At 31.6% G+C, this 72089-nt stretch overlaps 2 protein-coding genes, 2 long non-coding RNA genes and 3 other non-coding genes across 23 annotated transcripts; 2 read left to right on the top strand and 5 right to left on the bottom strand.

The window, feature by feature from the left end:
• The first annotated feature begins 36790 nt into the window (after window positions 1-36790).
• On the top strand, window positions 36791-41614 carry LOC120089866 (uncharacterized). Its single transcript, XR_005485340.2, has 3 exons — window positions 36791-37405; window positions 40575-40681; window positions 41348-41614. It is a non-coding gene; the product is annotated as an uncharacterized LOC120089866 (long non-coding RNA).
• A 1904-nt stretch (window positions 41615-43518) lies between these two features.
• Window positions 43519-50274, top strand: IP5PII (myo-inositol polyphosphate 5-phosphatase 2). Of its 16 annotated transcripts, none has more exons than XM_090307604.1 (13): window positions 43519-43675; window positions 43805-43853; window positions 43953-44040; window positions 44988-45085; window positions 45191-45296; window positions 45436-45528; window positions 46048-46132; window positions 46221-46325; window positions 47694-48522; window positions 48772-48956; window positions 49286-49394; window positions 49612-49760; window positions 49937-50274. In XM_090307604.1, exons 4-13 carry the CDS (start codon window positions 45056-45058, stop codon window positions 50157-50159), a joined length of 1914 nt encoding a protein of 637 aa, XP_090163730.1. In that variant the 5' UTR covers window positions 43519-43675; window positions 43805-43853; window positions 43953-44040; window positions 44988-45055; the 3' UTR covers window positions 50160-50274. The 16 variants fall into 16 exon arrangements, with proteins under 16 accessions (XP_090163730.1, XP_038904143.1, XP_090163727.1 ...); XM_039048215.2 differs by having other exon boundaries at window positions 43522-43675; window positions 45191-45344; XM_090307601.1 differs by having other exon boundaries at window positions 43568-43675; window positions 43953-44009; window positions 45191-45344.
• Window positions 50275-51824: 1550 nt separating this feature from the next.
• LOC150032316 (uncharacterized) lies at window positions 51825-52744 on the bottom strand. Its single transcript, XR_016524876.1, has 2 exons — window positions 52521-52744; window positions 51825-51995 (listed from the first exon to the last, which is right to left on the bottom strand). It is a non-coding gene; the product is annotated as an uncharacterized LOC150032316 (long non-coding RNA).
• LOC120092277 (small nucleolar RNA Z101) lies at window positions 52118-52213 on the bottom strand. Its single transcript, XR_005485986.1, has one exon. It is a non-coding gene; the product is annotated as a small nucleolar RNA Z101 (small nucleolar RNA).
• On the bottom strand, window positions 52320-52406 carry LOC120092282 (small nucleolar RNA snoR14). The gene has a single exon (XR_005485991.1). It is a non-coding gene; the product is annotated as a small nucleolar RNA snoR14 (small nucleolar RNA).
• On the bottom strand, window positions 52510-52602 carry LOC120092280 (small nucleolar RNA U61). Its single transcript, XR_005485989.1, has one exon. It is a non-coding gene; the product is annotated as a small nucleolar RNA U61 (small nucleolar RNA).
• A 13785-nt stretch (window positions 52745-66529) lies between the features above and the next one.
• On the bottom strand, window positions 66530-71114 carry LOC120092166 (ribose-phosphate pyrophosphokinase 1-like). 2 transcript variants are annotated; one of them, XM_039050395.2, is made up of 8 exons: window positions 70645-71114; window positions 70294-70467; window positions 69048-69296; window positions 68598-68741; window positions 68351-68518; window positions 67902-67971; window positions 67558-67639; window positions 66530-67028 (listed from the first exon to the last, which is right to left on the bottom strand). In XM_039050395.2, exons 1-8 carry the CDS (start codon window positions 70759-70761, stop codon window positions 66848-66850), a joined length of 1185 nt encoding a protein of 394 aa, XP_038906323.1. In that variant the 5' UTR covers window positions 70762-71114; the 3' UTR covers window positions 66530-66847. The 2 variants fall into 2 exon arrangements, with proteins under 2 accessions (XP_038906323.1, XP_038906324.1); XM_039050396.2 differs by having other exon boundaries at window positions 70294-70464; window positions 70645-70975.
• Between the last annotated feature and the right edge of the window lie 975 nt (window positions 71115-72089).

Here is a 72089-nt window from a genome sequence, read left to right as displayed (position 1 = left end):
GATGTTTGTATTTATTTAAAGTTGGTTATAAATTTCATAGATATTTGGTTTTTAATATTTGAATTGTGAGATTTTAATTATTAGTATTGTAGATAAATTTACGTCTTTTAAATAAATAACAAAAGAATAAGTTGTAACTCGACAATCCAATATGACTCAACTTGAATTTTAAGAGTTGAGTTAAAAATTTTGGTCAGGTCTTTGGGTTGTCGACCCAATCAATCCAAATTTTGGGATTGATCCAAAAAAATATCCTAAGCCCAACCCAATTTAATCCATGTACCATCCTACAACATCATTCGATAAATAATAAAAATATTATTGCAATAATTTAATGTATTGTCTTAGAAGTTTAATCTTTTAAAAGAGTGGCTCGAGTCGAGAGGCTTCTATTAAGTCAAAGAAGGTAGTTGTTTAATTGAAAATATATTGAAATTACAATTACTTACTTTTGTATTAATACATCTCTTACCTGGGAAAATTAAAAGAATATTGTCCTTTTAGAAACTATTTAAGAAAATATTGTTGTTTTCAAACTATTTGTAAAAATATTGTTTTTTTTTTTTTTAATAACTCAAGGGTTCAAAATTCGACAAAAGTAGGTCGAATTTTGAACCCTCGACCTTGCCCCTTCACTTTTTCAGAAAAGTGAAACATTATTATTTTGAAAGAGAGAGCGAGATTATGAAAGAGATTTTTCAGAAAGGTGAAACATTATTATTTTGAGAGAGAGCGAGATAGCGAGATTTGGATAGAGAGCGAGAGTACACTTCAATTTTTGGGTCATCCGTACAAATTCCTTTTTTTTTTTTTTTTAATTATTACACATTCCACCTTCTTCTTTCTTTCTTCCTTTCTTTTTTTTTTTTTTTAATTTTCCATTTTATAAAAACAATTTCTAAAAATATTTTATTATTTTATTTAAACTCTAAAAAGAATAAATTAAAAAAAATAATAACTCATAAAAATAAAAAAAAATGTAAATTAAATATCTCATTTATATAAAAATAATTACAAAAATCAATGTGTCCCACAAGGCGAATGTCGTCGATTTCGAGCTGGTTGTCGTCGTCGACTTCGAACTTGAGGTTGCTCGGGTTCTTCTTGATGTTGCTCTGGTACCTCTACAGGCGCTTCATAATATAAATATTCATTATGCTCTCCATGACCTCGACCATGTCCATGCATGTATGAAGACAAAGTACCAGCCTCTGAGTCATAATGTTCTTAACCAAATACTGGCATCATCATCATCGGATAACATAATCAATTTGACTCTGCATCTACATCATAGGGGGCAACTCTCCACATTATGTGCAACCTCATCAAACTCATCCTCTTCCCGAACAGGTCCTCTACGTCTAGGAGTTGGTGGAGGAACAATAGGTATATCGTACATATAATGAATTTCCTCCATGTAGCTTTGGTTATCACTACATATAGCAAGAACATGGTTCGGATCATTTGCAACCTCACGGAGTCTACTGTTGTTCGATTTCTGTGAATTATAAAATAATTAGACAATATTTAAAATAAATTTAAATAAAAAATAATTAGATAATATTCCTTCATTTACCCGATGACCCACAACTGCTCCCGGATGAGTGACGTAGCGCCTTGTGATATTATTATACCAATGAATATGCTCTAGAGTGACATCTGTGTCAAACTGTTCAAGAGAAACCTCAACTGCAATAAACCTTGCACGATAGTGCCATCGCACTACCAAATGTGCAACTTTTTCGGATCAATCTCCAGTTCTTAAGTCAATATCATGCAGTACGAGTTCAGTATTACAAGGCGATGAGACATCCTGATGAAAACCGAATTGTCTCATCACCCTGTCAGGAAGATGCTACTCACTAATGTGAAAACATATGAGATGACTCATCGTCCGCCATATGTTTTGACAATTCGTACAAAAATTAGGCAAAGCATGCATAATAATTTTGTACAGCTCCCAAATAACCTGAAACACAAAATATTATATTAGAGAATATTAAAGACGAATACAATAAAAATAATCAATTATGTATAAAAGGATATTGTGTAGCTATTCCCGGGAAAATTAAAAGGATATTAAAGACAGATACAATAAAAATGTGTATAAAATAATCAATTAGGTTCAATGTAATCACCTGTTCAGGTTGAAGCAGATCAAACATGTATCTATACTGACTGATTACATGTGTGGTTGTCCTAGGCACACAAAATTTGTCTTTCCACCTAAAATTTTAAATTGATAATTTAGAATCTAAATTAACTAGATCAGTGATATAAAAATTAAATTAAATTAAAACGACATATCGAGAATCATAGGCTCGTCCAACTAACTCAGCGTCATTAACATGTTGTAGCTGTAGAGCCATTATTGGAAATCGTTCCCAAGCCCATAGTTGCAAAAGTATGAGAGGCTCAGCTATCTCTCTAACTTCAGGTCTTGTTGCTTTGCATAGTTGTCTATACAACCATGCCAAGCATGCTCTACCCTATGAATACCGCCCCACATCATGGAGGTTAGCTAACAGTGGCAGGAACATCAAGTGAACAAAATGACTTGATTTATCTGAAAACAGATTTCCACCCATCATTTGTAGTATATATGCTCGCGCATATATTATGACGGTTTCCTTGTCTACATCATCCGTGAGCTCATGAAATTGTGTTCCCAACCATATTAAACTTAACCTCGATCCTTTAATCTTGTCGGCAGGTGGGGTCGCACCGAAGTACAGTTGACAAACTTCTAACCAGTCATCGTACATCACTCCGGTGACCGGCTCGCCGTCAACAGGTAACCCCAACAACACTTTTATGTCTTGTAGAGTGATAGTGCACTCTCCAACAGACATATGAAATGTATGTGTCTCGAGTCTCCGCTCTCGACCAAAGCTGTGATCATATGCTAGTCCAACTGAATAAATCCTAATCTGGCAACCCCATAAAATCCAGATGTGCACAGTAGCGGTAGTGTTTGAGGGTGGGGCGGGATAGTGCACTGGAGAATTGCCTATCGACACCTTCAAGATATTTCTCCAGTAGTACGATCTCGCCATGCAACAGATGATCGATGAATAGACTGGTCGTACAAAACATCGGGATCAACAGGTCCTAGGTTTAAAGCCATGATCTGAAAAAAAATATATATTTATTTCTCAATTAAAAAATATTTGTTTCTCAATTAGAAGAATAATGTACAACTTAATTAAAAGAATAATGTACAACTTTATAATAATAATAAAATGAATATACAATAAAAGATAAGTGGGTGAAGGAAGTCTCGCTTATAATTGTCTTCACTTTATTACTTTCCATAGAAATATATATATATATATACACACACACATGACCAATGAGAAAAAAAAGCATGAATGAGATTCTGCTCATGAGCGAGAACACACACACACATGACCAATGAGAAAAAAAGCATGAATGAGATTCTGCTCATGAGCGAGATTCTTCACCTACTTATCTCCTTGTCGAGAGTTGAAGTTTCGACTTATGTATGTCGAAACTTCAACCTTCGACAACTTATAGCGAGATTTCCTTCTAGAACGAGATCCTCATCACAAAATTAGCGAGATTTATGTATGTCGAAACTTCAATCTTCGACAACCCTATTATACATATTGTTTCTAAGTTCTTCTTTGTTTGTCGATTTCTCAACGTTCGACCTCTACATTAATCTAATCCTCAACCCTTGACTTCTAGCCTTGAACTCCCAAAACAACAATATTTCTCTAACAAGTTTCAAAACAACAATATTTCTCTAATAAGTTTTGAAGACAACAGTATTAATATTAAAGGTCCTTTCCTACCCATGCTTTCAAAACACAATACTTCAATTATATTTTTCTTTCTATTTTATTTCACTTACTTTTTTAGGGTCGATTGGTTTAAGATTTTTAAAGATGTCCATAAATTAAATATCTCTACGAATAAAAAGCCTGGAAATAAAATGATAAGGAATCAAGAATGATTGTTTTTTTTTTGTACATGAGAATGTTATCAAAGTTTTGTGGTAGCAAATTAGCTTTGTATTTTATTTATAAAACTAATCACGGACACCTCTGTAAAATTTTGATAGATTAATTGGTAAACAATAAATTTAGTTCAAGAGTTTGAGCAAAATTAATTATTTAACTATCAAATAATAATATTAATTAATTTATTAATTACAAATATTTGTAAAATGTGTAATTTATAATTAAAATTACTTGATTACATAATATGAATTATCAATTTGATGAATTTATATAAATATGATGTATTAATTAATAAAAAAATAAAAATCAATTTAAAATAATAAATATAACATCTTGTAACTAAAAAAATAATGAATTATAATTAACCAATGATAACCTAACTATAATTACTAAAAAACTAATCTCATAAAATATTAAACAATTAATTGACTACATATATAATTTATTAATGAATTAATAGTATTAATACATCGATTATTTACTGTTTATTATATAATTAATTAATTTGTTTTTTTAATTGTCTGAATATTCAAAAACTAAGACCATTCCTTTATGAATATGGAGTAGTTAAAGTCAAATATTATAATTTAAATTTTAATATAATTTTCTAGATTATAAATTTAATATTCAAATATTAATTAATTTTAATAATATAAAATAAAAAAAATAAATTTATATATTAAGGGGATAAAAAATGGGCATAAAAAAAAACCAAACTTTTGGATGAACATCATCTATGGTATAATGAATGCATGAAAATTACTTATTCTCGTGCTTAAAGCTTCAAAACTTGTACCAAATAAGGGGATGCATATCTCTTACTCATTCCCACCCATATTTCCATCTCTATTCCTTCAATCCAAACGGCCCCCTCTTAGAGTAATTGACCAAAAAACGAGTGTCGTTTATAGTAAAACATTGAGCTCAATCTATTAGACTCTGTTTGGTAATCACTTCGTTTTTTATTTTTGCGTTTTAGAATCAAGCATATTTCATCTATATTTCTTAGAATGACATGCATATTTCTTAAGTACAATGGTTAAATTATTAGTCAAATTAAAAAAACAAAAGCAACGTTTTGGAAGCTACTCTTTTTTATTCTCTATATTTGACTTGATTTTTTAAACCATTAATGAAAAGTAGATAACAAAAGAATAAATTTAGAGGTAGAAGTAGTGTTCATATGTTTAATTTTAAAAAACAAAATGGTTACGACCTTAAAGTAGCTAATTTGAGTTATGTATGTTTTAGTTTGGTTGTCATTTTTCAACCAAACTAGAGAAAAATTGTTAGACTGGTGGTTGATAAAGAATTATATACCTTACCAAGTTAAAAAACTCATTTAATTAAAAATAGTGAGATACTCGTGTCTTATTTTAATTGTTTAGGTTTTGTTTGATAACTATTTTGTTTTTCAAAATTTATTCTACTATTTCCACCTCCAAATTTTTTATTTTGTTATCTACTTTTTTACCTATTGATTAAAAAATCAAACCAAAATTTGAAAACTAAAAAAAAAAGTTATTTTTGTTTTTTGAATTTTGTTAAAAATTCAACCATCTTACTTAATAAATATATAAATTATTGTAAGAAATAGAGAAATATAAATTAAAAAAAAAAAAACAAAATGATTATAAAATAGGTCTTATCATTTATTTTTTAATATTTACTCGAAACATTTTGCATCGACTCCTCTATCACATTCTCAGGCTCTCGTAGTATTGAAATTTTGTATTAAGTGTAGTTCCTTTGAACTTTTAACTTTATTTATATTCCATCATTGGATTTTAAAAAGTAACTAATAGCTTTCTAACTTTAAATGTTTTATCTAATGGGCTTTCAAATTAAAAAAATGGTTTAATTCTTAAATTTTTAATTATGTGTCAAATACATTTTACAGTTTTAATTTTGTATCTAAAAATCTATCCAACATTTTAAAAAACTCATGGACTTACTATAAATAAATTGAAATTTTAAGGTCCCGTAAGATACGAAACTCAATTTTATATCTATTAGATTCATCAATATTAAAAAAAAAAAGGTTAAACAACATTTTTGGTTAGTAAACTTTTATGAAAGTAACAACTTAATCTCTAAACTTTAGTTTGTAACAATTTAATCCCTATACTTTTAATACTGTAACAATTTAATCTTGAACTTTAGTTAGTAATAATTTAGCTCATGTACTTTCAAATTTGTAACAATTTAGGCCACGGTGTAAAAAATTCATCAAAATTAGATATCAAACTTTATTATTTTATGCTGTAGACTTTGTATTATATAAAAATATTGAATCTCTAATTTGTTTATCGACTTATTTATGCAAAAAAAATCATTAAATCTCAATATTAATTATATGACAGTGACTAAATCGTTATAGATTTTAAAATACAATGACTAAATTATTACATACTAAAGTTCAAGGACTAAATTGTTACAAAATTAAAAGTACATAAACTAATCATTATAAACTAAAGTTTAAGGATTAAGTTCGTTACTTTTATAAAAGTTTAAAGACTAAAAATAATTTTTAATCAAAAAATTAATATGTTAGAGATCTATTATATATAAAATTTAAAATTGAATAATCTATTAAAGATTTTTTAAGTCCATAGACCTATTAAACATAAAATTAAGAACAGAGAGGCTTGATGTTTTTTAATTTAATTATTTTAAATAGAGTAGATTTGTAATTTTTTAAATTTAGAGACGAAATAGACTAATCTAAAATTCGAAGAAGTAGATATTTTTTTTAGACGGAGTAGATTTGTAATAATTAACCAACAAATTAAAAAATCTATTTCTAAATATCGAGGCTAAAATGATGACATTTACCAGTTACCTAAATGACAATAAAATAAAAAAGATAAGGGTGAATTACATAAAGTAACCTTGAACTGAACTATATGTTTTTAAATTTATAATATTACCATATCTTTATAAATGTTTCAAAACAAATATAAAAATATGCGATGTGTCGAATATATATAAATATAAATAAATAAATAAATATATATAATTAAAGGATTTGACATCTATATTAAATATTCACAAATACTTTTAATATTTTTTATAAATGTTTATAAAACATAAAAAAAAAAAATTATCTATTAAATCCAATATAAATAGAAATACTAATAACTATACCTATAACTAAGTTTGGAAATAAAAACAACCTAATTTTAATAAATTTTCTATTTTTTTACTTATGTCGATATCATATTTTAATCCTTATTTGAAAATTATTATTGACATTAAAATTCATTACAATATCAAGCGAAAACGGAAATTTAAAACAATACGACGTGACAAAAAATAAAATTTGGGACTCACCGCAATACTTGTTTGGAATCTCAATTTTATTCAAGATTGTGAAAATTTTATTTTATTGAAATAAAATGACAAAGTTCATAAAATTGTAGGCAACAATAATATCTCTAATATTTCCATCATCTCGTAATTGGGTAGTGCACTGATGAAGAAACCACGTACCCCTCCAATTTGCAAAACCTGGGACACGTGTAGAACAACGATTGGACAGGAAGATGACAGTACAGCAGTGACCTGTCGCCTTAGAATCTCCCATAAGAATGGATTTTTTGAAGACAAGTCATTTGATAAAAGAAGATAATAATAATAATAAAAGACGCAAAAAAAAAAAAGAAAAAGAAAAGAATAAAAATAAGAATAGAGTGCATTTCATTTTCAATGTTCTAAGCTAGCATCCACAGCCATGTTGGTCCAATAAACCCAACCCAAATATATATATATAAATATTTTTTAATTCATTTTTTGAACTTTTCATTTTAAACCATCAACTAGGTTTCATTTATTTGTATATATTTATTTTGAAAAGCTAGTCGTCTTCTTTTTTTATTTTCCCACTTTGTCGGTCTAATTAAAGAAGTTTATATAATAATTTTGACATATGAATTGAGTGTTTAAACTATTTGAAATTATTTGTTGTGTAATGACAAAGCTAACATTATCTATCTTGTTGCTAATTGTATTATTGACCTGGCTCTCTTCTTATGTTTAACTTTTGTATTTTAGTTGAAAGGATCGTGTTTTGCCATTAATAGAATATTCAAGATTATTTCATTGTTGTTTTCACTACTAATAATTTGTGTATTTTCTTTATGTTAAATGAGAGATTAATAAGAGTTAATAGCTAGAGGCTTGAGAAATGATTTTCTCTTATTGGTTTAATAATCTTGTAAATGTTAATACAACATTGTCAAAAGTATAGAGATTATAAGTTTATTTGGGTAAGAATGTAGACCGACTCATAAGATCAACCATGAAATCATCACTACAAGAAATTTGGACTTTAATGTTGGTTGAAAAAAACTAAAAACGGGTGTATAATGTCGGTTTTCTTTTTTAAAGCGGATATTTAAGGTCGGTTTTAAAGCGACATTGTAGGTGTACTATAATGTCGATTTTATTAAAAATTTGCTTAATTTTTCCTCACACTTTCTATTCCCCCCTCCCCCCAGTTTTTCCTTTTCCCTTTTCACTCTCCCCCCTATTTTTTTCTCTCATTCTTACACTTTCACTCACCAACAACCGACGTAGAACCCACGACCTATACCTCTGATGGCTCGTCCTCTCTATCTCCGACAACTTTTCAGGCGGTGCAAGGACCATGAATGTGGCTGCAACAACGAGGCGATAACCCATCAACTGTTCTTCTTTTTTGGTGTTCTCTCCAGTGACGGTAAGACCTCCTTCGGTGTTCTTCATCTTCTATTATCACATTTTTGTAGTTGGAACTATTACCATATTCCTGTTGTTGCTTGCAAGAATGAAGAGTTTAGGAAAATTGCATGAGCCACTGGTTACCTCAACTTACTTACAAATCCTTTATTATAGAGTTGGTTCAATGAACCTGATTCGCAATCGCAACCCCTGCGTCATTGGATCATTTCGAAAGTGCTGAGATTGGGGTGTTGAAACATTTAGGGCACACATCAATTTGAAGGCACTGACATTGGGGATGTGGGCTTTCGCCATTGGATCTGTCATGGAATACTTGTTTTTAATGTTGTCAATGGTGGATGTTATCAAATTATTATCTTCGTTTTTTTTTTCTCTCACTTAACATTTACGACTTTTGTTTCTCTCTATGGGTTTTCACTATAATAATTTGTGTATTTTCTTTATGCTAAATGAGATATTAATAAAAGTTAATAGCTAGAGCCTTGAGAAATGATTTTCTCTTATTGGTTTAATAATCTTGTAAATGTTGATACAACATTGTCAAAAGTATAGAGAGCATAGATTTATTTGGGTAAGAATGTAGACTGACTCATAAGATCAGCCATGAAACCATCACTACAAGAAATTTGGACTTTAATGTCGGTTGAAAAAATTAAAAACGGATGTATAATGTTGGTTTTCTTTTTTAAAGCGGATCTTTAAGGTCGCTTTTAAAGCGACATGGTAGGTGTACTATAATATCGATTTTATTAAAGATCCGCTTAATTTTTCCTCATACTTTCTATCTCCACCCCCTTTCCATTTCCCTATTCACTCTCCCCCCCTATTTTTTTTCTCTCATTCTCACACTTTCACTCACCCACAACCGACGCAAAACCCATGACCTATACCTCTGATGGCTTGTCCTCTCTATCTCCGGTAACTTTTCAGGCGGTGCAAGAACCATGAATGTAGTGGCAACGACGAGGCAATAACCCCATCAACTGTTCTTCTTTTTGGGCGTTCTCTCCAGCGACGGTAAGGCCTCCTTCAGTGTTCTTCATCTTCTATTATCACATTTCTGTAGTTGGAACTATTACCATATTCCCATTGTTGCTTGCAAGAATGAAGAGTTTAGGAAACTTGCATGGGTCGATGGTTACCTTAACTTACTTACAAATCTTTTATTCTAGAGTTGGTTCAATGAACCTGATTCGAAATCCAACCCCTACGTCATTGGATCATTTTGAAAGTGCTGAGGGGTGTTGAAAAATTTAGGGCACACATCAATTTGAAGGCGCTGACATTGGGGATGTTGGCTTTCGCCATTGAATTTATCATGGAATACTTGTTTCTGATGTTGTCAATGGTGAATGTTATCGAATTATTATCTTTGTTTTCTTTTCTCTCTCTTAACAGTCATGACTTTTGTTTCTCTCTAAGGGGCCATTTGGATTGAGGTTTTCTCAATGCCCAGGAATTAAGGACGTCTGGGAATAAAATTTCTGGGAATCAAGGATGACTATGTTTGGTTGTGCATGGAAAAACAATGTCTGGGAATAGTATGTGGGAATTAAAAAAAAAAAAAAGAGATTATGAAAGCAAGTCCAAACGATCGTTTACAAAATACTATACGTGTGGGGAATGCGACCAAAGTCCCACATTGGTTAGATAAGAGGAGGATCATGAGTATATAAGTGAAAATGACTATCTCCATTAGTATGAGGCCTTTTGGGTGAAACCAAGAACAAAGCCACGAGGGTTTATGCCCAAAATGGACAATATCATACCATTGTGGAGATAGTTTGAGGTGTTGGCGCTTCGAACAACCGAACAACCAAGTACGGGGGTCTCTCTAATAATAGTGAACCACGTATATCTGTATCTCTATGTTCCTTTTTTTTTTGTGTATTCTTTAATTGTTGATTTCATAACAATATGATCGCTTAAATTATCTACATGATCGCAGAGTAACAAAATGCTATACGATCGCCTACCTAATGCTATATGATCTCCTACCAAATGTTATACCAATTACTACACGATTACTTACCAAATGTTACACGATCGTTGAATAATCAAATGTTATACGATCGCCTACCAAATGCTATACGACCGCCTACCAAATACTACATGATCGCTTACCAAATGTTATACGATCGTTGAGTAACAAAATGTTATACAATTTCACGGCTGGAAGGAAGGAAAATCGTGGTAAGAAGCGGAAGAAGAAATGAAAACTCACACTTCTCAATGGGTATGCAATTCCTTCATTTGTGTGGGTAAAAGATACCTAGGAATTTCCTTTTCCTAGATAAATAAATAAATCCCATCAACCAAACATGGGCTTTGTAAACCCATTCCCATTTCTACTCTCTTTTCCCTCCAACCAAATAGCCCCTAAGAGTTTTTTAAGTTAAGATTGAGAAAATTCAATCTTCCAAGCTTTGTAGTTTGAGGAAATGGAAGAGTTTTACATGCTTAACAACTTTATTATAACCTCAAATTCTAATGGTGTTGTTGGAAGTGAAGCCATTGCAAGCACCAGTTGTGGAGGGATTCATGAAGCTTTAATGGTGGATGATGGTATGCTTCACCTTGAAGTCGAGGCCACTACTGATTTGAACTTGTCTGACATGATCAAAACTCAAACTGTCAACCATCCCCTTTATCCAAAACTGGTTTCTGCTTACATTGAATACCAAAAAGTTGATAAATTTTTTTTCCCTTTTACCTCTCTCTTTATGAATCATATGTTTTTCAATGTGTTTTAGATGCAAGGGATAATTGAAGGTGGAAAGTAAGTATTATATCACACAACATTCTCCTAAAATGGGATATTGCATATGAATCAGTAGGACCTTGAACTAAGCAAACCAAACCAATCAAGATTGATTCTTTCAGTTTGACCATTTAGATTAGCGAAAACTCAGACAGTTTTAAACATGTGAAAGTTTGATCTATATTTTTAGTTAGGTTTTTATTTGAGTTATAATTTATTTCAAAGTTTTCATGAGAGACTTCAACACTCGCAATCAGGAACACAATGAACATTCATTTTTAAGTGGCAGTGTTAATTGTTTATCTTTTTAAACATGAACAGTTGTCCCGACATGCTGATTTTAACTTTACTTCTGATATTACTGTAGGAAAGAGGTCATGATCCTTATATACTTCTTCTTGGTGCGTAAACCGCTTTTGAGTAGCGAAGAAAATAACATTGACGAGTAATTTGGTGGCTATAGTGATACTATGATCTTAATTTATTTCGTCTCAAAAACTTATATTATGTCCATTTTTTTAAAAAAAAAATTAAATTTTAAGCTTCGCAGTAACCTTGATGAAAAAAAGTAAATTTGGTTTCATATCCATATTTATGGTGTTCTGTAATTATTGTTTAGTTGGATCATATAAGATATTTTATCTTATTGTTTGAGAAACAAGAGCTAAGACATCCATTTTCTAAGAGGTACAAAAGAAAACCTGCCAAGTTGATGATGTTTATTAAGTAGTTAAAAACAATCTGTGTTGGGCACCCCAATGAGAGGGTGTGCACTATATACGGTCACATAAGAAATAAATGTCTTGCAAATGTATTATATATTAAGATTATATGTTTTATGCGTTTTTTTTTCCTCTCTTTAGATTCACATGGAAGATTCAAGTTGATAGAAATATGATCCCACAACAAAATAGTAGAAGTGTTGCATATAATATTTTTTATTGTAATTTTATGGAAGTGTTGTTATATTTTAGGTAACTTTAATTTTAATTTTGTGGTAGAGTGTATTGTCGTGTCATTGTTATATTTTAGGTTGGGGTTATATGGATTTATAGGTGTAAGAGAAATATTATTGGTTTGCCATATGCAGAATAACAAACATGCATTTACTATAGCGGACACACATTGCAGCAAATAATTTTCTTTTTTATATTTTTAATAAATACGATAGTAGTGGACATTTCCTAATACTAAATGATACATTTAATGTTGGTTTTTAATTCTGGTCGACATTAAAAATGGATGGAACATTTTGGAAAAATGAGGCATTAAAAATAATATCGGTCAATTATTGAAAATAATTTGGTAAAAACTTGACACAGAAAATGGTGTACAATGTCGGTTGTCAACTGACATTGAAAACGGTGTACGATGTTGATTTTCAATTGACATTGAAGATGATGTGCAAAGTCGGTGTTCAACCGACATTGAAGATAATTGACATTAAAATTTCAGTCATATATAATATTGGTTTAAAATCGACGTTAAAGGCAACTGATATTAAAGATAATCGACATTAAAGACCTTTTATGACACAATCTTCAATGTCGGTTTACAATCGACATTGTATCCCTATATTGTCATTTTTAAACTGACATTAAAACCCAATTTTGTATTAGCGCATAAGTTTATTTATCTAAGTATAGAGATCAACACATAAGGTCGCCCATGGAGCCATAAGTTTATTTGGCTAAGTATGGAGATTGACCCATAGAGGCAGTAATAGGGTTTGAGGAGGCAATCCTATGAAGTAAAAATTTTGCATGAGTCTCTTACTTTGGCATATGATTGTCACTAGTGAGATGTATCCAACAATTCACAATGTCAATGGTTTATAATGACCTTGATTAATGACCTAAGAAGTTAATTAGTGAATGACCATTACAAAATTTATTTTTGTATAACTAAGAGGGCTTGTGATATTTGAGATATGTTGAAAGATCTCGAATTTTCTGCTCTCTATCTCTCTATTTAAACGATTACTAATTTGATCATCGAAGTGTTGTGGTCAAGCACAACACCAACGTGAGTTTTTCTCTATTGTGTAGAGTGATCGTTCAATTCCTCTAAAAATTACAAATTCACCGTTGAATTTCAGTATCAAAAGTTACTTTTCTTAATAAACGTATTACATTTCTAAAAAAACAAACAAATCAAACTAAATGAAATCACGACACTTCATTCAATTTTATTTGATTGAGTTCACATAAATATTTTATCAATCTATATCAATAATATGTAATAAGTAGCACTTTTAAGACCAATAATTAAGTATATAGTAACATTTTTTAAGAATTGCAAATATAATAAATTCTATCAGTGGTAGACTCCTATCGATGATACAGTCTATTAGACTCTGAACATTAGATCTAATTTTTTTATATCTACAAATTCTTTTTTGCATTGTGTTATGTTTATTAATACTTTGGACCTGATTGTTAATAAATGCAACTGTCCCTTTTTTTTTTGTTCAACAACATATAGAAGTTGAAAAATTTAAACCCCTCGACTTCAAAGTCGATAATATATCTCTAAATCAATTCAATTTATGGTATAAGATCTAAATCTATTATGAAGTTTTAATAAAAGAAAAAAAAAACTACGATTAAACATATATTTAATTTAATTAATTTATAAGTGATAAACTTCCATTATTATTGAATTCAACAACATCCCCACTAATTCCCATAAATTTAATAATTGAAGACTCGTGGGCTCTTCATGGATATAATTTTGTATGAGATTTTGCCAAAAGGCCAAACCGCCATGACAGAAGCTACGTCACTTCCATCCCACCCACCGACTATTTTAAAAAAAAAAAGAAAAAAAGAAAAAAAAATTCCATTGATTTGGATCTTAAAGGTCATAAACTTTTGTATAACAAATATTAATTAATTTTTAAAAAGCAGAAGTTGCATTCTTATTCTGATATCAAATATTTAATTCTAAAGTTGCTCTTTTATTTTCTCTTATTATTATTATTTTTTAATAAGTTTCTTCTATGGTCTATATTCCCATTGAGATTTAATAATAAATATTTTATAGTTGCTGTGAACTTTCGGAAATATGGATACCAATAAAATATTATATAAAAATAAATATATTATAACATAATAATAAAATAAATAAATATTAAAATAAATTAAACATGATATATAAATAAACAAAATAAAATAAATTAATAAAATATAAAATAAGAAATTTCTCTAAATTCTCCGCTTTCTCCAATTTTCATAGACTTTGTCCAATGTATGTGACTTACAAGCTCCACCAAATGCCTCTATTTATAGGTAAAATGACAAGTAAGATGTGGCTTATTTGGACATTAAGAATGAGTATTTACAAGACACATGACAACAAACATGGAGTGTAGAGGGAGTGACATTTGGCTTTTCACACTAAAAATGAGTATCTATTTTACACATAATTTGTAATATTTATAATACTTCCCCTTAGATATCCATTATATACATATATATATATATATATATATATATATATATATATATATATAAAACATGTCTCGTTAAAACCTTACTATGGAAAAACCCATTGGGAAAAAAAATCATAGTGAAGGAAAAAACGTACATATTTCATATAATTTGATACTCTTAAAAAGTATATTTACTCTCCCTCATGGAAACATCACTTGAGATCTCTGAGGCAACAAGCATGCATGAACCATTTCACGACAGGCAAAGCCCGAAGACTGCTATCCTACCTAATAGGCCAGCGGGCGGAACGAGGACGCCGCATTCCAATGTTGCGTATTAGTTTTTCATAGGTTGCGGTAGGTAATGCCTTTGTAAATAAGTCTACTAAGTCATCTTTCAAACAAATTTGCTATACAGTAATGTTGTCATTTTCTTCAAGATTCTGAGTGTAGAAAAGCTTCAGCAAAATATGTTTTGTTATATCTCCTTTAATATATCCTTATTTTATTTGGAATATACATGTCGTGTTGTCTTTGTATAATATCGTTGAAAGATTTTTATTAGAAGGCAAACCACATGTTCCACGAATGTGTTGAGTCATTGATTTTAGCCATACACATTCTCAACTAGCCTCGTGAATTGCAAGAATTTCAGCATGATTTGAGAAAGTGGCTGTTATGGTCACCAATCGCCATGATATAGTAGTTCCTCCACATGTGAACAGTTAACATGTTTGAGATCTAGTTTTGTATGGACTGGATAAATATCCAGAATATTCATAACCAACTAGATCAAAATTTGATTTATTTAAATAAAAAAAAACCATGTCAATCATTCATCGGAGATAATAGAGTATATACTTAATTCCATTTCAATATTTTTTTTTTGTTGGAGAAGAACTATAGCTTGCTAATAAATTTACCGAAAATGTACATGGTCTTGTATTATAAGCAAGATACATAAGTGTACCAATTGCACTAAGATATGGTACTTCAAGACCAAGAAGCTCTTCATTATCATCTCGAGATCGAAATATATCTTTCTTCACATCTAGTGAACGATTTCTATTGGAATGTTCAATAGTTATTTTTTGTCCATATAAAATCTTTTCATAACTTTTCCTGTATAAGTTGATTGATGAACAAATATCTCATCAACTAAATGCTCAATTTGTAAGCCAAGGAAAATTTTAGTTTTTCCAAGATCTTTCATCTCAAATTCTTTCTTAAGATATTCTATTGCCTTTGAAAGCTCTTCAGGAGTTCCAATTATATTTAAGTCATCAACATATACAGTTATAATAACATATCCTGATTGTGATTTCTTTATAAAAATACATGGACATATTAGATTGTTTTGATATTCTTTTTTCAACAATATCCACTCAGGCGATTGTACCACATTCGTCTTGATTGTTTCAATCCATACAGTGATCTCTGTAACTTTATTGAATACAATTCCCAAAAATTTGATTTATATGTTTCAGATACCTTAAATCCTTATGGGATTCTCATATAAATATCATTATCAAGAGACCCATATAAGTATGTCGTGACTACATCCATAAGATGCATGTCCAAATTTTCATATACAGTTAAATATCTTAATGTAATTGCATCCACCACCGGAGAATACACCTCCTCATAATCAATGCAAGGTCTTTGTAAAAAATCCTGTGTAACTAGTCTTGCTTTATATCTTATAACCTTCTTATTTTCATTTTTTTCCTCACAAATACTCATTTGTATCCCACAGGTTTGACAATATGGTATTCGGACTACTGGTCCAAACTTGACGTTTTGAAAGCGAGTTTAATTCTGTCTTGTTGCTTCTTTCCTCTAGAGCCAATCTTTTCTATGTCAACATTCTTCAACAAAATTTAGTTTAGAATCCTCATTTTTCAGATATAATATCAAGAGCAACATTATACGCAAAAATGTTGTCAATAACTACACGAGTTCGGTTCTTTCTTTTTCCTGTCATGACATAGTTTACTCATTATTATCTTTGAATATTTCATCTTCTTCATAAATTCGACTATCAGTCATGCCTAGGGTTTCTTCATGGATATTTACATCCTTAATCAAGTCCTTTTTACTGTTAATCGTTTTTATTTTTCGAGGATTTTTATCTTTGGAATCTACTGGTCTACCACGATTCTGGCGTGATCTAGACTCATTAGTGACAACTTTCTGTGTTGGGATATCAATTCTCGATGGAACATTTGCAGCTGGTATATGTGATTTAGTTACTTTCTTTACATTCATAAATGCATCTGATAACTGATTTGCTATATTTTGCAAATGAATTATCTTCTGAACTTTAAGTTCACATTGATTTATAGGGAGATCTAACTGAGACAATAATGATGCAATCCATGTAATTTCTTTTTCCAACTTCTTAATTCCTCCCTTTGATGTTGAATTTTTTTATCGTGCAGTAAGTACATCACTTATCTGGGGTTAAAAGACATTTGATGATTGATGGGAAATCATATCCAATGTATATTCCTAACCTCATTTGAGGACTTATCTTGGTGCGTTGTGGTGGAGCAATTGGAACATATACTTGTTGGGATTGGTGTCCTAATTCTCTGGGAGTCTCGTTGTTTTGTAAAGATACACGTTGTTCAATGAATAAAATAAGTATTATTTAATTCTGGCATTTACTCATATCCAATAAACAAAGCTTCTTGGTTATCTTATGTGAACCTAAGCATGTATATGTGATATACAAGTGGATCATGCCTTAAGTGATAACCTAAATAGGTATGTAGTATAAGGATTAAGGTGGAATACGTAATCCTGGTGACACTACAGATATGGCTCACTTTATAGAGGTTTGCAAGTGTTGTAAATTACTACAGATGGTTGATCCTGACCATTCATGTAGAGACGTGCGAGCGGGGGTGTCTTATACAAAGAGGTTGTATAAGACTTGGACCACGAGATGACTAGACTCTGTATATAACGTCGTTGATACTAGAGACTTACATCTCATCTAAACGACATAGGTGACACGACCTCAGTCCTGAGTGTTTTGGAAACTTCTGCCTTTGAGGGCGGTCCTTTGATTAGTATGGGTGAGAGTGGCCAGATTGCCAACTCAACATGCCTACCTTTTGGGGACTTGTCTGATCTGGGAGCTGGGAACTCAATCCACAAGATGAAATTCACTCATTTTCCGAAGTAGGGATAAGTAGAGAGATTACTCTCTTAAGTGCTGATTCCGGGACTTGAACATAGTGGCCATAGCTTCTCTTTGGAAGAGAAGACTAAGTCATAGTAGGACTATGACTTATGTTCATTAGAGGGATCAGTGGTACTTAAGGAGACAGATGTAACTATAGGGGCATAACGGTTATTGGCCCAGCTGTACTTATGAGCGATCTGTGACGGATTGTCACACTGTTGATTGATTTACATCAACACATGTGTTGCACATCCCCAAATCCAGAAGTGAAGTAAATTACCTTTATGTAAGGTGTTCTTGAACAATCTCCCAATTCTATTGAGATTAATGTGACCTAGTCTTAAGTGCCAAAGATAGGCATTAGGAGAAATCCTTCGTTTCTTGTTTTGAGTTTTAGCTGTTTTAAAAATCTCTATATTTAAAACGAAGTTTACCTTAATTGGTTTTAACACGTATAAGTTATTTTCCAAATTTGCAGAGCATATTTTAATATCTTTTGAAACAATAAATACTTCATTATATTAAAAAATACTTTATACTGTTGTTCAAGCATACATTAGATAGATAATAAATTCCTTCTCAAGTAATGTAATAAATATTTTCAAGAAAAATGAATCTATCTCCAAGAAATAACTTCATATTTCCCACTACTTTAGCTGAAACAACCTCCCTGGTCCCTACCTTAAAGATTGTTTCGCCTTTTGTAAGCTGTCTCCAGGAACTAGTTTCCTGAGCGAAAACATATATATGGTTAGCGGCACCCGAATCTAATATCCAAGTTAATTTATCATTTTCCACTAAACATGTCACAATGACAAGAAAATCATATTTACTTTGTTGTGCTTCTTTTATTTCCTCATTATATTTATATTTGATGTTGAATGATTAAAACCATTATTTTTATTGGAAGCAAGTGATTTTGAAGAAATCGACATGCTAAAATTATAAACAAATTCTAATTAGTAAATTTCTTTTAAATCCAATTCAATTTTAGCAAAAGTAATAATGTACCCAAATCAGAATAACTGCTACCGAGGGGTAGTTAAATATACTCTTTCACTAAAGCAAGACATTCTTGACTAAATATTATCTCCAGAATAACTCTTATTCGTATAGTTATTTAGTTATCGTTTTCGGTCAAGAGCTTACTAACACTTAGTAATTTTATAAGTGTAACCCTCCATTTTTAGTTTTCAGAGGTTAGCGGTGTTGGATCGGTACCAGTATGCAGCGGAAGACATCAGGATCCATAAGCACTCTAATTTATTCATTTTGGCAGAATAGAAACATGCTAAAACAGAGTTTAATGGGTTTCAAGGACATACCTTTTCCAAACCGTTGAAATCTTGATTTCCAGCTGTAAATTCCTCCAAATCTTTGTGTAGACCACCACAAGATCTTCATACTATTCTCTTGGTACTCTAGATTGAGTTATGGGACTCAAAATAAGTTGAAATCAAAGGGAATTTGGAGAAAGCTCACTGCATCAACCCAAAATGAAAAACACCTTCTTCATCCGATTTTTTCAGGAAAAATTCTATCGGTTCCTCATCTTTGCTTCACTTCAATCTCTTCAATATATTGCAGACTATCATGCAAAGAGATTTGCTGCATGGGATGTAACTCATGCTTGAAGTAAATGAAGGAAGAGATGGGTTCATTGTGAGCTATTTTGAAGATGAACATGAAAAAACCCATTTTTCATTTTTGTGTAATTTTCTAATTTCCAAAATCTATTTTTATTTTAGAATCATATTTTATTTCTAAAATCAAAATTTATTAATTTTACAAATTAATTTCATAAATTAATTTTATAATAAAATTAATAAATAATTATTCAAACAATTTAAATAATTCTAATTAATTTAATATCCAATATCAAATTAATTTTTACACAAATTCATCTTCATATATTCAAATCATATTAAAATATATTTTCTCCAATTTCATTTGATTCTAATTTGAACGTTTCAAATTAACTTATCACGTTACTCTAGAGTTAATCCATTTTCAAGCTAGTAGGGGGACCTCGTGAACCTACATATCATGGGCTCCAACGATCCTAGATTAATCGGCTAAACTCATTAGACCGATATGACCCCCATTCGTTAACTAATGGGTCATTCCACTAAAGCCCATAGTTGAACTCCCCTCACTGTAGATATATAATGTCCACTCGATATAACCATGATTAGTAAGTCAACCTTTCACAGGTTGTTCGTAATAAAGGCTAAGTCAAATCTTTGTTTTACCTCTACCTCTTGTTCCTTAAGTCCTCACTGATCCCCTAATGAACAATTGTTTTGTAATCCAATCAACAAAACTGAGTCCCTCTCGGGCTAATGAGAGGGCGAGGCCCCTTGTTCAAGACATAGAACCAACACTTAAGTGAACAACCTCTCTACTATCCCTAAAGTGGGTAGGAGTGAATTCCCTCTTACATCTTATGTCCTCAGCTATCTATCCAGTCTTACCCCTGAAATGGTAGTCTTATTGAGCTGGCACTGTTGAGCCAACCCTCACCTATGCAAATCTAAGGGTAATCCCGAATAAACAGGAGTTCATAGTTAGCTCAGGATTAAGGTCAAGTTACCTAGGTCATCGCTTTGAAATAGTCAGTCTTAAACAGTAAACAACGTTATAAAGTAAGAGTGACTCATTTCGTGGTCTAATCTTATACAAACCCTTTTGCACAAGGACACCACCACTTTTCATGTTCAATATGAACGAATTAGGATCACCTCGTTTGTAGCACTTTACAACTCCTTGTAATAACTACAAAGCAGGCCACATCCAATAGTGTTACTAGAATAAAGTATCTAATCTTATCCATATACTATAGATCATTTTGACTATTTACTCGAACCTGATCCACCTTTATGTCTCCACATAAAGTTTAAGTACTCATCCAATAATTAAGGGACTTTCAGGTTTATTGGATTTCTATCAAGCAATAGATCTATTCAATAACACCTTTATTGAATTTTCAGAATAAGTTCCATTGTTTACATTCCACGAGTTTTAGGACATAAAACCCAACAAGCGGCCCCAACGATGCTCTCGAATTGGAGAGTCAAGATTGGGAATCGACTTAAAAAATCCTATCCATTCCTGGAGTTTGAGTTGTTTCGAATACCATATTACAACCCTTCGAGGAGATAATGTGAAACCTGGATCTCAATTTTCCTACTTAAGCAAGTAATTAAGTGAATTAACTAAGTATAAGTTAAATCTTATGTTAGAGAAAAGGAAAATTCTAAGTATTGGAATAGATTTTCTTTGAGTAGCTTTGAGTTGAGCTTTAACTAGTAAAATATGGCTAAGTGTGAAGTAAAAAATAAACCATGCGTGTAGCGTAAGGAAGCATTAACGCATGAGGCTCTAATGAGGCTAAGTTTGTAGAGGTTAAAAAAAATTAAGCATTGAAGCCAAGGATAACCATGCGTTGAGCTTGTGAGGTATGAACACATGTTAGCCGAAGCGTTGGCAAGAGGTGCTGCCCAAAGGTTGCTCATGCATTGGGATGATAAGAAGCTGCGTGAGCGAGAGGGCTAGACAATGAGCGCAAGGCGCTAGGCATTGAGACTGGACATGCGTGCTGACTAGTGTGCGCGAGTATGGATGCTAGGCGTTGAAGAATGTGTGCAGACGATCATATAGTTGCTTGAAGCGCTAGACGATAACACTAGACGATAGCGCTACACGATAAACGTGAGCGCTGAACGATAGGCGTGATGCATTAGACGATGGGGTCAGCGTTACACGATGAACGATAGCGAGAGATACACGATAAGCGACAATGAGATCGTTAGGTAATAAGTGACAGCGAGAGATCACTAGACGATGAAGCTATGCGATGGGGTGTAAGTGCTATGCATGGGCGCAGGCGCTAGACGATGAGCGATAGCAAGAGGGCTGGATGATAAGCGACAACGAGAGATTACTAGGCGATAAGCATAAAAGCTACATGATGAGTTGAACGATGCGTCAAGCCATAATGGGCACATAGTGAAGTGTCTATGCGTTGATGAGGCTTGCAGTATACAAGACTTGCGAGGTCAGATTGCTTGGCCTTGAGCAAGAGACTAAGGACGTTGGCAAGCAATAAGGATATGCTGGTGTTAGTCATAATGTATGCATTAGCAAGAGGCTAGGCGATGGTAAGATATACCATGAGGCGTTGAATGAGACCTAATTTGACCCAAGGGTTGGTATGCGTTGGTGATGTGCTATGTGCTAAGGATATCCGAAGGCATGTGAGCACATAGGACAAAGGCTAGTAGCATGCGTTGGAAAAGTGTAATGGTCATAATCCTAGTTGAACGCACGTGCCAAGGGAGAGCTATGTGAGTGAAGAAAGGTATATGGTCAAGCAAGGACTTGTGATGCATTGATGAGAAAGCCATGGACTGATAGTGGCTAACCGATAAGAGGTGAAGTTAAGTAAGTAAGAAGTGGACAAGTAGGATTTCATGCAAAGGAAGTATGCATGAGGAAGACAACTCAAAAGTAGGAGGTGGATGCACCAAAAAGTATGCAAACCAGTTAGGTTGAGCTGGATGAAGAAGAGGCTAACAGTTCAAGTTGGTGGTCGCAAAGGAGGGCGTTGGCAGCCTGAATGGTGGACGCCTGGGCATGCAGCAAGCTGGAGGTGTCAACACAAGGTGAATTAGGAACGTATATAAATAGGGCCAAAGAATTCTCTTCAGTTCATAACTCGAATTCTCTTCAGTTCATAACTCGAATTCTCTTCAAAGGACATTAGGAAGAGTGTATGAAGGCTGATTGAGAGGAGACTATGCGTTGATCAAGGGGGGCATGCATTGGTAGCAAGTCCATGCGTTGATGAAATGGTTCCAAGAGAAGGAAATGTTGTCGGACAGTGGAGTCCTGAAGTAGCGGCAATTTGTGACGAGGAGTTCTTCCAGATTACTCGTGCATTTTGAGTGATTTCAAAGTCACATGAAAGCTATGAGAGTCTAGTTTCAAGGCAGGGCTGTTGGAGAAGAAGCTCCAAAGAATCAGACTGGAAAGTGAGGAAAAGACAGAAGGGTCAAACTTTCGGGTAATATAATAATAACATATAACCTATAGTTTTTATATCGTATCAAATACAATACAGTCTATAGTTTGAATTCTCTCAATAATGTATGAAATTTAATATAAATCAAATTTATATTAAATATATAAATCCAATTCATATGATTAATATTTGAATCATATTCAAATATTTATATAATCTCAAATTAAACCTTATATTATATGTATCAAATACATTATATTAATTATATCATATATAATTAATTTCCTCAATTAATTTGAGCAATTCAAATTAATTGAAAATTAATTCTCACAAATCACAGTTGAGTTACAGAGGGGACCTTATGAACCTGTAGATTGAAGCTCCAATGGTACTTGGATAATTAATTTAACTTATTTAATTAAATTACCTAACTTCCATTAACTGTTGGTCACTCCATTAAAGACCGACAATTGTACTTTTCGCACTACAAATATATTTTTGTGTTTATTGAATATAACCAATCAACAATGCGATGACCTTTCACAAATTGCTCGTAAGTACAATTGGGCCAAAATTACCATTTTCCCCCTGTAGTTACATCTAGCTCTTTAAGTATCACTGATCTCTCTAATGAACACTAAGTCATAGTCCAACTATGACCAAAACCCCTCTCGGGCTAAGAGAGGGTGTGACGCCACATTGTTCAAGCTCCAAAATCAGCCCATAAGGTAAGGGAGAAATTTATCTACTTACCCCGATATTAGGAAATGAGTGAATTCCGTCTCGTGTAGTTGTGTTCCTAGCTCTCTAATGGTAGACTTATTGAGTCGGTGATCTGGCTACTTTCACCCATATAAATCAAATGACCACTTTCATAGCAGGAGTTCACAACTCACTCAAGGTCTGATCTTATACAAACTCCTGGTGAAAATGAAAAACACCTTCTTTCATAGCAGGAGTCATACTGGTGAAATGTAAGTCTCTATTATTAACGAAATTATATAATAAGACTATTCATTTCATGGTCTGATCTTATACAAACTCCTTTGAATAGAATACTCCTGTTCATATGTCTCTACATGAATGATCATGGTCAGATCATTTGTAGCACTTTACAACAATTGTAACATCTATAAAATGGGTCGTATTCGTAGTACCACTAGGATAAGGTACCCAACCCTATCTATCTACTACAAACCATTTAAGTTATCACTTAAACATGATCCACCTGTATGTCTCTACATACATGTTTAAGCTACAGAAGATCACCTCAGATGTTAATTTATTGGTTTTGTGGATTAATGCTACCAAATGTCAAATAAAATTCCTCGGATTTTATTAAATAAATAAATCGTTTGTACATTACAATTACAAACTACATGACCTACGAGATTTAGAACATCAACTACAACAATGTGTGTCTTACAAGCTCCACCAAATACCTCTATTTATAGGTAAAATGACAAGTAGGAGGTGATTTATTTAGAGATAGAGAATGGGTATTTACAAGACAGTATATGATAACAAACATGGGATGTAGTGGGAGTGACATTTGACGTTTGACACTGAGAATGAGTATCTATTTTAATAATATTTTTAATAATAGTCCATTTTTTTTTTTCAGCTTGTTATTTTAAAGTTTGTGAAAATTGTGATTTGTGACTTTGTTTCATCTAATGTAATAATGAGACACTTGAAACTATTTGGTTAAATTGTTTATTGTATCAGTGTTAGAAATTTATGCCATATTTTTCTTCTCAAATTGAGTTTTATACGTTTTAAAATTTTTTAAATTTAAAAATATTTTGGTTCATGAATGTGCTTATTATGGTCCTAATAGTGTGGAAATAGTTTATTTGTAAAAATTTATTTAAATTTATTAAATTAGTGAAAATTTTATTTTAACCCTGGGCTTGGCTGCTTCTAAGCTGCTAACTTTTAGTTTTATTAGGAATGAAAATGTGCTATGCACAAAAAATGTAGTTTTAATTGAAAATTTAAACATTAGCTAAGCTGTTACCTGAACTCCAGTACCAGTAGTGCTTTAAACATGTTTTTCAAAAAAAAAAATGAAAATTTAAACATGATATTTAGTTTTATGTCAACTTTTATATATGTAATAAGTAAATAATATTTAAACTTATTTTTTTAAAAAATATCAATCTATACTCTTGCCTTGGACGTTGTATCAATATAAGTCTCGAATTAATAGTTGTATATATTTAAACTCTAAACTTTTGTGAATGTATCAATTTTCACACTCTATTATGTTATGTTAGAAAAGCATAGTGTGAAACATATAATTGTATCAATTAAATTCCTAAAATTTTCTAAATGGATCAATCTAGACTTCTAGTCATAATTTTTATTGAAAATCGTGCATGCATTTTATAATCGTCTGTTTAGTAAATTGACATTTGAAGAAGTCTACGAACATTTGAGAATTAATGTATGGATAAATTTCAAAGATAATCGTAATGAAAAGTCTAAATTGACTGGTTTATGAAAATTTAGGAATTTAATTAACTCAAATCATAAATTTCACACAATATTGGTTGAAGGAAATATAGAGAATGGTGTAAGTTGACATGCTCATGCAAATTCATGGTATAAATTCATACAATTATTGGAACATACATGTCTCATTATCTATTATACTTGTTGGACTTAAAAGACACATACATTTGAATTATTGCAATCTATTAATGAAGGGAAATATAACGTAAAAGACACATTCAAATAGTTGTGTCTCATTGACAAAATGGAAAAATAGACATTTACTAATAGAGTACAAGCAAAAAAGAAAATGCAAAATTCTTTCTTCATAGCCCCTTTTATATATAGTACAAATACTTTCTTGATTTTATGATTGAGTTATAGGGTAATAAGTTTTAAGTATCTTAAATTAATAAGAACCAGAATAACTCGACAATCCAATCCAACCATATTTTAAAGGTAATAATGGATGACTAGTTATTAACATATTTTTAGTTGGAATTTACAGTATTTGGATTGTTAGTTTATTTTACACGGTATAAGATTAAATGAAGATACCTAATTAGGAGTACAATCAAAACTGAAATCCAAACCAATCCAAACTTATCAAATGGTTTAGTTTGGAATTTTAGAAAGTTTGGACATATTGGTTTTATATTTAGAGAAAACCAAAAAGTATTGGTTCAGATCAGTTTTTTATTAGAAAAACCAATCAAAACTGAACCTAACCAATGATATATATATATACCTTTGAAAATAAACTCTTCATTAGGTAATTTTTTTATTTTAATTATTGTGGTACATGTATATTTAATTTGATGTTTAGATAAAAAAAAAAATCCAATTATTATGGAGTGTGTATGTTTTTTTATTTAGAAAAGTGGCAAGAGAAAAAACAAAAATGTCAAAATTCAATTTATAGAAAAAGAAACGAACCCAATTTCAATTTAAAATTAGCAAAAAGGAGCGATCCGAAACAAAGTGGAAATAAAAATAAAAAATTGGAAGAAAAAAGAGAAAATGTAAAAAATCAAGATCCTAATCGATAATAAACCAATCCAAATGAAACTAATCTATTGGTTTGGTTTTTTATTGGACATTGGTTTGGATCCCTTTTTTTGTACAATTGTTTGATTTAGTTTGATTTTTTGTTAAGTTCAAAACCGATAAAATCGAACCGAATATTACTCGTATACCTAACCTACATAGCTGAATTATAGCATTTATATCGATTGCTTTTGATTTTTGATTTGTTTATTTATTTATTTATTTTTGTAAAGGATTGCTTTTGATTTCTTTTTTTGTTGGCTAAATTTGGTGTAGATTTGTTTGATGGGGCATGTCTTTAAATCAATGAAATAAAAAAAAAAATTAAAGATAAAATTTATTATTTAAAAAAAAAATGAATTAAAGAAAAAAATTCAAATAAAATAAAATTCCTCATGAAATAAAAGGTTGTTTTCAAAATAGAAAAATAAACGAAAATATTTACAAAAGATAACAAAATTTTAGAATTATCAATGATAGATGCCGATAGATATTGATAGACTTTTATTAGTGTCTATCAGTGATATTTATTGTTTTATTATTTGAAATAATTTTTCTAAAATAAAACATTATATTTTATTTGTGGGGAAAAGAAAATGATTCGCTGATGGCTAAGGAATTGGCATGCAGTATATGGCGGTTGATGTAAAGAAAAGAACGGTCCAATAGGGGAAGAGAAACTCATTTTATGTCCTACAGAAAGTCAACTTCTGTTGGTGACTCACAGCTATTGTCCCACTGGCATTTTTCCTATTTGCATGTAAAAAGAGAATTTTAGGAATTTCATTACGTTTCATATTGTTTCTAATTTTGAATATCCATTTATTCCTCCTTATTGGAGTTATTTGGGATAAATGATTCCAATTTAGATATTTTGGAGTGAAAAAGACTTGGGATATTTTAAATCTAATTCTAGATTTCTATTCAACAAATCAAATAGCACAATGGAAAATAGCATATTATTTGTACAGTATAAGCACTAATATATATATATATATATATAATTAAAAAAAATAACTTCGAAGTTAAAGACATTGTTCCTTATTTTGATTGAAGCTTCGAAGCTTCACTTCAGTTAAACTTAAGAATCTAAAATTATGTAACATAACAACGGTCTAGAATTTAATTTGACTATTAAACTTTTATACATGCGTTATTATGGTGTCTAAAAGAGTTGTTTGATGATTTTTTTTTCTTGTTTTCAATTTCAGAGACAATACAACCAAGTTTCTTGTTTCGGTTTCCTATTTTCTTTTGAAGGTTTAGTTTGGATAGTAAATATTGTTTTATAGGTATAGATAAATATTTTAGATTTTAATATCTGAATTTTAAATGTCTGGATTTGAGTATGCAAGATACTTAATATTTGAAAATTAAATATTTGTATTCAATTTATTAGTTTTGTATATAAAAACTAAAATCAAATAATTACTTAATTAAATGCGAGTTGGTTTATATAATCTCAATTAAATTTAGCATTATTTAGTTGATTATTATACTATTTAATTATTTAATAAATTAAAATAAATATAAATGAATGTGTTTTTTATATTAAACATGTATTAAGCATAATTGAATTATTTAAATTAACTACCATAAGTAATTAAACTAATATATATTAATGTAAAATATTGGTGATTCATTATAATAATTTATATTAAATAGTTAAGATAATATAAATATATTTATAAAGGTATTACTTGAAATTTATTAAGTCTAAATATATATATATATATATATATATATATATATATATATATATATATATATATATATATTTATTTATATTTAATAATTAATTAAAATTCATAATTAATATTAATTTATTGATTAATTAATCTATATTTTTACTGTTCATATCTCATAACAAAAATCTCACAAATTTATAAGATATAAAAAAACTCGTGAAAGTTCTTTATATAATAATATAAATTCTGTTTAACAAACAAAAATATTAAATAGGTGTCTAAAATCTCATGAGAAATTTGTGAAACAAATCGGCTCCCTTATTCTTTTGGTTGGTTGATCCAAATTTGGAAAGTTTAAACTTTATTTATTTTTTGATGAAATATTTTAATTATATTAATTAAAGGAGATTTCTAAAAATAGAAAAATAAAAAAAATTATTTACACGAAATAGTAAAAATTTAATCTTCTTTATAAAAATTAATAAATTAATAGACGCAGATATAAATTTATTATTAATTTTTTTACTATTTAATAAATCATGTGATGTTTTTTCATTCTATAAAAATTTTCCTATTTAAAAATGGATATTGAAAATTTTGTATCGGATTTTGATGGCGTGGAAAATGAGGACCAATTTCCCATTTTCATTACCCTCCCTTCCCACCTCCTTTTTTAATGGTTGGCTTTTTTTTCATTTATTTATTTTTATTATATATACACACTCACTTTTTTTCCTCCACTAAATTAGAATATAAGTGTCACATCTATATCCTAATTTTGTAGATATTGAATCTTTTAGCACTATTTTCCCCAAAATATATAAATAAATAAAATAAAACAGAGGGAAAAGAAAAGAATCTTTACCACTATATATATATATTTTTTATATATATACTATGCATAGAAAGTGCTAAAACTTTTTCAAAGAAAAAATAAAGGTCATGGAATGTGCTTAAGCTTAAACTTTTTAAACTTTTATTCTTCTCCAATCACGTTCATGTGCTCGTGGGTTTGTTGCTAATTTTAATCTTAAGATAGTAAATTAATCCAATTGAATTATAAAGTTAAATAAATTATTATATTAATATCATTCTTATGGAGTTGTAATTTTAGTCAACTAATAGGTTACTGAAATCTTATCCAATAAAGCATCCATATTTCATAAAAGAAAAAAAAAAATCAAAATTCATTAAGTTAACTCCCTTTCTTGAAATTATAGATTCAAATCTAAAAAATCTAAACAAATAAAAATCTTTATTATCTATATTTTCTTTTCTAATAGTAAGAATTATGATGATTAGATATTTAGTGAATTAAGTTTTTGTAGTAGAGAACAAGAAGTTCCAAATGGAAAACGCCTTTGAGATAATTAAAGAATATTTTAAAGAATTTTAGAAGTTAATTATATTAATCAAAATACTTTTAAAAATCACAAAGTATTTTTTAGGTAAATACCAATTTACACCTCTAATCTTTGAGAGTTGTATCAATTTAAACTTTACATTAATAATTGTATCAATTTAAATCTTAAACTAATAATTACATGAATTTAAATTCTTAATTTTTATAAGTGTCACTTTAAACATTGAAGTTCCACAAGTGTATCAATTTAAATATTCCATTATGTTTTATATATTTAGATATATTTATAAAAGTTTAGAGTTTTTTAAATCGATATTATTCTTCATTTGAGGTTTAAATTGGTACTATCCTAAAAGTTCACGGTTTGAATGGATATTTATATATTTATTTATTATGATTTTCTTACACATAAAATGCTTATGAAATTATTATAGAGAAAGTTATTTTAAACCTAGTGTGAGAATATCAATGATCGTGCGCACCAAGGATTTGTAGCTTTCCCACATGCATGAATGCCTTTGTAAGCACCACTATCTTCTTGTTCTACAAAAACAACATTAATAATAAGAAAAAGAAAAAAAAAAGAAAAAAAAAAGAAAGAAAAAACTCCACTCTCTTTTTTATAAAGTTGATCTCTTCTATTTATATATATATAAACAAGCACATATAAAAACATATTCCAATCTGTACCCACTCTAAAGTCACCTCCCTTAAAAAGTCGAAAAATACTTTTCATTCTGAAAACTCAAGTTAATTTTTCTATAATAATTTAGTCCCGAAACTTTAGTATGTAACTGTTAGGTGAAAATTTAACTTTCAAAACAAAAGGGAACTAACTTTTTGGTTGGAGAATCCCACATTAAAAAATTTGGTGTTGGAAGCCTCCTTTATGTACTACAATCTTGAGTTTTGAGTTTGAGCCCAAGGGGTACCCGAAGAAGTGAGGAGATAGACCAATGTGGGTTTGGTGGATGTCTTACATGTCATCGGTGAGACGAGACATGTGTGTGATTATTAATTTTAATAAAAATATTTTTTTTAAGGTCCACTCCGTTTGCGCTTCGTTCACGCACGTTTTGAGGCGGAGAGCCTTTTTCGCTCCCTATGGTTCGGATCACACAAATTCATTTTTCACTTCTCGTTTCATTTTTCCTCTCCTCTTCCATTTTAGTTTTCCGAGCAGTGGGTTTAGAAAGAGTGTATATTCCAGTCGATAACGGTGCATTTCTGATTGGGTTTCTTTTGGCTGTTTTATCATGGGACGACGTGATAATTTTCAGACCTGCTTGCACACTTAGGCTGAGCCGCAAAACGTCTTAAAGACGTTTCACGTGCCATCGGTCGGGTGAGGCATGTGTGTGATTATTAATTTTAATAAAAATATTATTTTTTTAATTGTTTTTTTAAGGTCTGCTCCATTTGCACTTCGTCCACTCCTCTGTTTCGTCCGCGCACATTCTGAGGCGGAGAGCCTTTTTCGTTCTCTACGGTTCGGATCACACAAATTCATTCTTCACTTCTCGTTTTATTTTTCCTCTCCTCTTCCATTTTAGTTTTCCGAGCAGTGGGTTTAGAAAGAGTGTGTGTTCTAATCAGTAACGGTGCATTTTTGATCGGGTTTCTTTTGGCTGTTTTATCATGGGGACGACGTGACAATTTTCAGACTTGCTTGCACACTTAGGTTGAGCAGCAAAATGTCTTAAAGACGTTTCACGCGCCATCGGTCGGGTGAGACATGTGTGTGATTATTAATTTTAATAAAAATATTATTTTTTTATTGATTTTTTAAGGTCCGCTCCGTTTGCGCTTCGTCCACTCCTCCGTTTCGTCCACGCACGTTCTGAGGCGGAGAGCATTTTTCGCTCCCTACGGTTCGGATCACATAAATTCATTCTTCACTTCTCGTTTCATTTTTCCTCTCCTCTTCCATTTTAGTTTTCCGAGCAGTGGGTTTAGAAAGGGTATGTGTTCTGGTCGGTAACAGTGCATTTCCGATCGGATTTCTTTTGGCTGTTTTATCATGGGACGACGTGACAATTTTCAGACTTGCTTGCACGCTTAGACTGAGTCGTGAAACGTCTTAAAGAGAGCGAGCTCCGCGACTCAGCCTATAACGTGTTTCTATTTTGCAGGTTTTGCTCTTTACTTGACCGTTGTGCCTTGACGGTTTACTGTTCGTCATTCTGAGAGTCATGCCGTTTCCAACAGTAACAATTTAATCATGGCATTTTAAATTTGTAACAATTTCGTCTTCATCGTAAAAAAAACAAAAAATCAGAATTAGATGTCAATTATTGTTATTTTACATGTAGACTTTGTAGTTTGTATAAATATTGAGCCTCTTATTAAATTTTAAATTTATTAATATAAGAAATTTTATTGAATCTTAATGCTGATTTATACACATCTTAAGAAAAATCATTTTCATTGACCATCTTTTATAACATGTAATTTTCGTTGATAAAAGTTAAGTTATAGCAATAAGTTAAAAAATGCACCAAAATCCTATTTTTTAGCGATGCAATTTAAGGTAATGTCACTAAAAGTTTTTGCAACGCATAAATGAAGCCACGGAATATTTATAATTTTTAGTAATTTATAGTATCGTTGCATATAGTAAAGTTCAAAGGCTAAGACCTCATTTAATAATCATTTTGTTTTTTATTTTTGTTTTTGAAAATTAAACCTATAGATACTATTTTCACCTCTAAATTTCTTCCTGCTACGATAGTATAAAAAATCAAGCCAAATTTTGAGAACTAAAAAAAGTAGTTTTTGTTTTTTGAATTTTGCTAAGAGTTTAACCATTATATTTAAGAAAAGATGCAAATCATTATAAGAAATGTGGATGAAATAGACTTAATTTAAAAAAAACAAAAACAAAAAACAAAATGACTACTAAGTGGAGCCTAAATTGTTATAAAATCGAAAATTTGAGAATTAAACCATTACAAACCAAAATTTGGAGACTACGTTATTACTTTTAACCTAATTTAACTTTGTAATTTTAGATATTAGAACGTAATTTCTATTTTGTCACTAAGTTTAGTTAGTTCTCGAAAATTTGTTTCTAATTTAATCCTAAATGTTTTTACTATTTAATAATTTTATTCTTAATCATTTAAATGTTTAATAATCATTATTTTTATTTCATCAGTGGACATCTATACAATAATGTTAAACCGCGATGTGTATTTTTTTTTTTTACTCCATCAATAAAATAAATTTTGACATCAACTCACAATTGATATCAATTAATCCTTTTTTTTTCATGGTAATTTTTTTATTAAAACATCTGTCTTTGATAATAATTTTGTTTTTTTTTTTTTATAGAAAGTTTAGGTTGGATTTGCTATACCAAGGCTTCACATTTGTTAAATAAATAAATTTTCGGCAAATTAAAAATATTAATAGTTTTCAAATTTTAACTTATTTTTTTTATAATATTTAATAGAAAATAGACAACAAAATAAAGAAATTAAACTATAGATATAAGTAGTGTTTATAAGTTTAGTTTTAAAAAAACTAAAAATCAAAATGGTTTACAATAACACCTAAAATCAACATTTTTAAAATTAAATTAAAACATAAAAGTATGTATAGCTCACATAATGCAATATGTTTTGATGTCATTCCTCCATTTTGTTACGATGAATTTTAACATTTTACGATAGTGCAAACATAAATTTTAATTACATAAAAAATGAAGTTAAGAGGCTTTTTTTTTTTTTTTTTTTTTTTTTTTTTTTTTTTTTTAATCTTTCATTTGTGAGTGTGAAGAACAAATCACTAAAATTTGGATGATAGTTAATACTTTTATCTATTGAAAAACAACAAAAATATAATGAACTTTATTAATTTACAAATCAGTCTACTTTGGGATATATTGCTTATCTGAAAAAAATATATTACTAATTTTTAAATACATAAATAAAATGAACCAACAATTTTTTTATATAGAAAAAAAAATCATTCAAGATAAGTGTGAATGTGAGAAGTTATTTTCAATTACTACGTCCTGTCAAATTAAGAATACGATTGTACCAAATTAAATTAGAGATAAAGCATCAACTTAAAAGGTCTTTTCACAATTGACTTTTGTTGAGTACCTCTTGGTTTTTCCACTTTTATTTAGTAGAATTTGATGGGAGAAAAAGTGATCATATAAAGGTAAAAGGGTAGAAAATGAAAGAATTGATTTGATAACTACATATTTATTAGCTTTCATGCCCTCATACTTTTTTAATTTAATAGTAGAAACCAATAATCATTCATTCAAAAGATTGATGATGATGCCAAGGGAGTCCAAAGTCAATATTGGATTCTCTCACTTTGGATATGCAAGTACTTAACTTGTCATTAGGAAGATTATATTAAGATTTATTTCATAAAAGGAATCTATGATTAAATGATAATCATCTTTTAAAAATAATCTTCTTGTTATTAAAAGAACTAAAATGTTATTTTTTCTTCTTAAAAATAGTGGAGTACAAAAGGCTAAATTTGTAACATGGTCAATAAATTTATTAATGAATTATGTTATAAGATAAGGTTGAATAATAGTGTATCGATTTTTCTACTTTGAATAAGAGCTTTCACACCTTCATTTCATTATACATAAATTTAGGTTAATACTAGTTGACCTCACCCCGAATAGTCCAATAAATTGGACATTTTTGTCAATTGCCACAAAAATTTCTTTATCGTAGCCAATTGGGTGTTTTCCAAATGATTGTCAGAGTCACATCAGAAATCTCACATTAATTAAGGGTATGGAAAGATCACATCTACATAAAAAAAAAAAAAAATGATAATAAAAAGAGAGTGGTCGACGTTAATTATTGTGTGACATATGGTCGAAGTTTATCAAATATGTGGCGTGCTATTTGAAGATAAGAATTCCACTTAAATTAGAGTAAGCTATTGATGTAGAGTCATAAAGAATATTACATTACAAGTTTAATCCTTAAATCTTTTAGAGCTATGTCGAATAGATTTTTGAAATTTAGAAGTGTCTAATAATTTAGGAATTTTTAATTTTGTGTTTATTATATATTTACCGAGAGTGAGTAAAGAAATGAGAAGTAGCACACAAAATAGCTAGGTAAGTGAGACAAAATGGTTAAATTTTAAAATATTACGCTTGATGTTCAAAATATACCATGTTTTTTTGTTAGTGAGAAAAAATCTGAAAAATTCCAACAACACTCTTTCTTTCATATTTTTTTAAAAATAAAAAAATGCATATTACTTGACTAATTGCCACTGTCAACTAACATAAAATTTAAAAACCTATGAGATATAATTAATCTTAAAAAGATAAACATAAAAAGTGAAATAGTTCTTCCAACTTCTCACGGATCACTTTTTCTTATGGACGATTAATGGTTAAATAGGTATCCCTGATCACCTTTTACAATATTTTTTATGTTAGCGACCATTGATATAAAAAAATAGATCAATCGTAGATTTTTAATTTAGGAGAAAATAGCCAAAATGTTCTACAAAATGAAGAAACTAAACACCAGTGTGGTGTCTAGCCACCGAACTCCAATGCTCGAGTTAGTAAGGGATTTGGATGAATATTGATGGTAGAGAATAGTATGGAGTGTTTCGACGTATCTTTGACGAATGATTTCAATTGTGTATATAGAATTGGTATTATATAACGGACATACACCTAGCTCATAAAGACACCTCATTAATCCATGAAATCGTTGAGTAATTACGCTTTGGGTGGTTACAACTCCACCACCCGAAACAGTGGCCAACGCCTAATCTATTCAGCTTAACTTTTTCATGGATTGTTCATATGACTTTGTCTGCTATCATTAGGCTCTCCATGGTTCCTTTAAGCTCACTCTAAGCTCTTTAACGGATCATCCTATCTTCCTCTAGGCTCCATCATGGTCATTTTAACTCTCTCTAGGCTATCTCATGGGTCTTCTGAACTCACTCTAGACCACCCATGGATCGTCCAAAATCTCTTTACGTTCCCTTATAATAAGTCTTTGGACCATAGACCTTCTATCTTTGTATGTTCTCAGTCTCAACATATCTCGGTAAATCTACCTATAAAATGACAACTGTTTTGACTAATATCTTGATGTTTCTAAAAAGGAAAAAAAAAAAAAAAATCTTGTGACAATTTGACTTAAAACCATTAATTATTCGCATATTATTGAGAAATCTAGATTCCTTTTCAATTGTAATGTATGAAATAAAAGCAAATTATAAAATCAAATGTATCATACATCAAAGGAATATTTATTTAAATATATTAATTCAATTAATATGACATGCACAATTATTGCTTCAAAGAATAGTAAATGTAACACATGATTAAGAAAAGGAATTTTGTAACATTATTGACCACTAAAATATTAATAAATAAATGAGAAATAATATGTAATTGAGTCACCCCAAAAACTCATCATGAATCATATTAATAAAACCATGGGCTATTATTTCATCCTTCTTCAAACACAAGCCAAACTCTAATCCCCCTTTTTGTATTTGAATCATTCACCCCTTTGACTTATTATGATATATGGGGTCAATTCACCAACTATAGTTTGAATATTCATTCCCCCACATGGCTTTTCACTTAGATTTTGGTTTCTAGGGTTCCAAGAAAGGGATCGATGGCCCCTATTCTTCCAAAACCCTAAAATAATTTTCAAGATGTGGATCTTGATGTATTCTTTCCATGATTATTTCAAGTTCTTATGACTATATATGTATATATATGGAAATGGTAAAAGAAAGTTTAATAATAAATTGTAGAAGAACATTATTTTCTTTTGTATTTTTATAGTATATATTAATTCACTACAAGAAATTTGGCCTTTTATATCAGTTGGAAAAACTAAAAACAGATGTACAATGTCAGTTTCTTAAAAAAAAGCAGATCTTTGATGTCGATTTTAAACTGACATTAAAAATATACTTTAATGTCAGTTTTAAATTGACATTGTAGAACCTATTTATATTATTTTAGTAAAATATCCTCTCTCTTTCATAAAATTTTTTTCTCTCCTTTCTCATTTCTCTCCTCCAAACCCTCTTTTTGGCCTTTGACCATACCTTCCAAACTCTTACCGTCATCTTTCTCGTCTATTTGCATGTAGGTCGATCCGGATGTCGGGGTTATTCTCTCATTTGCATGTACGTCGATCCGGTTGTCGGTATTATTCTCTCGTTTGTGTGTAGGTCGATCCGGTTTCCGACATTATTTTCTCGTTCGCGTGTAGGTCGATATGGCGTATAGGTCGATGCCGTGTTGCTCCGTTCGTCGTGGGTTTCTTGTTCGTTGTGGGTTTCTTGTTCGCTGATCTCCCGATCTGGCGTCACTCTGTTCTCCTTCTCTCTCCCCCATCGAATTCTCTCTAACCACACAGTAGTAGATTCGCGCTGCTGATCTCCAGATCTCTCCTTTTCTCTCTCACACTTTCACCAATCTCCAACCCACACACTAGATTTAGCCGTTGGAATCTGTCGCCTCTCTTTTTATGGTTTTTCTTAGATATTCTTGAATATCCCCTGCTTGTTTCTCTTAACTACGGATATAAGGGAGGTGCAACTCCATCTTGCTGAATTTAACTGTTGCGCAGCTTGGCTCGCATGATCTGAACACCTTGGCCAACATCTTGTTGGATCTTGCCACATCTTGCTGGAATTTTAAGTGAAACCTGTAAGTTTTTGGAATTTTTTTTTAACTCTAAATTAGTGAATAAAATTTAGAATGAAAGATTGTTTAGTTGTAAGTTTTTGGATTTTTTTTACCTAAATTAGTTAATTATTTCCTATATTATTTCTCTCTGAATTCTGAATATTTTAACTTCTTTTTCTTATTATGTTGATGACTTTTTGTTTATTTGATTTTGGTTGCTACAGTTTTTCAAGGATAGAAAAGGTCTAGTATTGTGTGATTTGATATTTAAAGCTCACAATATTGTGTGTATATCTCTTTTGTTGATTCTTATAACTTCTATTATATATTTTTTTGTTGGTTCTTGTAACTTCCATCTTAATATGTCAACTTGAATAATAACTTTTGCTTATTTGTGATTGTTATATGACAATTATTAGTGTTGTGAAATTGTGTTATGATAGGATTGAATCAAAGTTAAAAAAGTTGGTATTCCTACAATCTCTTTGGCCTATTTTGGATTATATTTTGTCACTCATGTAGAATCAAAGTTAAACAAGTTGTTAATCTTGTGAAAATAATCATGTATAGGATTTCGAAATATTATGAAAATTGGATGAATTCTGGGGATTAAGGTTCTTCTCAAATGTTATCCTAGACATCAACGGTTCTTTTTATTCACTTCAGTTTCTAATAAGGTTTCGAACTAAGTTCTAACCTTGGAACTTGATGTTATTATTTAAGGAGTCTCTTTATCGTTTGAGAAGCACTTTTAAAACTCTTAGGTAAGTAGAATTCTATTTATTGAGGTATGTTTTCTTGCATGCTAGCATGATCGTTGATTTATTATTATTATGCATAATTATGAATCATGTTATTATGGACCGATGATGTGTTCTGATATGGTTGGGCACGCCTAGATGTTCTCGTTCCATTGATTTTAATTATGTATAACATGTTGAAATACTTTGATGTGACTCTATTGATATAATCATGTTATATGTAGGTTCGAGTTGTGTTCTAAAAATTTGGACTTCTGAGTGGCATGTTGTTTAGAATTTTGGTATAAAATATGTAGATGCGTTGTCTAGGATTTAAAACCTTTCATGGAGCTTCACGTTTCTAAAAATATATGTTTTTGGCTATTGGATGGGATATGATTGATGTAATAATGACCGAGTCTCATTAATTAGACTCATGCATAAACACTTCAATCTTATTTCCATTGCTAGTTTATTAATTTTTTCTTTTACTTGTATATCGGTATGGGATTAGTTTCACGGGTTCACCCTTGAAATTCTTCAAATGGTCAGCCTTTTCCAATTGGTTTTCAATAACATTCGTTCAAATAATATTTACTACTAACTAGTGGATAATAATACTCGTGGGTATGAACAAACATCTCACATGGATGTGTTAGAATTGATTTTTAAATTCTCTTTGTTAGCTCAAACTGAGATTCTTAAAGAATTTAGTTTTTGAATGGTTATATGACTTAGGCTGTGTATTTTTTAGTGATGAATAAGATGATAATTTTAGAATGGTAGCTTCTTTGCTTCTTGTTTCTCCTCTACCAAAACCTTTCCCTTGTAGATTGAAGCTCCAATGGTACTCAGATAATTAATTAACTCCTTTAATTAAATTATCCAACATCCATTAACTGTCGGTCACTCCACTAAAAACCGACATTTGCACTTTTCGCACTACAGATATATTTATGAGTCTATTGGATATAACCAGTCAACAGTGTGATGATCTTTCACAAATTGCTCGTAAGTACAGTTGGGCCAAAATTATTGTTTCGCCCCTGTAGTTACATCTAACTCAAGTACCACTGATCTCTCTAATGAACAATAAGTCGTTGTCCAACTATGACCAAACCCTTTTCGGGCCAAGAGAGGGTGTGGCGCCACATTGTGCAGCCATAGAATCAGCCTTTAAGGGATCAATTTATCTACTTACTCCGATATTAGGGAAGGAGTGAATTCCGTCTTGTGTAGTTGATTCCCAGCTCCTTAATCAGATGAATCCTCAAAATGGTAGACTTATTGAGTCGACGATCTGGCCACTCTCACCCATACTAATCAAAGGACGGCCTTCATAGGTAGGAGTTCACAACTCATTAAGGATTCATGTCATGTCACCTATGGTCATCTTGGTGAAATGTAAGTCTCTATTATTAATGACGTTGTATAATGAGACTATTCATTTTGTGGTCCGATCTTATACAAACTCTTTTATATAGAACACCCCTGTTCACATGTCTCTACATGAATAATTAGGATCAGATCATTTGTAGTACTTTACAACAATTGTAACATCTACAAAGCGAGTCGTATTCGTAGTATCACCAGGATAAGGTATCCAACCTTATCCATCTACTACAGACCATTTAGGTTATCACTTTAACAAAATTCACCTGTATGTCTCTATATACATGTTTAAGCTATAGAAGATGACTTTGGGTGTTAGTTTATTGGTTTCGTGGGTTAATGCTACTAAATGTCAAAAAAATATCTAAGATTTTATTAAATAAATAAATCGTTTGGACATTACAATTACAAACTACAGGACTCACGAGATTTAGTGGCTTTTGCTTCAGGTCTAGTTTATTTATCCAGTTTCTTCTTTTAATGTTTGTTACTAACTTACTAAAGGGAGCTTAGCACCTGTAGATTTTGTATTGTATAAATAAACATTCAGAAGAAAGAAATATCCAACATGAGGAATGCATATCATAAACATATTAACACAATTCCCACAATACAAATTCATAAATATAAATAAACGTTAATCTGTGGGTGAAGTGCAAACAGTGAAAATAAGATTTGTCTTATGTTATACTATTGCATGTTAAAACTGAATGCTATATGTTGTACTCGTATAATGCTTTTCTACAAAAGGATAAAGTTTTTCTAATCAGATAAATTAATGTAACATGATGTTTGAACCTTCATTGTTAACATTCTCTTTTCTACTTAGTTTTATGCTATTTTTCTCATATATCATTTGAGACCTAATTATCTTTTGTGACTTATTGGGTATCTATAAGACCTAATAGGAATTGTATGTTAGAATGTTTGGCTTTTGAATTAGGTATTATATATGTTGTGACTTCTTCTTTTGCCTTGGTTTTTTTATTATGTTTTTGTCGGTGATGGATTTGTTAGCTTTTGTTTCTTATGGTGTGTGTTTTCCTAATGTGTTGTAGAGACGAATAAGAAGTTCATTTCTTGGCGGCCTTGTTGACGAAGTAGTGGTTTTCGTGATTATTGGTCTAGTTTTACTTGATGAAAGGGAGGAGGAGAATCCTAGAAGGTAACTGACTTATTTGGAATGCTTAGAAATACTTTTTTTTCCTCTCCACTTTAAAGCACGTTATCGAGCACTTAAAAAATCATTTGAAACATCTACAAATTCTCAAGACTGTGATGATACCTTTCTTTTTGGGTAATTTTAGCAATTCTGGTTCCCGCTTAGAACTTGATGGTAAAAAACTTATTGACCATGTTGTAATTGCAATTAAGGTGTGGCTGAAGATGTTTTTTATATGACTGCTTTGATATGGCTAATAGTTTTGATGTAAAAAGCATTAAGGGAGGGGATGCTTAATTGGTTTTGATTTGTCTTCGTTATGTGAATTTCTACTTGGTGTGCCTACCTATTTTTTTAAACATTTAAGATAAATTTAAACACAACTAGTTTGGATGCAACTACCTATTTCTTTCTCACTTCCTCTCTCTCTCAAAGTTGCATGAAATTTCTTGAATTGGAGTGAATTTAAACATTTAAGATAAATATTTAAACATTTAAGGTTTTCTCGAGAACTTTTTTTTTACATAATTTAGCAAAACAATAGGTAAGTGAATTTCTACTTGGTGTGCTTATTTGTTTGGTTTCTTTTCTTACATGCCCAAATATTTTGACTCAATTATCAGATTTTGTTATTTGGAGATGTTACCTTATTCTCGTTTTTGCTTGCAGGTATGGAGAGTCCCAACTTTTGGGGTCTGTAGCCACCTTAACTTCACAAAATATGCATTAATCATGTAACATTTTTTCCTTGTCTATAATTCTCCTTATAACTTGAAAGTTACCTTCTTCTAGTTCTAGGAACTTAATACCTCTTGGTTATCTCAATATATGATTCTAAGTCTTCCATACTTTTGTAGTTTGTGTAAACATAAATTCTATACTTTCATGTAATTTCTTTTAGTATATATTGATCGATGTAACTTGTTGATACGTAAGGATTTGCTGTCGAAACCATATGAAGTTGATTTGGATAAAAATATATTTTATCTTGTTTTGGAGTTAAATTATCATCCAATTTTACTTTTATGACTTATTGGAGAATTGTGAAAGCAATTAAGATTTTATTTTGTGCATGTACAAGTAAAAGAGAAATACTATCGTGCAAAGCAACAAATATATATTTTTCTTTTATTTTTTTAATGAAAAAACGATGATAGACATTTAATATTGGACAATTACAGAGAAAAAGTAGATGAAAAATCGACATTGAAGATAATATTCAATGTCGGTTAAAAACCGACATTAAAAATAGTATTCAATGTCGATTGAGAACTGACATTGAAGATAATTGACAATGAAATCTTGGTCATCTATAATGTCGTTTTAAAACCAATATTAAAGAAACCGACATTAAAGACCTTTTATAACACAATCTTCAATGTCGGTTTTCAACCGACATTGTTCCCCTATAATGTCAGTTTTAAACCGCAGTAAAGCCCAATTTTGTAGTAGTGATTTGATTTAATAAATTGACTTTAACATAGTTCAATGATTAAGGCATACACTCTCGATCAAGATGTTAGAGGTTCGAATCTTTCAACCTCACGTGTTGTTGATTTTTTTTTTTTTTTTTTTAAAAAAAGCAAAAGGTAAAGATAAATTTTACCATGGTATACTTTTGGCTCGATGTATTTGTAGGGAATATATGACATTGAATTTGGAATAGGGTTAAAGATGCCCCCCTTTGACTTGGAGGAGCTTCAAATTGTCTCCCAATCCTATTTCTTGAAATATAAACACTTAGGTTGGATATTAACATATGTGTAAATTTAAAATATAAAGTTTTGTTTTCCTTTTTAAATATCATGAGACAGCTTTTTCATTAATATTTTGTAAATAAGATTGTTCAACAAATATATGTAAAATAATCCATATTTGCTAGTAAAATAGTACAAATATTTATCTTCGGTTAAACTATCAAAAGTTTGAATCGCCACTTTTACATGGTATTAAACTAAAAAAATGGACAATAAGATAGAACTGAGGTTAGAAAAATAAGTAACTTTCCATATGTGATTAAATTACAAAATCACATATGTACTTTTTACCCTATTTAAAATAGATTTCTACAAAGAAAATCCATCCAATTATTTTTTTTTTGTCTTCTTCTTTGATCATAAGAGTACTATCAATCAATCAACGAGATACTTTTAAGTTCAGCAATTAAGAGCATAATCAAACGATCTACTTTTGTAATTATAATCATTGTCTTATCCACTAAGCTATGTTCGATAATTTTTTTTGTTTCAACTTTGTGACTCGTATGTATGTATTCATCATATTACTTCGAGATTTTTAAGAAAATAGTAACTAAATTCAAATCTCATGAATTAAGGTCGTGTTTACCACAACTAAAACGTAATCCATCTATGGTAAAGCAAAAAGCAAGTCCAATTGATTACATCTGTTATTGTTTACCTACGTTTCATAATCATAATAAAATGTGGGACTCACCTTCAAATATGTGATGATCTTAGTAGACAGTCATGGCATAGACAAATGTCATTATAATGTTACCTTTATTTTTACCCAAGTAATGATGATAAAAAACAATCCAATTATGTTTGCGATTCAGACTAATCTATCAATAAAATTTTATTATACTATTTTTTATTACAATTTGGTAAATGTAGTCTAAGAATACATTTACTAATAGATTTGAGAAAGAGAATGATGCTAAAACTAGTATGAGCTACCTTTAAAGTTGTCCCTTCCGTACCACCAAAATAAAAAATAATCTGGTTCCTCCACTGCTGAACAAGGCCCCCGAAATTGGCCCACTTACTTCCAACAACGATCATGGCCATTACTGTACTTAATTCAAGCTCTCACTCAACCCCATCTCCTTTTTTCTTCTTTATTATTCTAATTGCATGGCCAAGATTCTCTCTTCTTGTCATCATCTTCTTCCCAACACTCCTGAATTCAATACCCAAAATCAGAGAAACTTTTGGGCTTCTCTCAGTCACACATAGTGCGCTCTGAGTCTAATATCTGGTGGGGTCTTCAATTCTCTATTTCTTCATTGATGTTCTTGGTTGGCCTACAAATCGGCCTAACTATTTGATTAAAATAAACCCATATGCTTTGAAGTTGATTTGGGAGTCTCGGATTTTGCTGTTACAGGAAATTAACTTCGGCCGTCATGTCGCTAATTGGGTCTACAGCTGTAATTGTGAGATTAATGTTGTTTTTTTAAAAAAAAAAAAATTATATCAGAACTGATTAGTTCTTTTTGTTTGACTTGGATTTTATATTTTGATGTCCATTCAAGGCCGAAGCTTCCCTTGGTGTTATGTTTGTTTTTGTGTCATTGCCAACTTTGCCTCAGGTGGGCTCACTGCAAATCTTGGCATCGATTGGTATGCAAATTTAATTTATTCTTTATATGGTAATGGCAGTGTGTCTTAATCTGTCTTTGCGTCTGGCATTTTGGGTTAATGTGGTCTGATCTATATGGGTGTTTGGTTTGTGGTGGGGTTACTCTGATATTGTTGGGTGTCCATCATATGGAGCTTTAGATTTGAGAAAAAGAAAAGAAAAGAAAAGAAAAAGATAAAAGAGGGAGAGGAAATTTGGCTTACAGAGCATTCCCAGTTCAGTTTTCTTGATTCTTCTTTTTGTTATTGATGGAGTAGTTTGATTTGAAAGTGGGTAATTTTCTTTTCTTTCTTCTTCTTCTTCCTTTTTTTTAACACAGTGAGTTTTGTAGATGAAATTTTGAAGTATTTTTGGTTAGTGAAAAGAATACCCTATTCAACTTTCTTCATCATTAACTGGATTGATTTGTCTTTTTATGATTTCAACAGTTTGATTTTGGTGTTATTACTTTCTTATGGGAATTTTCTACTTTTGAAAAGGGAAAAAAAAAACATATTTCTTTGTTTAGACGGTGGTTTATCTTGACTGTAGCATGAATTACTTTAAGTGCTGCATATTTCTTATAATGAAAAAGATTATATTTTATTTTAATGGATCTCGCTTTCAGTTTGTTTACTTTTCAATATAACTATTTTTTTTTTTTTTTTTTTTTTTTTTTTTTTTTTTTACAATATAAAATAATATGGAACAATATGGACGTGTGGGGAAGGACCATCGATCATAATTCGTCTTTGTACAAGTTGGGTTTGTGGATGGCTTCTACGCATTCTGTCCTTTCCTGTTTGGTCCCAATTTGGCTTTTCTTCCATATAAATGGTGTCATTGAAGTCTACCATAAACCTGGTTTTGTAGTTGTCTTGATTTCTGACAAGCCACATATTAAACTATTGGCTTCCCAGAAATTGACATTGAATTTCTGTTGCTGCAGCGTTTTAAGCATTTCATCACTGCGAATCTAAGGATCTATCTTCTGCTGAATAGTTTCAAGCAAAGGCTATGCGAACGAGGAGAGGAAAACGCTCCGAGGTATGCTTTGACAAACTCATGTACTTTCACTTTTTGAACAGTTTGTGTTGATCAAGGATTGTAACTTATTTCATCACTTAATTTCCATCTTGCAATTCTTTTCAGGCTTTTTGGCCTTCCATCGTGATGAAGAAATGGTTGAATATCAAGCCCAAGGTGTATGATTTTAGCGAGGATGAAGTTGATACTGAAACTGAGAGCGAAGATGATGGTGTGTGTCACAGGATCATTGCTCTAGGGGCCAAGCCAACAGTAGCATGTCTTTGTTATTACCAAAATTGTCTATTTTTCATTTTGTTTTCTTGGATTTCACCATTTATTTTTTTTTGCTTTTCACAATTTCCTTTCAGTTTGCTCTCTCAAGAATGAAAGAACGCATAATCAAGAGGATCGTACTTGTAGGACACAAAGGAACTTGTCTACATGTTCAAGTCGAATTTCTGGTACTACCTACCTCCATGTCAGTATTTTGATGTTTTTAGTTAGGAATAACCCACTTCTTCTATTAGTTTAGTATTTGAAAATAATCCTATCTCATCCTCACCATTTACATCCTGGCACTGGATTCACCTCCTTTTATCCCCTAGCCGTGAGGATCATGTTCTAATTAAGCTGGAATTGGCCTAATATTTCTGAACTCTTGACTGTGGATCGAATATTGGCAATGCTCATTCTGTTCTTTTCTACCCTCTAGCTCTAGAGGGCATTTTAGCTAGGAGTATATTGGCCAAAGTTCATTATGCATTGAATACTGTGTATGGGCTTGTTTTTTAAGCTTTCATGACATACATGGAACAGATTATGGTATGAAAGGTGAAATGACTTCATTTAATCGAAGGATCTTTTGAGGATTTGTTTTAACGTGCATTTTTATGTCAAGATTTTTATATCTGTTGAACTATTTCCTTTTTCTTATGTTGCAGCGGTTTAAAAGTTAATTATTACTTATTTTAATGATCCAGACGTTCCTAGTGGTTACCAGTCAAGACACAGGCGAGGGAAATCTGAAACTCTTCGAGTTCAGTACATAAACACAAAAGATCTAAGGTTTAGCTGTGAACTACTACTATTTGATTCATGATCCCGGAGATGTTACTTTGATTCCCACTGATTTTTGGAAATATGGTTTCTGTAGGGTAACAATAGCTACATGGAATGTTGCAGGAAGAATTCCAAATGAAGACCTTGAGATAAGTGAGTGGCTATGTACAGAAGAACCAGGAGATATTTATATTATAGGGTGAGAGAAGATCCCCATTCTCATATTTCCAAATTCCAATAGTTCATATCTTGTGAGTTACTAAAGTGGATAATTTTGCCGAATATGCTTTGCTGCTATGGGTTATCTTCTGTATGTGCATGCATTTATCTCAGTTTTTCTTAAGATCATCCAAGTTACGTCATGTCTATTTCTTTTGGATGAATTATAAATTTGGTCCCTATGGTTTAAACTAAAATAGGATTTAGGCCCTATGATTTGAAAAGTTAGAATAAGTCCTTATAGATAAAACCTCCTTAGATAGTACTGGTGGTATCATCACAGGGACTATTTATGTGGGTTTTATCAAACTATAGTGGCTAAATTATAACTTTCTCTAAATCATTAGGAACAAATTTACAATTTAACCATTTCTATATGTTAGAGTTAGATGATATCTATCTAGAAGATCTGGAGTTGAGACATCTGAGCAAAGGAACTTCAGAAATGTCTCTAATAATGTACATTAATGGATTCTTAGGAATTCGATTTTGGCTTTTAAGAAACTTTGAACGTAAGGTTACTTCCTTTAAGGATTTAAGGACTTCTTGTACCAAGTTTTGCATAGTCTGTCTTTTGATTCAAATACCAAGAGGAACATAGACATGCCTATTCTTTGGGATCTTTGGTCGTAAAGAAATTATAGAAGTTTCAATATGAGGCAAGAGAAAACTCTTACTTTTGGGATCTGATGCGTCAAGTGTATTATGGCTTCCTTTTGGAATTCTTCATCCAAATAGTCCTTTTATAATCACTCTCCCCATATTATCACTATTCATTGGAATGTCAATGCATAATCTCTTTGATGAGAAGATGTCATATCTTTTCTTCTTCTGTAATTATTTTCTTTTAATGAAAGATTTGTTGCACGTCAACAACTAGTTTTACTTCTAGGTGCAGGGTACCTTACCTTTGAACCTTTTGAGAGGAGGGAACTCTTTATTGTGACTAATTTTTTTTTTTCACTCCACTCAACATCTTACATCCATTAGGGAGAGGATAGGAGGAAAGGGGTATATCTATTTTCCAGATCAATTTGTGGCGAATCTATAAGCTTTACTGAGGAATTAGTTGATGAACCTAATTGTAGATGTAGAACAATGACGAATAGGTTAGTTCTTAAGAATTGGAAGTAATGAAAGATTGGAGAGTCGAGCTCTTTGAAGAAATTTTTGCAGTCCAGCATCTATCCTTGTAGAATTGGTTAACTCTTTTATTGGCATTAAATGCGCCAGACCCTACTATATTCCATCAGTGTTTAGGCCCATGTTTCTTTCCTGTATGCACTATTCGTTATCATCCATTCTGTTGTTGATAAAATCTTGTCAAATTTGATGCTTATGCCTGCAGTTTCCAAGAAGTTGTCCCTTTAAATGCGGGGAATGTGCTAGGAGCAGAGGATAACAAACCAATTCCTAAATGGGAGGCAATCATTCGAAGAACTCTGAACAAGTCTTCTAAACCTGAGAACAAACAGAAGAGCTATAGCGCCCCACCCTCTCCTGTATTGAGGACTTCATCTGTAGCTGATATACTTGCAGATGAGGTTAATGATGAACAGTTAATACTAATAGACGATGAATTTTCTGGGAATGGTTGTTTTGAATTGGATCAGCATCCCCTTAACAAATTAAACCTCGTGAACTCAAATTTGCGGTTAAGTAGAATCTATGGCATTGACTGTGACCAAAGATTAGACTGGCCTGAACATTCATTAGATGCAACCCCTCAAGTTGTCTCTTCTAATTCAAAATTGCGGAGAGTAGTTAGCAGTTCTGCTAGAATTGGCTTCCAGTGCTTGGAGAATCCTCTAATATTCCCTCCGCAGAGTTTTTCTATAAACGGAAATGGGTTGAAAAGGACATTCTGTAGTTCTGGAAATTTGATATCAGCCTGGAAGGCGCCACAAGACACTTCAGAAATCCTGGACTCCCTTTCTGATGTATCTGACATTTCTGTTGAAGAAGAAGATATTTTCCCAGAAGAACTTATAGAACAAGAAGTTAATGAGGATCCAACAGAGAGCACTAAAGCTTATCCGAAATATGTGAGAATTGTCAGCAAGCAGATGGTAGGAATATATGTGTCGGTTTGGGTGCGTAAGAGATTAAGGAGACATGTTAACAATTTGAAAGTTTCTCCAGTTGGAGTTGGTCTTATGGGCTACATGGGAAACAAGGTAATACTTTTCTACATTGCTAAGTTGCCATTTCTCAAGTGATAAAGTTTTCTGATATATTTTTCTAAATCCAATACTGCGTCTGAGTAAGTCCTTGATCGGAATACTTTAGACTCGATTAAATTTATATCCATCCCATCAAAGTAATGATAAGGAGCATACATTTTACTCATTAGGAAAACTTTAGACTTCACGCCATTAGAGTGTTGCTGTAGCGCGGCCTCATGTAATTTACAAATTCTGATGCAGGGGTCTGTTTCTGTCAGCATGTCTCTTTATCAGTCGCGGTTATGCTTTGTTTGTTCTCATTTGACCTCTGGTCAGAAGGATGGAGCAGAACACAAGCGTAATGCAGATGTGAACGAAATCATAAGACGAACATGTTTTTCATCCGTGTTTGATTCAGGACAGCCACAGACAATACCATCACATGAGTAAGCAGTCTTTGTGCATTCATAACTTGTGCATTTCACCATTGGTTATCAAAACTTAAAAAACAAAATTAATAGTCAATACTGTTTTCTTTTAAGACTCGAGTTGCATAGTATATTTAAAGAATGGAGAGTTCTTGAGTAATCTGTCTAAATGATTTTAGTTCATACCAACCGAGTATTTCAAGATTTATAAGACTGTATACTAACCGAGTATTTTGATTCTGCCTGGTTGCTTTCGGTTGGAGAATGATATCTATGGAATTCTCTCTTAATTCTATATGTCTATTATCCTTTGGAGTAAGATTGTGACCGAATGTTTTTTCGAGCAGTCAAATATTCTGGTTTGGTGATTTGAATTATCGCATGAATGCATCGGACTCGGATGTAAGGAAGCTTGTTGCTCAAAAAAAGTGGGAGGAACTCAGCAACTATGATCAGGTGACTAATTGCTGATTGACTACAAAATCCTATATAACTTGACCCAAATTTCAAAAGTTCTCGAGGAAGATGTCTCCAAGTAATAGAACATCTTGTATCTTCCCGGCTAATGACATCTGTTTGCTGTTTGTTTCGTTATTTTTTCTCTTTCTCCTCAGAAAAGATGAATAACTTAAGTTCTTGAATTAAGGAAAGTAACGGATGTATATTATGGCAGCTTATCAGAGAATTGCGCACGGGGCATGTCTTCGATGGATGGAAAGAAGGGATATTAGATTTCCCACCAACTTATAAATATGAATTCAACTCGGATAGATACGTCGGCGAAATTCCAAAAGAAGGAGAGAAGAGAAGGTCTCCAGCGTGGTAAGTTATTAGAACCCATTAGGCTACAAAATGGAGACACTTAACACTTATGTGACTCACATTCACAACCTTTGGACACAAACAATCACATTTGTGACATAGATTAGTTACTCAGACCCAATTCGATTAATCGAAACATCAGGTGAGAGTTTTGATTTTAACTGTAAACTCGACAGGTGTGATCGGATATTATGGCTGGGAAAAGGCATTAAACAAATGTGTTATAAGAATGCAGATATAAGGCTTTCAGATCATAGGCCAGTGAGTTCAATTTTCCAAGTTGAAGTTGAAGTGTTGGATCATAGGAAATTGCAAAGAGCTCTGAACTACACAAATACAGCTGCTATTCATCCTGAGATTTTTGCTGATGAAAATGGGGAGTATGATTTAGACTTCTAGCCTACCCAATTATATTCATAAGGTTATAATGATGGAAGATGTTTGTTCCCCTTCCTTACATATTCACATGGAAAATGTAGTAAAAAGTTGGAAATATAGTAAGAAACTTTGATCACTTTTAATGATTCACAGTTTCTCGACAGGGAAAAAAATGTTTCTCAAAAACTTATTTTTAGTTAAAACATTTTTTATAAAATAAAATAAATCGTTGAAAATACACTTTAAAATATTTTGAATAATTGTCAAACACTAACTTTTTAAAATGATTTATCTTTTAAATTAAACACAAAACACACTTAGCTTTATGAGATGAAAAATTTTCATTATGTTTGACAAAATATTTAATAGATAATTATACATGACCTATTGATTAAAATAGATCTATATAACATACCAAATATACAATATAACTTTTTTCTTAATTTCTGTTAGATTTTCCTACTTTCAATAAATGAGTGTCATGTAACATTTATTGGTAAATTTTCTTGTTGGTTAAATAACTTGATTTTGGTCCATTGTGGTAAATATACTTTCGGCTTGTACCATACTTTTAAAATTTTTATTTTAGTTATAATACTTTCAATTTGATTCCTAGACTCTAAAAAAAGTGATAATTTTACTCCCAGCCGAAGTGGTAAACCTTTTTTTGTCTTTTTTTCTTTTTCAACTTGTCGATTCAAAGTTTACACCAATTTCTTTTTCTTGTGTATAAAAGATTTGCAACAACTTTGTCTACTTTCAAAGTAGGTACTCGAAATAAATCGGTAGGAAGAGTAAAAAATTGTGAATAACAAATCTTTTACAAATACGAAACAGTTCCATTACATAAATAAAATTTACAAATCTTCCCCAAATTTACATATTGAACCTGCTCCATCTGCCTTTGGTTGAACACAATCAAGACACCTCTAATAAATATTTTAAATGATACATATTATATTCTAAAATGTGTGTAATTTAGATGCCTCTGTTAGTTCATGTGTCATATTTTCATCATCCTACACACCATGACCAATGACGCCTCTTCGCAAATTACCCGTAAATAATAACAATCTAATATTAGGACACATTGATGAGATATCAAAAAAGATTAGAAAATTTTGAGAAGAAATTTAGAGAATTTTTCAATTTTTTTTAGTTATTTATTTACGTATATAATTATTATATTATACTTTCTTCAAAATATTGTAATGACATACTCAGAGATCTTAAAAATATTTTATAAGAGAGAACAAATACATTACATCCTAAATCATATGAAATAAGTAAATCTTTTTCCTTCACTAATTTTTATCCAGGATTTTTTTCCTAATGAAATTTTAACGAAGTATAGAGGAGAATGTTATAAATATTTTCCGTCACTTTCCATACTATGTTAACCATGCGTCTTTACACAACATTAATATCCAAATCATTTCACCTCCTACTTGGATTTTGTAGACTTACCCCAAAAGATTGAAATTTTTTTGAAGAACTTGAAGAATCTTTCAATTTTTAGTTATTTTATTTATTTATTTATATATAATATATTATATGATTTCCATATCCTTAATTCTCATTGGGAATATCCTTTTAGATTTTAAAGTTTTTCAAAACCAATCATTTTCAAACTTACATAATTGTTTATATTAGTTCTATGTTAAAAAATAATGTAAACCTCTTACATTATTGATAACAAATTTCTTATCTGATATTATACAAGAATTATGTTTACAGTCGGGATTCATAATCAAGTTCCAAAGGCAATGGCTTCACAAAGTGATTATCAAGGGTATGGTCGATTCTATCTTCAAAGTTCAATGAGTTCTCAAAAACCAAAACCAAATTGAATGAGACCTGAAAATTTGAAACGCATATAATCAAAACAAGAACAAAGAAGGGAGTTTGAAAAAAAAAATTCAGACTGACAAGAATAGAGTAGAAATGAAATTGATAAAGATGTTGAGAGCAAATATAAAATTGGGCATCAGTTCTCCAAGGTGAAAATAGCATCAATGAAATGATTCAGACGCAAATTACCCATTTGATTACATGAGATTCATCATATGCCCAAAAAACAAATGAAAAAGAATTGCAAAACAAAACTGAATCTGAATAAGAACAATTAAATCATCAGATTGTTGAAGAATTGCAGAATTGAAAAAAAGAAGCGATTGAAAAGCGATCAGAACCTGTCGGGATTCATATAACATCACACTGTAAATTAGTCAGTGGATTGACAGACATGAATTTCTATCGTCACCTCGCATTTTCAATTCCAGAAATCAAAAAAGAAACGAACAAAAACAGCAAAAGAAATCGAGGAAAAATCATTCATGAACAAAATCAAATATAAAAACAAGAAAACAAGAAGCTCAGAACTTCTTAGAGGGATGTGTAGCCATCACCGACGACCACTGGAAAGAGGCCAGCTATGGCACCGAAAAGATCTTCATCATAGCTTCGCTGACAAAGCAAAACAAACGATTGAATAAAACAATTTCTCGAGAAGAAAACATAAAATTGAAAATGCGGCGGAAGAACAGGTAAGGAGAAAAAGGAAAACTCTAGGGCTCGTTGAATTAGGGTATGAGGAAATTTGAATTGATGGATAAAGGAGAGAAAGAGGGATATTTATAGACCGATCACCCCACTCCCAATAAGAAACCCTAATTCGTTTCCGAATTTAAAAATATTTCAATATATTATTTAAGATTGTAGACTGAATTGAGATAAGATGTCTGAAATTCATGTCTTTAGATACAGAGTTGAGTTGGATATTTAGTGCAGTTTTTTAACTCTAAATAATATGTTTTTACTATTTTTATTTTGTAGCTTTTTTATTCAGTAAATTACCCATCTTTATTGGAATAAAAATATATTACATTTTTTTCTTTTAATTGTTAAAACTTTTATTTCTTTCTTTTTTGGCAATAAACAACAATTAACCCACTGTAATGGGTTAAAACTTTTCTTTCTTTCTCTTTTGGGTAATGAACAACAATTAACCCATTACATTTTTGTGTAAATATGGTTAAATAAAATGAGAAATCAAAACTTTTTATTCCTAATTTTTTTCCCATGAATTTCATTATCATCTTTTTTCTTCTTCTTCATGTTGTTGCTCTATACTTTTACCACGTAATGATTTTTTTAATTAAATTTCTCTCATCATCTTAGCAGCCAATGAAATGTCACCACATTTCTTCAACAATTTTATTTTCAATTCCTCTAAATTTGAAGGATCATTAGAGAAAAAAAATCTCTATTTTTCACTAATTCTTGCTGGAAAATATTATAGGAAATCTTTTTTTCATTTTATGTTTTTATTTTCTTATATGTTACATACTTTTCGACTACATACTTACTTTTCGTCTAAATATTCTTAACACTCATTTGATATGTGAATTCAATTAAATAAAAATATTTTTTACAATCTTTTACCTAAAATATTGCACTTAATGTAGACAAAATAATTTTTTTTTATATATATAATCAACAACCTTACAACATACTTTAACAGTCATCGAGTCTTATAATAGTTGGAAGTGGTTGTTGAGGTCGATTATCAAAGATGTTTTCACTGGAGTTTGTAGTTGGAGGTGGTTGTTGGAGCCTGAAGTTGGTCACATGAAAGTGGTATTGGAGTTGGTTGTCGAAGTTCATCATCAGAGGTGGTTTTGAAATCCCGGTGTTCATCAGGCAAAGGTAGTCGTCGAAATTTATCATCAAAGATGATTTTTGCCAGAGATTGTAGTCAGAGGTGGCTGTCGGAGCCCATGAAGATGGTATTAGAGTTGGTTGTCGAAATTTATCGTTAGAGGTGGTTGTCGAAGCCCCAAGTGGGTTGTTGAAGTTGCTTGTTCAAAGGTGGTCATTGAAGGTGTTTTTCATTGGAGTTTGTAGTCGGATGTGGTTGCCAGAGCCTATGCAGGTGGTTGTCAGAGTTGGTCATCGATGTTTGTTGTCAAAGCCTGAAATTGGTCATTGGAGTTGGTAGCGCGAAGGTGGTCACCGGAGTGGAGTCAATGGAGGTGGTTGTCGAAGTTTGAAATTGGTTGTCAGAGTTGGTCGCACGAATGTTGTCGAAGCCCGAGGTTGGTCACCGAATGTTGCCAAAGCTCGGATTTGGTCGTTGCAACTGTCATCGGAGGTGGTTGTCGAAGCCCAGATTTCGTCGTCGGAGTTATCATTGGAGGTGGTTGTCGGAGCCCAGAGTTAGTTCCCGAATGTGACAGGGACCGATGGGTGAAGCCATTGAAAATATTGGAAGAAGGGAAAGTTGGGGTGAGTCGTAAAATATATCAACTCAACTCCACCAACATTTAAAGTTGGTGGGATAAACAATGGGTTGGTATATTATACAAACTCAACTCATGTTGGTGTGCCAAACACCCCCTAAATAATATGCTTTTATGATTAGTATTTTTGTTTTGAAACCTTTTTATTCAATAATTCTACCCATCTTTATTTGAATAAAATATAGATTGCAATTTTTTAATTTTAATTTTTAGAACTTTTCTTTCTTTTTTCCTTTCTTTTTTTTTTTTTTAGAGACAATGAACAACAATTAACCCATTACATTTCTTGTAAAAATATGGTTGAATAAAATGAGAAACTAAAGCGAAATCAAAACTTTCTAGCCAATTTTTCTCCATGAATTTCGTTATCATTTTTCTTATTTTTCTTCTTCCCATTGTTTATCTATATTTTTACTATTATGTAACTTTTTAATTAAATCTCCCCCATCATCATAACAACCAATGAAATGTCACCACATTTCTTCAACAGTTTCACTTTCATTTCCTCTAAATTTGAAGAATTATCAGAGAAAAAATCTCTATTTTTCACTAATTTTTATTGGAAAATATTTCAGGATTTTTTTTTCATTTTATGGTTTTTTTGTTATATGTTACATACATTTCAACTATATACATATTTTTTTTGTCTAAATATTCCTTACACTCATTTGATATCTGAATTCATTACGTATAAATATTGCACTTAATGTATACAATAATATTTTATATATATATATAATTAGCAACCCTACAACATACTTTAACAGTCATCAGTCTTATAGTAGTCGGAAGTGGTTATTAAAGTTGATTATCAAAGATGATTTTTGCTGGAGTTTGTAGCCAAAGGTGGTTGTCGGAGCCTAAAGTTGGTCGCATGAACGTGTATTGGAGATGGTTGTCAAAGTTTGTTATTTGAGGTAGTTTTCGATTCTCGGAGTTGGTCATGCAAAAGTGGTCATCGAAGTTGATCATCAAATATTATTTTCACTGGAGATTGTAGTCGGAGGTGACTATCGGAGCCCAAAGTTAGTTGTATGAAGGTGGTATTAGAGTTGGTCGTCGAAGTTTGTCATTGAAAGTGGTTATCGAAGCCTCGAGTTGGGTCGTCAGAGTTGCTCGCTCAAAGGTTATTTTCATCGAAGTTTGTAGTCGGAGGTGGTTGTCGGAGCCTATGAAGGCGATTGTCGGAGTTGGTCATCGGAGTTTTTTGTCGGAGCCAATTGGTCATCAGAGTTGGTAGCACGAAGGTGGTTGTCGGAGTTGGTAGCGCGAAGGTGGTCGTGGGAGTTGGGTCACTAGAGGTGGTTGTCAAAGGCCAAAATTGGTCGTCGGAGTTGGTCGTGCGAAGTTTTTCAGAGCTCACAGTTGATCGTCAGAGCTATAATCGGAGGTGGTTGTCGGAGTCTGAATTTTGTCGTCGAAATTGTCATCGGAGGTGGTTGTCAGAGCTCGGAGTTGATCGCTAGAGTTGCCATTGGAGGTGGTTGTCGGAGTTTGGAGTTGGTCGTCAGAGTTGTCATCAGAGGTAATTGTCTGAGCCCGAAGTTAGTTATGGGAGTGCGACAATGGGCGATGGGTGGAGCCATTGAAAGCATGGGAAGAAAGGTGAGTTGGGGTGAGTTGGTAAAATACACCAACTCAATTCCACCAAAATTTAAAGTTGATAGGCCAAACAATGAGTTGGTATATTATACCAACTCAACTCATCATGTTGGTGAGCCAAACACCCCTTAATTTCTATAATTCTTTTCATCTCGGTCCTTCAACTTCTAATCTATATCGAAATACTATATGTTATAAGGATATATTAAGGAGCTATTTGAGGAGCTGGCATGAGATATGACGTCTGGAGTTCATATGTATGTGGAGTTCATATATGTGTAAAGTTCATATGTTTGCGTTTGGGTAGAGTTATTTGATCTGTATTTGGGGTGTAAAGTTGTATTCATATGTTTGGGTATCTAGTGCAGTTTTTTAAACTCTAAATGAGTGCTTTTTTTTTTTTTTTATGTGTTACATATTATTCAACTACATACATATTTTTTCAATGTCATTAACGCTCATTTGATATGTGTACTTAATTAAATAAAATATAGTTTACAAATTTCTATGTATATATGTTTCACTTAATGTAGACAAAATACTAATATTTATATAATAAACAACCCTATAACATAATTTAACGGTCATTAGTTTTATAATAGTTGAAAGTGGTTGAAATTGATTATCGAAGATAGTTTTCAATGGAGTTAGTAGTTGGAGGTGGTTGTCAGAGCTTGAAGTTGGTCTCATGAAAGTGATATTGGAGTTGGTCGTCAAAGTTTGTCAACAAAGGTGGTTTTCGGATCCCAAAGTTGGTCGCGAGAATGTGGTCGTCGAAGTTGATCATCGAAGATGATTTTCGTCGGAGTATGTAATTAGAGGTGGTTATCGAAGCTCGAAGTTGGTCACGTGAAAGTGTTATTGGAATTGATTATCGAAGTTTTTTATGGAGTTGACAATCAACATACGGAAGTTATTAAGGATCTAAATACTCTAACTACATCAATTTTGAAGGAAAAAATGTTCATGGGAAAAACAGAAATAGGGTTTATATAATACAACCTTTGTAGATTCCACCTAATTGCTCGATTCTTCTCCAATTTTTTCTTCAAACACATCAGTAGACCACCACCAAAGTCTTCTCCACCATCCTTGAGCCTTAGGTTGAGTGGTGGAACTCAAATTGAGAGCAATTTTATATGAGTTTTAAGAGTTTAAAGAAGGAAAGAAAATTCTTATTTTTCTGGTTTTTTTATTCTCAGAATTCTAGTTGCATGAACATTAAAGTGAGTTCAAAACTTTAATTTATAAGAGTTTATCATGCATATCAGATTACTCAAGAAAATGCCACTTCAAATTCCATTGAATTTGAGTGGAGGTGGATTGAATAATGGGAAAAGTTGGGTTTTCCCACTTTCAGTCAATTGTCCATTTTTAATTTATAAATATGAATTTTAATGTTAAAAATATAACTGATTTTCAAACTCATTTTTAACTAAATAAATTTTATCAATTTCAATTTGATAAATCAAAATTTTAATTCAATTAATTTCATAATTTTGAATTTTATAAATTTAAAATTGTAATAAATTAAATTTAGAAAATTAATTAAATCAATTTAATTTAATATCAAATATCAAATATTAAATTAATAAAATACCTCATCAAATATTTAAAATACCTCATTAATTAAACATCAATTATATCAAATATAATAATCCAAACCCTAAATCGACTTTGAATATTCCAAATTCTCTCTACACGCTATTTTAAGGTCTGATCATTTTATAAGCTAGTAGATGGATCTAATGGACCTACAGATTATGAGCTCCAACAATTTGAGATTAATTGGCTAAACTCTTTAAACTGAATTAATCATTGTTCGTTAACTGCCGAGACATAACACTATAGCTCAGTAGTTGCACTCTCCTCATTGTAGATATATTTCTATCCACTTGATTTAACCATAATCGGTAAGTTGATCCTTCACAGTTTGTTTGTATTTACAGCTAGGTCAAGATTACCGTTTTACCCTTATAATACATTTTGCTTCTTAAGTCTCCACTGAACCTCTATTGAATAATTGGTTTATGGTCCAACCAATTAACCGAATCCCTCTGTACATAGAAGGTAGGGCCCCATTATTCAAGACCAGAAGTTAGTACTTAAGGGATCAACCTATCTGTTGACCTTAAGACGAGTAGGAGTCAATTTCCTCTTGCAAGACTACGTCCTTAGCTATCTATCTAATCTTACCCCTAAAATGGGAGGCTTATTAAGCGGTGATGTTGAACCACTCTCATCTATGCAGATTAAATGATAACCCTGAATAGACAGGAGTTCATAGTTAGCTCAGGATTAAGATCGAGTTAGCTTAGGTCATCGAATTTGAAATAGTTAGTTTTAATAGTAAAGGGGAAAATTAGTTAACCGGAGTTCATAGTTAGTTAACCGGTCTTATGAAAACGTCTTTTGCATAGGATGCCCCCACTCGCATGTCTCTAAAGGGGAAAATTAAAATGATATTGTCCTTTTAGAAACTATTTAGGAAAATAAGGTTGTTTTCAAACTATTTGTAAAAATATATATATATATATATATTTTTTAATAACTCGAGGGTTCAAAATTCGACCTACCTTGATTGAATTTTGAACCCTCGACCTTGCCCTTTATTTCTTTCTTTTTTTTTTCTTTTTTAATTATTACACATTCCACCTTCTTCTTTCTTTCTTCATTTCTTTCTTCTTTTTTTTTTAATTTTTCATTTTATAAAAACAATTTCTAAAAATATTTTATTATTTTATTTAAACTCTAAAAAGAATAAATTAAAAAAAACAATATCTCATAAAAATAAAAAAATGTAAATTAAATATCTCATTTAAATAAAATATCTCATTTAAATAAAAATAATTACAAAAATCAATGTGTCTCATAAGGCGGACGTCGTTGTTTTCGAGCAGGTTGTCGTTGTCGACTTCGAACTTGAGGTTGCTCGGGTTCTTCTTGATGTTGCTCTGGTACCTTTGCAGGCGCTTCATAATATAAATATTCATTATGCTCTCCACAACCCCGACCATGTCCATGCACGTATGAAGACGAAGGACCAGCCTCTAAGTCATAATGTCCTGAACCAAATGCTAGCATCATCATCATTAGACTAACATAATCAGTTTGACTCTGCGTCTGCATCATAGGGGGCAACTCTTCCACATTATGTGCAATCTCATTAAACTCATCCTCTTCCTGAACAGGTCCTCTACGTCTAGGAGCTGGTGGAGGAACAATAGGTATATCGTACATATAATGAATTTCCTCCATATAGCTTTGGTTGTCACTACATATAGCAAAAACCTAGTTCGGATCATTCGCAACCTTACGGATTCTACTGTTGTTCGATCTCTGTGAATTATAAAACAATTAGACAATATTTAAAATAAATTTAAATTAATAATAATTAGATAATATTCAATCATTTACCAGATGATCTACAGCTGCTTCTGGACGAGTGACGTAGGGCCTTGTGATATTATTATACAAATGAATATATTATGAAGTGACATATGTGTCAAATTGTTCAAGAGAAACCCCACTACAATAACCCTTGCACGATAGTGCCATCGCACTACCAAATGTGCAACTTTTTCGGACCAAACTCCAGTCCTTAGGTCAATATCATGTAGTCGAGTTTAGTATTACAAGACGATGGGACATCCTGCTGAAAACCGAATTGTCTCATCACCCTGTCAGGAAAATGTCATTCACCAATGTGAAAACATATGAGAGGACTCATCGTCCGCCATATGTTTTTACCATTCGTACAAAAATTAGGCAAAGTATGCATAAAAATTTTATACGGCTCCCAAATAACCTGAAACACAAAAATATTATATTAGAGAATATTAAAGACAAATACAATAAAAATGTGTATAAAATAATCAATTAGGTTCAATGTAATGTACCTGTTCAGGTTGAAGCAGATCAAACATGTATCTCTACTGGCTGACTACATGTGTGGCTATCCTAGTCACACAAAATTTGTTTCTCTACCTAAATTTTTAAATTGATAATTTAGAATTTAAATTAACTAGATCAGTGATATAAAAATTAAATTGAATTAAAACAACATACAGAGAACCGTAAGCTCATCTAACTAACTGAGCATCATTAACATGTTGTAGCTATGGAGTCATTGTTAGAAATCGCTCCTAAGCCCATAGTTGCAAAAGTATGAAAGGTCCAACTATCTCTCGAACCTCAGGTCTTGTTGCTTTGCATAGTTGTCTATACAACCATGCCAAGCATACTCCACCCTACGAATACCGCCCCGCATCATGGAGGTTGGCTAACAGTGGCAGGAACATCAAGTGAACAAAATGACTTGATTTATCTGAAAACAGACTTCCACCCATCATTTGTAGTATATATGCTCGCGCATATCTTATGACGATTTCCTCGCTGCATCATCTGTGAGCTCACGAAATTGTGTTCCTAACCATATTAAACTTAACCTCGATCCTTTAATCTTATCGGTAGGTGGGGTTGTACCGAGGTACAGTTGACAAAATTCTTACCAGTCATCGTACATCACTCCGGTGACCGGCTCACCGTCAACAGGTAACCCCAACAACACTTCTATGTCTTATAAAGTGATGGTGCAATCTCCAATAGACATATGAAATGTATGCGTCTCGGACTTCCATCTCTCGACCAAGGCTGTGACCAGATGCCAGTCCAACTGAATAAATCCTAATCTGGCAACCCCATAGAATCCAGATATGCGCAGTAGTGGTAGTATTCAAGGGTGGAGCGGGAAAGTGCATTGGAGAACTGCCTCTCGACGCCTGCAAGATATTTCTCCAATAGTACGATCTCGCCATACAACAGATGATCGATGAATGGACTGGTCGTGCAAAACATCGGGATCAACAGGTCCTGGGTTTAAAGCCATGATCTGAAAAAAAAAATTATTTCTCAATTAAAAAAATATTTATTTCTCAATTAGAAGAATAATGAACAACTTAATTAAAAGAATAATGTACAACTTAATTAGAAGAATAATATACAACTTAATTAAAAGAATAATGTACAACATAATTAAAGAATAATGTACAACTTAATTAAAAGGATAATGTACAACTTTATAATAAAAAATTGAATATACAATAAAAGATAACGGGTGAAGGAAATCTCGCTAATTTTGTGATGGGGATCTCGCTCTAGAAGGGAATCTCGCTAGAAATGTGGGCTGAATCTCGCTCGTAAGGTGAGCATCGCTAGTAAGACAATTTGTTAAAGAAATGCTTAATCTCACTCATGGGCAGGATCTCACTCATAATTGTCTTCACTTTATTTACTTTCCATAGAAATATATATATATATATATATATATATATAACCAATGAGAAAAAAAAAGCTAATAATCATTAATGAAAAAATAACAACAATAACAGAATTTTGTTACAACTAATAACTATAATTGAATAAGTTTAATGAAAGTGCATATATTAAAATTGACTATAACTGAATAAGTCTGAAAAAATATGGTCAACCTTGATTTTGTTATCAAGTAAATTAAAAAAAAGGCGAAATAAGTAAATAAAATAGTAGAGAAAAGTGAGGGTAAATTCACTCAGGATATGCAGTGTGAGGGTAAATAATAATGTAAAACTTTATTGATTACAATAAAAAAATTGAATATACAATAAATTATAATAAAAAAAAATTGAATATATAATAAAAAATTATTTATTTGTCAATCCCTAACTATCTGGAGCCCGTCTTAATAACAAATGACACTTCCTTCGATTATGTCCTAACTGATTACAAAATCCACATCGTTGTCGAGTGGCTGGTTCTGTCCAATCCATCTCGTTGTGATAACATGAACTTTTTAGTCTACCAGGTTTTCTCAACAACGATGGATCAGGATGTAAGACGGGCATATTAGGGTGCGTGATCCAGTAATCTTCATGCGGTACAGGTTGAAATTGAGGAGAATAACATTCAGCATATGTTGACAATTTGTTGTAGTCCTCAATAAAATCTTCGTAGTTCATGTTAAAATGTGAGCAAATGGCCATAAAATGCGAGCATGGAATGCTGAATGCTTGCCACTTGTTACATGAATAGTATCGCTCGGACCAGTTTAGCCTCAATATTTGAACATTTCCTCCTTTGGCATTGAGACTATGACGTCCGGTCTTCACATGAAACACACCTTCATACCAATCGTATGATTGTACTTCATGTTTACTAGATCGTGCAGCCCATTTATTTTATTTTTTTGTGTGCGTACCTAAATCTTTGTTATAGATTTTAAATATCTAACTCATTTTATAACACTTAATAAAACTATAGACATGCTATAATATTCATCAAGCATTCCATATTTTAATATAACAATTATATTAAAACCATAAAAACCTAAATCATGCTTACTATATATTATAACATATCTGTTGGGATTGGTTTCCTAATTCTCCCAAAGTCTCGTTGTTTGTAATTATACATATTGTTTATGAATAAAATAAGTGTTATTTCATTCTGGCATTTACTCATATCCAATAAACAAAGCTCCATGGTTATTGTATGTAAACTTAAGCATGTATATGAGATATATAAGTAAATTATGCCTTAAGTGATAACCTAAATAGATCTGTAATATAAGGATTAAGGAGGGATTCCTGATCCTGGTGACAGTACGAATACGACCCATTTTATAGGGGTTTGCAAGTGTTGTAGACTACTACAAATGGTAGATCTAACCATTCATGTGGAGACATGCGAATGAGGGTATCCTATACAAAGAGTTTGTATAAGATCGGACCACGAGATGATTCGTCTCTATATATAACACCTTTGATACTGGAGACATACATTTCACCTAAACGACCATAGGTGACATGACCTCAATCCTGAGTGTTTTAGGAACTCCTGTTTTTTAGGGCGGTCATTTGATTAGTATGGTGAAAGTGGCCAGATTGCCAACTCAACATGCCTACCTTTTCGGGGACTTGTCTGATTTAGGAGCTGTGAACTCAGTTACACAAGATGGAATTCACTCCTTCCCCGAAGCAGGGGAGAGTAGATAGATTACTCCCTTAAGGACTGATTCCGGGGCTTGAACATAGTGGTCACAGCTTCTCTTTGGAAGAGAGAACTAAGTCATAGTAGGACTATGACTTATGTTCATTAGATGGATCAGTGGTACTTAACGAGTTAGATGTAACTATAGGGGCATAATGATTATTGGCCGAGTTGTACTTACGAGCGATCTGTGAAGAGTTGTCGCACTGTTGATTGGTTAAAATTGACACATAATATATCTGTAGTAATGAGAGTTCAGCTGTCAATCTTTAGTGGAGTGCCTGACAGTTAACGGATGGTAGATCCTTGACTAAAGAGTTTAGTCAGTTATTCACGTACTATTGGAGCTTCGAGCTATAGGTTCATAAGGTCCCCTTGGTAGCTCAATGGATTAAAGTTGAGAATCGGTTCTTGATGTTGATTTGAATTGTTCAAATTGACAAGAGGTAATTCGATTATATGTGATATGATCGGTATGGTGTATGAGATACATCAAGTGGAGGGTTAATGTAAATGAGATTTACATTAAGTGCCGTGAAATAGAAAAAGAGTTATGGTTTGTATGTTTCATGAGATGAAATATTAAAACTATAGGTTATAAATATAGTATGATAAGTTGGTTATCATTTATATTTATAATAATATTAATTATTGGATAATTATCTCTTTTTCTCTAATAACCAATTAAGTGGGAAGTTATTGGTAGTTTCATGGTAACCGTGAGATAAAAGGAAAAATGTTTTCCTAATTTTAGTAAGATTTTTGCAAAACATTGTTTTGAGTTTTTCCAATCTCGGAAATTACTCATGGAATAGTTTTCAAGCAAATCAGATTTACTAAACGATAGCTTAGAGAGACTAGATGATCGTGGAGTGTTCTTATACGATAGACACTGAGTTAGACGATGAACTAAACGTAAGGTTTTTGGACTAATTGAACTCATTTTCAAAATGTAAGATTTTTGGACCATTAGTCTGAACACCATAAGGTGTCAAGCCAATGGGATACAAATGAGTATTTGTGAAGAAAAGAAATGAAAATAATAAGATCACAAGATAAAAAGTAAGACTAGTTGCACAAGATTTTTCACAAAGACTTGGTATTGATTATGGGGAGACGTATTCTATAGTGGTGGATGCAATTATATTAAGATATTTAATTGGCCTGACTGTGTATGAAAGTCTGAACATGTATCTTATGGATGTAGTCACGACATTTTTATATGGATCTTCTGATAGTGATATTTATATGAGAATTCTAGAAGGATTTAAGATATCTGAAACATATAAATCAAATTCCAGGGAATTATATTCAATAAAGTTACAGAGATCGTTATATAGATTTAAACGATCAAGATGAATGTGGTACAATCGCTAGAGTAGATATTTGTTGAAAAAAGAATATCAAAACAGTCCCATATGCCCATGTGTTTTTATAAAGAAATCACAGTTAGGATTTGCTATTATAACTATATATATTGATAACTTAAATATAATTGGGACTCGTGAAGAGCTTCCAAAGGCAATGTAATATCTTAAGAAAGAATTTGAGATGAAAGATCTTGGAAAAAATAAAATTTTATCTTGGCTTACAAATTAAGTATTTAACAGATGAGATATTTGTTCATCAATCAACTTATACAGAAAAAGTTTTGAAAAAAATTTTATATGGACAAAACACATCCATTGAATATTTCAATGGAAGTTCGTTCACTAGATTTGAAGAAAGATATATTTCGACATCAAGATGATAATAAAAAACTTCGGTCCTGAAGTATTACATCTTAGTGCAATTGGTACACTTATGTATCTTACTAATAATACAAGACCAAATATTGCATTTTCAGTAAATTTATTAGCAAGATATAGTTTTTCTCCAACAAAAAGACATTAGAACGGTATTAAGCATATACTCCGTTATCTCCAAGAAATGGTCGACATGGGTTTGTTTTTATTCAAATAAATCAAATTTTGATCTATTGGTTATACAGATTCTGGATATTTATCTGATCCATACAAAACTAGATCTTAAATAGGTTATCTGTTCACATGTGGAGGAAATGTTAAATCATGGGGAGCGGTGAAACAGACCATAATAACCATTTACTCAAGTCATGCTAAAATTCTTGCAATCCACGAGGCTGATCGAAAAATGTGTATGGCTAAGATCAACAACTCAGCACATTCGTGGAATATGTGATTTGTCTTCTAGTAAAAATCTTCCAACGATATTATACGAAGACAAAACAACATGTATATCCTAAATCAAAGGAGGATATATTAAAGGAGATAGAATGAAACATATTTCACCTAAGCTTTTCTATGCTCATGATTTTGAAGAAAATGACGGCATCACTGTACAACAAATTTGTTCGAAAAATAACCTGACAAACTTATTTACAAAGGCATTACTTATCACAACCTTTGGAAAACTGGTGCACAACATTATGCGGTGACTTAGAGATCTCAAGTGATATTTCCATGAAGGGAAGTAAATATACTTTTTAAGAGTATCATATTATATGAAATATGTACTCTTTTTCCTTCATTAGGATTTTTTCCAGTGAGTTTTTTCTAGTAAGGTTTTAACGAGACATATTTCATATATAATGGTATTTAAAGAGGGTATTATAAATATGCTAAATTAGGTGTAATGTAAATGTCTATTATTAGTGTCTCGGTCATGTGTCACTTATCCATTACCCCATGTGGTGTGTGTCTCAAGATTAGTGTCCATATAATCCACCTTTTATTTGCCAAATTGTCTATAAATAATAACATTTGGTGGATTTTGAAAGACGTACACATATTGGTCGAGAAAGTGGAGAAATCCATTCTATATTATTTTTTTTTTTACTTTTGTTATTTATTTATCTAATATATTTTTATATTATATTATATATTATTATTATATTATATTTTCTCCATATCCATGTACTCATTATGCGTCGTTGTACTTCTCAAATTCACAGCATCTAGCAGTATTTACCCTATATTTTCAATTGGCTTATGCTACAAATATGTGAGACAAACAAAGAAATTGGTAAAACATGCATGGAGAGAGAAGCTAGAATATACTACCATTCTTGTATGATACATTTAGGTCCCATTTGATAACATTTTTGTTTTTTATTTATGTTTTTGAAAATTAAGTATATGGACATTGCTTCCATCTCCAAATTTCTTACTTTATTATCTTACTTTCATCATCTCCAAATTCTTGTTGGTTAAGAATTTGGCTAAAAATTCAACTATTGTAGTTAAAAAATATACAAATTATTATAAAAAATGTGGATAAAATAGACTTAATTTTTAAAAACGAAAACAAAAAATAAAATGATTACCAAACGGGACCTTAGTAAATCATGAATTTGTAACCTTCATCCTTCACATAAACATTTACAGGAGGCTATAACAAAACATATAATTTAATAACCTGTTGATAAAAATAACAAGATGGGAATTAGGAAAGAAGCCACACTATTTTCACATATCATGTTAAAAAATATCAAATATATCAACTTCTGTGAAGATATAAAACTGTTAAAATATGTAAAATTACAAAATTTTATAACGTCAGAGTAAAACTCCTTACAGGAATTACTACAAGAAATTATTCTAAAAGAAAACTAGGAGGAATAATTAAGAATGGATGGTTTAAAAGGAGAGGGGAAAAAAATTAAACTAACAAAACAAAACAAGACAAAAGCTGTTGAAATAAGGCAGGAATCCTTGACGTATTGTTTCATAAGGCTGTATTATATGGCACTTCAATTTGGTCTTATTTAAAAATGCTACTCACAGAGCAATCGTCATGAACTCGCCAAATGGTTTCACCCAATAGATTCGCTACTGAAAGAACGGTCAATTGAGGGAAGTAGTTCTCTGTGATTGCTGGAATCGTGTTCGTAACTATCACTTCTTGAAACAAGCCGCTCGATAACCTCTCGATCGCTGGGGGGCTGCAGGATGATGAACATAAAAGTGGAAAAAACAAAAGAGAAAAAACGACATTGTATTTTAGATAAGTGAAGCGACAATTGGATATTAATGAAAATAAAGTATCCCGTTTAGGATTTATCCAAATGCGGGAGAGATACATATGATAGATTTAGAAGTTATTAGGTCAAAATGCATTTTTAGTCTTTTGTATGTTTGCTTCTGTAACTTGTTCGAACATGATGATTTAGTCTATACTTTTTTAAAATGTAATGATAAAGTTTCCAACGTTCGAAATTTGTTGTAATTGAGTCATTTGAAGGGACAAGCAATTGAACCAGCTATAATTTTAGACTGCATAACTTCTGTTGGCTTCATTCACTTGCTCATATTTCATGCCTAGGTTGTTTTGTCTTAAAAAATTTTCCTCCAGGCTTTCATCATTACACTTCTAAGGATAGGACTAAATTATTATTGACGAAAAATATGAAGACCAAAACTTTATAGAAAGCTGGCATAGGGATTGATCATATATTTTAACAATGTTATTACCTAAATACAGCATGGGTGCAGCAAGCATAAACTTCCCTAGCGCCCTCTTGATGCAAAAGAGCCGCACCTTTTGAAATAGTCCCTGCACCCAGAAAAACGAAAATACAAAAGATACATATAAGGTGCAGACAATTTCACTGTGAATCAGAGTGTAAAACAAGAGAGCAGTTCAAACGTCTGACAAGTATAAAGCTTCACTGGCCAAATGCATGGGGAACAAACATTTTTCATAGAAGTTCCAGGTCAAGAAAAAAGCAAAAGGTTTTTTCGATTTCATCTTAAAAGAAACTATTACAAGAAACTATTAAACAACATAGTATTCAAAGGTATCCATGACTTCTCACCAGCAGTGTCAATCATGTCATCCACCATGACGGCAACTTTTCCTTTAACGTCACCAATAAGGTTCATCACCTGCAAGGTAAACGGCAATCATTGATATTTGAAAGTGAAAGATCAAAGAAGTAATATGCAGGACCCTTAAATCTGAGAGTGTCCGTAGAGAACTTCAAAAAGATATTTAATACTTGGTCTAGATACCAATCATCACGGACCCCAACACTGCCACATCTAGTCTAGGAAAAAGAACCAGTTGTACTTATTTGTCAATCTAAGAACTGTTCGTTGGTTATTTATGTTCTGCATTATCAGCATCTAAAAGACAACGGTGACTGCCTTCTAAAGCTCAAGATTATTATTAGTGATTCAAAAGTAAACAGCTACATTCTCATCCAAATTTCAAATAGGCAACCAAGATTATGAGGACAGGAGAAGGGTTCTGGTGGATGTTTACCTCAGCAACATTGTGTGCTTGGCGTCTTTTGTCCACAATTGCTAAAGGAGCATCAGATAGCTTTTTGGCAAAAGCACGGGCTCTTGCAACGCCACCAACATCAGGAGAGACTACAACCAGATCATTGTAACAAATTGTCTTGCTGGCAAGATAATCTAGAATCACAGGCTGGTGCCCAGATACAAAATTAATGTTGTGAAAAAACCCCGACGTAATAAAGTGGAGATACGAGTTAAGTATTAAATACCTCACAGTATACGTGATCAACTGGTATATCAAAGTAGCCCATTGACTGTCCAGAATGGAGGTCACAAGCAAGAACACGATTGGCACCTGCTTCTGTTATAAGATTAGCAACAAGTTTGGCTGCAATGGATTCACGACCTTGAGTCTGGAAGGCAATACAGTTCCAAGAGAGATAATTTTACAACCATATAAACCACACCTTGAATTATATGCTCCCAGACTATAATAAAAAAAGATGGAAAAGAATCAGCTTTAATCTTTAACATAGTCTTACATCTGTACTCTACTTTTTCATGGTTCCCATTTAAGTTGAAACTCAATCAAGAACATTACTAAACAATGTCGAAATTTCAGCATGTCTCTTTATATCATCAAAATTCTCTAGGAGGCATATTTAAGCCATGCAAATTCATTAATAAGTTCAACTAACTATTCTGAATATTAAACGTGCCTTCCTATCAGCTCTGGCATATCCAAAGTATGGGATAACTGCAGTGATGTTTTTGGCTGACGCTCTCCGACATGCATCTATCATAACAAAAAGCTCCATGAGATTCTCATTTGCAGGAGGGCAAGTGGGCTGTATTATGTAAACATCACATCCTCTCACACTCTCTTTCAACTGGACATAAATTTCTCCATCAGCAAATCGCTTAATGTTAACCTTTGAAAGTTCCAAGCCCATATACCTAGACACTTCCTAAAAATAAAAACCAGAAGATTAGAAAGCACATCCATAAAAAGTTCTAAAATCTGAGAGAAGCATAGGGGAATGGCAGATCGGAAACAAAATAATTAAGGAAATTGAAAACTTCAAAGGGATTAATCAAGTTTCAAGTACCGAAGTGCAATAAAATAAGACCAAAAACCTAGAACTAGTTGACCAAATATCAAGGCTAGGTAACTTATTCACAAATATATATTCCTATATCATGTACTGTATTTCTGAAGTGAATTTCTTTTACATGCAATAGAAAGGAAAACTTGTACACCATATATTATTGCACCAACAGAACAGCTTCCTTTAGAAAACAATGAAATTGGCTGCCAGATCTCAGCTAACAGATGAGCAATCAAAATTTGGACATACTAGCCTTAAAAAATTCAATGAAAAGGGTAGATGGTAGAATACATAGATTCAAAACAAGATGATACATAAGCAATCTAGGAGAGTGCAAAGATCATGACATGCACATGACATGTGTAATATGTTAATTGGAAGTTATTCTATATGTTTAAGGATTTGGCTTCGATACTTAAGATCTTCTTCAAAAGGACGTTTCTGCAATTAAAGGAAATTTGAGGATGTGAATGTTAAGCTTTATTGACTGATATAACCGTTTCTCTGCATTCTTGTTATTTAATCGTTATAGAGGCAATGGACAATGACAAGAATTATCAATTCGTTGTAAACTTCACTACACTGGAACTAGCTGCTACACTATTTATTGCATTTTGAATAAAATCCAGAAGATGTCATGAACTATACTAGTCAATACTCTACCTCCCTGTTTGTCCAATTTAATAAAGTTGACAAAGATTGATTCCAACATTCCATAAAAGAAGTGAAGACGATGGCACTAGAACAATCAAACTTATAACAATTGAAGTGCAATTCGAATTTAGAACCTAAACAACATTTTAGCCAAAATAAAACCACAAATCGTTTCACTACAATATTAAGAAGCGACCCTTACCTGAGATAGTGCAAGATTCGCAGTACCAGAAAACAATTTCAAACGATTACTGCTTCTGTCAACCGGTCTCCCCATTCTAGCCGATTCCAAGAACTCCGGCAAACTACGCTCATTAAGAATCGGAACAATTGGTTTCCCATTACCATATCTACTCGATTCAGGCAAACTACACTTCTACATACAACAAAGAAAACAAAACATAAACAAAATTGAGTATCAGAACACTGCAAAAATTGTAATTCAAAAATAAAATTTCGATCCATCCACCACACACGTCAAAATTCTCAAAAATCGTTAATAAAAAATAAACCCCAGTGAGAGAAGAATGGAATTAGAGGGAAAGAGGCGTACGAAGGTATAACGAATGCAAGTTCTGGAGCGAGAGTGGTGGGAGAAGAAATCTCTGCGGCCGAGGAAGGAGGAGTAAGAGGAAGATGGAGAGGAGGGAAGAACGAGGGAAGCAGCCATGTCCACCGGCAGAAGGAGCTAGGGCTAATGAAATTGAGCTGGAGGTGGATTGTGTTATCTATGGCGATGGTCCTCCGCCATTAACAGAGCTCTGAATTTGAGCTTTGATCTACAAAAGGGGAAATACGTCGTTTTCACTAAGCAATGGATAAAGTATAGTTCCATGGCTGACTCACATTTCTGAACTTTAGTCTTGAATCTTAATCCTATTAAAAAATTGTCCATACTCTCTCTAAATTCCGATATTACTTTAAATCTTTCATAAATGTACCAAAAATTATCTTTAAAATAGAAATCCTTTCGAAAGTTCGGGACAAGGAGTGAAATTATTCATTTTAGGATAATTATGGGTCCACAATTATCTTAATAAAATATGAAATAAATATTTTTAGGGGTGGAATAAAGTCCCGAGAATCTGATGTGGTAGGATTTCAAAATTATTTCTACTATAAGCATAGTTTTGAAATTTGTAATCAGGATATTGTTTAAATAAAGAGCAAAGTTCAAGAGTTTTTTTTTTAAAAAAAAAAAAAAAATTAGCATCGAAAAAAATTATATTTGTAACTTCAAATCTAGTAAGCTGTATTGATTTGGTTAAATTAATAAAAATTCTTTTTAGCATTACCTAATGTTTAAAAATATCAACATTCGTCCAAAAATTCCAATATTACTCTAAAACATACCTAAAGCATACGCTACAACATATTTTTAAGTTGAAGATGAAACACTTAACAAAGTTTAAAGTATAATTCGATGAAATTTAAAATTTATGGTAAAATGTAATTCTATCAAGCTCATAGTTAAAATTGGTATTTTCTTAAAAAAAAATATATATTAAGTTCTATTTTGATTTTAGATAATTGTTTTGAATAAAAAAATGGCAAAAATTCTTTGGGATTGGGTCCTCGTATGCACTCGCCCTGATTGGGGACAGGGAGGGTATCCCTACCCATCCCCGACCCCAACCTTGCCTTGATTATTATTATTATTATTTTATTATTATTACTATATATATACACCTGAGGTGGATGTAGTTGATGGTGGATGCATGCATGCTTGACACGTGGCAATTGAGGGAAATGATGATTGTATGGGATAGAAATTATATGAAAGATGAATATGTGGGTATTGATGAGATTAAGTTTAATATAATGGAATTGTGGAAAATGATGAAGAAAACTCTTGGAAAACTAAAGTAGTTATTGAAAATATAAAAGTTGTTAAAGAATATTGATATAAATAAAATAGTTATTGAAAATATAAATATGCTAAGGACTTATTTGGGTTTTGGAATATCAAGATGGATGTGTAGAATTGAAGAACCTTTA

Source organism: Benincasa hispida, chromosome 11 (assembly GCF_027475165.1).
Source record: "Benincasa hispida cultivar pf3 chromosome 11, pf3_genome.v1.1, whole genome shotgun sequence".
NCBI lineage: Eukaryota > Viridiplantae > Streptophyta > Magnoliopsida > Cucurbitales > Cucurbitaceae > Benincasa > Benincasa hispida.
This window is presented reverse-complemented; position numbering and strand designations above follow the sequence as displayed.

What these genes read in the sequence shown, in the direction of transcription:
- IP5PII (XM_039048215.2), top strand. Translation starts at nt 45,056, where the DNA reads ATGCGAACGAGGAGAGGAAAACGCTCCGAG. An exon ending in TGGGCTACATGGGAAACAAG is followed by an intron (nt 48,523 to 48,771) that starts GTAATACTTTTC and finishes ATTCTGATGCAG; the next exon opens with GGGTCTGTTTCTGTCAGCAT. An exon ending in AAGAGAAGGTCTCCAGCGTG is followed by an intron (nt 49,761 to 49,936) that starts GTAAGTTATTAG and finishes TAAACTCGACAG; the next exon opens with GTGTGATCGGATATTATGGC.
- LOC120092166 (XM_039050395.2), bottom strand. Translation starts at nt 70,761, where the DNA reads ATGGCTGCTTCCCTCGTTCTTCCCTCCTCTCCATCTTCCTCTTACTCC. An exon ending in AAGCACACAATGTTGCTGAG is followed by an intron (nt 67,972 to 68,350) that starts GTAAACATCCAC and finishes TTTACCTTGCAG; the next exon opens with GTGATGAACCTTATTGGTGA. An exon ending in TGCACCCATGCTGTATTTAG is followed by an intron (nt 67,029 to 67,557) that starts GTAATAACATTG and finishes ATCATCCTGCAG; the next exon opens with CCCCCCAGCGATCGAGAGGT.